The sequence below is a fragment of the Triturus cristatus genome, chromosome 11, assembly GCF_964204655.1.
Source record: "Triturus cristatus chromosome 11, aTriCri1.1, whole genome shotgun sequence".
Lineage (NCBI taxonomy): Eukaryota > Metazoa > Chordata > Amphibia > Caudata > Salamandridae > Triturus > Triturus cristatus.
In genome coordinates this window covers 13184310-13256398 of record NC_140594.1, presented here as the reverse complement: position 1 = coordinate 13256398, position 72089 = coordinate 13184310, and positions in this window count along the sequence as shown.

Genomic DNA, 72089 nt, shown 5'->3' with positions numbered 1-72089 from the left:
ATATCTGGCTGTCCAGCTCTGGTCAAGTACCAGCCATGTACCAGCCCCACCAGGACCAGCCTGCCTAGCTGCTCAGCCCATCTCCAAATGTCACCACTCATCAACACAGGCAGCCATGCATTCCATTCAGTTCAGTTCAGTTCAATAAGCTTTTATTCGGTTTGCATGACACAACCATATAAGCTGAACAATTATATCAACATTTATAAAATGTTCCTCATATATAATTATTACAAACACAATATTAGCAGTACTCCTCCGTCTAAATAATTGCTATAATACATGTTCATAATAGAACATCAAAGTGCATTATGCTACAAAATGCCAAAATTCAAATAAAAGTATCAATTCATAAAATTATTACAATATATAAAACTGTGCAAATTCGCTATAAAGTGACATACGCTAATGGGCAAAATGGCAATACCTGAGTAACTTTTACAGTACAAAAAGCTGTACAGATTCATAATGAACGACATCTACTTATAATATATAAATGTGCAATTTTGCAATATCTTAACCAACTATTACAGTACATAAGGCTAAACAAGTCGCTATAAAGTGCCATATGTTTATGTGCAAATTTGCAAAAAGACAATATTTTTCAAAGTACTATTGACTTTCTAGCAGCTCTACATTTCATAATAAAACTAGCCACATAAAAACAGATATCTGGACTCTCCAGTTTACATAGTAATCTCATAGCATTTACAGTTAAACGAGTGTTATATTTTAAAAAGATTGGTTTTAGATAGTATTTCCTAAGTGATACATAAAATTTACAGAAAAGTAAAAAATGGCAGCAACTCTGATTAGAGATGTTGTCACATGGGCAATTGGCTTTGGAACGTTTACCCATGTCCGGGAAGGCTACGAGATGGTGGACAATTCCCAGCCTGAGACGAGATAATACAAATCGGTGTGAAATTCTTGTTACATCTTCCAAATACTGCTGGAATCCACTTTTAAGTTCAAGTTGCCTGTAGAACACAAGTGTGTTTTGGGTCTCAGTTATATTATTGTCTCATTCCCCCCTCTTAAACGAAAAAAAACTGTCTTTTATCTTTTTTTTGGATAATGTTACTTTGTGCTCGGACTCATCAAGAATATTAAAATCAAATAAACATTTATACCAATGGTTAATGTAACTTATCCACGGTATACGGGTACAGAAGTCCAACTTTAAACAGTCCTTAATTATGGACTGTGTGAACTCAGTTTCGCTCTTGGACCAAATAGAACGCCAAAGAAGTAAAGGCCGCAGGGCAGCCAGATCAGAAATATAGTTAAGACCGGTTTCCATATGAATTAATTGAGTAGAGGCTGAAACCGGAACACTCAACAATCTTTTAAGAAAACTTTTTTCATCTAATTGGAGTTGATCAGCCGGATAATGACCCCATATTCCGGCCCCATAAAGGGCTGAGGAAACACATCTTGCATTGTATATGTTCACCATGTCCTTTACCCTCCGGTCCCCTAATTTAGCTGCGAACCTAAAGATTCCATTGGTATTTCTAATCATTTTATATCTAATATTTTCATGTTCCATGGTCCATTTACCACTTCCGGCGAAAGTGATGCCTAAATAACAAAAGGAAGTAACAGCATGAATTTTAAAACCATCTAAAAAATGTCTCTTGGTGAGACATTTTCTATGTGAATGCGTGTATGTTGTGAGAATCGTTTATGCAAGATGCGCACTTGGGTACAAAATTTACATAAAATTGCAGAATGATAATTTTCAAGATATATTGTGATTTTGGTGAAAAATCAGGAATTTCGCCCTCAAAATGAATTTTGTCCCGGGCCTCCACTGAAGGTGATTTTACTGTAAAGTATCCTGTTGTTTTTCATACCTATGGGCCCAATATAGGCTTGGGCTACCTTCTCATGACCCCCTACTGATTCCTCTGACTTAGGGGCTGATTATGAGTTTGGCAGTCTGACCGCTGCCGTCCCTTTCTGGTGGTCCAACCACCCGCATAGCCAGCGGTCTGACCACTGGATTATGAGGTGGGCAGCGAGACCGCCTCTCGACCGCTGCGAAGATCTAAGATCCCGCGGTGGTGTGGACTGCCAGCATCGACACCGCCTTGCGAATTATGACCTGCCTTTCCACCAACCTTTTCATGACAGGGACGCCACCATTAAAAGGTTGGCGAAAAGGCAGGTAAGGGGCCACAAAAAGGGTCCCAGGGCGATTGAGCCCATGGGGATTGTGGCTGGGAGCACATGTTTTCACCCCTATGCCTGCACTGATGTGCAACACTGTTTGCCATGAATAACATGGTGCATGTGAACAGTGCGGCTTACTTGCTGGAGGTGCGGCAGTGCAGCGGCGGCATTGCCTTTAGTCTCTCTAGTCTTTTTACCACATGTCATAATATAAGTTTTTGATTTATTATTTATGAGTTTCCTGCCTTTAATAAAATCTGAAAAATTATTAATAAGCTGTTGAAGACCTAGTGGGGTACGGGATAATAAAACGGCATCCTCAGCATATAGTAGTATTGGTACTGCCTTTTTATCTATCGTCGGTGCATCTGCTGGAATCTGATTTAGAACCGTGGCTATTTGATTAATGAATAGGGAAAATAAAAGAGGGGCCAAAACACACCCCTGCTTAATACCTCTTCTCACGTCAAAGAAGGGGGTTCGTTCACCAGTTGGCCCGATTCGTACACTACAGGATGGTTTCTCATACACTTGTGCCAGAAAGAATACTATCTCTTCCGGTGCCCCAGATTCAAGCAGTACTGTCCACAATAGAGAGTGGTCCACTAAGTCAAAGGCACTGCTTAAATCAGCAAAGCATAAAAACAAGCTACCCCCTTTCACTAGTGTATATTTATTAATTAACAGATCCAGATTCACACGTTGTTCAAGGGTACCAAGACCTTTCCTAAATCCATATTGGACTGGAGTTAAAATCTTGTGGTCTGTTGCCCATGTTTCCAACCTTTTCAATAGGACCCTACTCATAACCTTTATTGAAGAATCCAATAAAGATATTGGACAATAATTACAGGCTTCAGAGCGGGAACCCTTTTTAAATAGTGGAATGATTAAAGATTGTCCCCAGGATTTTGGGAAGTTCCCTGTAGCCGCAATGTTAAAAACCCTCGTAAGAATTGGGGCCCATAGGTCCATTTCGTTTTTATATAGATCGATCATAACACCCTCCGGACCTGGTGCTTTTCCTCCTTTACTATTAATTAGCCCTCCCTGTACTTCATCCACTTCAATTAACATAAGTGTTTGATGTTGTGGTTAAAGGCACCTTATCTGGGTTAAAGATATTAGTGTAGTGTTCGATCCATTCAGTACAATTCACTTGGGACCTCAATTCCGGTGTACATTTATCTCGCAAATAGGGACTGTTTACAGTTTCCCAAAAGAGTTTGCTGTTATTAGTGGTAGCTGCCAAATTTAGTTTATCCCATGCATCTGCTTGAAGTTATTTTTTGTGGGTTAATATAGCTTTCTTGTATGCTACTCGCAGCTCATGTATGTACGATTGATTTCGGGGAATAGTCCTCAGTGCCAGTTTTAGTTTTTGTAATACTAGTGTACATTTTGGATCAAACCACCTCGGACCTGTTTTTTCCAAATTTTTAGTATTTTTGGTTAATAGGATCTTTATTAATTTGTAAATATCCGAGAAAGCCTCTAACAAGGTGTCAGGAAGGAACTCTTCACTGAGGCAGTAATCAATTTCATTTCTACAGTTTGTAACCACCTCCTTTTGGACTTTGGGTGGATCTACTCCAGTCCATTTAATTCTCAAACCATTAGATCTAATAGGAAGAATATTTAAAATACAATACTCGGTATTCACCAATTTGTTACCCCAGTCTAAAATTACTATGGAAATACTATTATGATCACTCACTGCCTGTTCAGATATCCATAAATTATTATAAAAACTATTTTTGGAAAATAAAATGTGGTCTATATTACTAAAGGCATTCCGTCCGGTAAAGGTTGGACATTTAATATAACCCCTACTAAATGAGCAGTCTAATAAATCAAGGTTGAATTTTGCCATTAACATATTTAAAGTTGTACCATATCTACAATGGGGAAAGTGCAATATATCATCGTCATTCTCATTTTTACTACTATCAACTTTCATAAAGCCACAAGAATTAACTTGAGTTGAGAGACATGTTCGTATATTAAAATCACCCACCCAAAGGATAATGACAAGTTTACCAGAAAGTGCCAAAACCCTATCAATTTCCTTTTCTAATTCCTCCAGTAAATCTCCCCTGTCACTGGAAAAGTTAGAATTATAATGATTAATTAATATCAAATCCTTACCCTTTGGGAACTCGAATCTCAGTATTTGGCTGTGATTACATATAGACGAGTAGCTTACGACTTTACACCCAAGTATTTTGTTTGATATAAGTAACAGCAGTCCTCCCTTGGCTCTTCCTATTGTGGACGGTATTGCATTTAAACAATATGAGGAATATCCTTCGACCACAACCGGATCTGTACTCCATGTTTCTTGTAAACAGATAAAATCATTATTACAGGAAATAAACTCCTGCCGAAAAAGTGTATCTAGTTTTTTACCAAGACCTGCAATGTTCCAAGTCATAAATGTATAACCCCCATGTATTTTTTTTGCCATTCTTGGACTTGTTGTAATTGCATTTGCTGCAACTTCAGTATTCAGTGACCCAACTTCTCGCTTGTTAATATCATTTATAACAACAGAAACATCATTCCCAATAATATAATTATCTAAGACCACCTGCTTGGGTTTTATATATTTACTAATTTCATTTCTGCTGACAACTGGCCCGCAGTCTACCCCACTGACTTTACCTTCGGTTAGAGATACAACCTCGGGGCTCTCTCGTCAATCGTTATCCTCCAATGTATCCAGGGGTTGAAATCTGTTAAACAGCGGGATAGCAGAACATGTAACACGGTTTGCTGTTAAGGACATTGAATTAACAGTTGGACGGTAGGTCTTTTGGCTTGCAACATGATCACTTGCAAGCAAATGTCTATAAAAGTATCCCAATGGCAATAGTGTCATATTAAAATCCCAGCTAGATGGTGGAGGAGCTTTAAATATTGTTTTATAAGCCCAGCCTGGTGTCCTAAAATTAATTATTATGCAGTCCCCATCAAATATTTTTGGTAATGCGCCTATCCATCCAACCCTTTGGGTCAGTATTATCTGATTGGCCCTCATTGTGGGAAAACCACAATATTTAGATAACCAGTGCAGAGTTTTGTTTTTAGAGTTTGGTTGTTTTCTACTTGCCCTTCCCGCAATTTGGGTACATTGGAAAGAACAGCGACATATGGCTCGCATTCTGGTGGTAAGTTAATGGCCGCTGGTATATAAGTATTATTAAAATTTTCTATATTACGTGGCTTTCCTACCTGTTCTAAGGTTTCAATCCTTTGAGTTCCTTTACCATTTGTTGGCATAATACTTTCAACTTCGATTAATTGGTTTATTTCCTCTGGGTTTTTCCTATTATCTAAATTACTAGCAATAGTTAGACCTATAGTAGAATCGACCAGTGCTGATTTTGACGAATTATTAGTTACTAAATTCGTAGGGGCATTATTTGTTGTCATATTAATCTGGTCTCTTGAAGTAGCTAGTTGAACTTGCGATCTATGCTTGTCCATATGCCCACCAAGTCTGTAAACCTCTCTGGTCAAAATATCTATTTTCTCATATAATGGTTGGATTATTTCAGTAATTTTCTCGTTAAGAACCTCCATACTAATACTAATAGAGCACATAGGTTGCCCGCTATCCAATGCTACTTTCTGTTTTTGCGACGTCCCTCTTGTAACTATATGCTTTCCTTTGACTGTCTTACTAATTCCCTGACCTGTGTTTTTCCTTTTGCCACCTTTCGCTACATTCACAGGCTGTAGGGGGGAGAAGGAGTTAGGTAAATCAGGTATAATTTGAGTCTGGGTGATATGTGAATTCTCTGTATCAACCAAAGCTATAACAGAGGTTATGCTCAGTGACCCATCTGCAATGATCAATCCTTCCTCTCTAGTTATATGAACCTCTGCAGTCACATTAACCTGGTCCCCACCCCTTGTGCCTGTTCCCATTGAGATCCGTCTTTCAGTGCGATCTATTTCCTCAGCCAGTGCACTCACTGCTTTTGTTAAATATGTATCTATGGTATTCGGTTTGATATCTGTAACAGGTTTTACTCGGCGTCTCGACATAATCGCTCAATATATACAAACTGGCAGTGTAGGGGATCAACAAGTTTAGTCAGCAATAATTTATAAGCTTATATCACGATTGGCAGTGTCCTAGCGCACATACAGTAATACGACCTTACTTAGTTCTACAAATGTCAATGGGATGGCCCAGCCCAGCCTCCTTCGGCCCCTGACGGCCACAGACGGTCCCGCCTTTGTCCCGGGCTTCTCCCGGCGCGTCCCGCGGGACGAGGTTCCGCCCAGACCTTTATACGCCTCCTGGCGCCCATTATCAGCGTCGGCGGCATGCTCGTTGTTAGCGGGGCTGCTGGGGGTTAAAGTCCTGGTCACGCTGTAAAGCCCTGCCACGAAGAGAGTCACTCAGGGGGGGACAGCGACCACAAGGACAGTCACTCGAGGGGGGCAGCGGAGCAAAGCCCGGCCAAAAATAATAAAGTCTAGATGTCAGCGCAGACTATCTGCCACAATGTAAGGTAAATCACCAAAACCCTATCCTTCTGTGCAGTTACTCATCGCTGTGCCCAAACACGTGCCAAACAACTGGATGTGCACAACTGTTGAAAGCAAGTTGACTGCTTTACTAAATTATTGTCAACTTTAGAGAGCAGGGAGTTGTTAGGCATATCTTAAACTGGTTCCCGGGGAGTGGAAGTAATCTCATCACTCCCTACGACCTAACGTATTTCTATCCAAGACCCCTGGTGTGTCCCTCAGTAAATTCTGGGATCTTAGTCTGTGATAGACCTAGTCATCATCCCGCACCCCGAAGCAATTGGCCTGTGCCCCATGCACTGTACCCCTTGGCCACTAATAGATCATTGGGGTGGCAGAATATCCCGCCGAGTCATTGTGGTCCTAGATGGAGAGGTATAACAGGCCCACTGACCCCTTCGACCCCCTTGGATGTGTCAAATAGATTTAATGCCCTCTCGGGTGTGAGCGATTGCGATTGACAGTCAGGTTCCTTAGGGTATTCCATACCTGCCTCTACGGAAGTGGAGGGATTTGCTGACCGTGGTAATACCTCTAAGACACCGATACCCGACCAGGGATTGTACTCTCCAGCGGCCATCCAATCTCCTAATCGACTCACACTAAGCAATTCAGTAGTGGTAGTGGAGGTTGTGAATTCAGACGACACAAGTGCTTCCTGTATAAAGAATTCTGCACATGTACAGGGAGGGTCGGATGGCAATGGATTAATGATGGGGGTTATGAGTTGGAATATAGCGGGCATCTGTAGGAACCTGGATCTCCCCGAATGGCACTTACAGGTAGAACAGCACTGCATCTGCATCTTCCAGGAAACCTGGAGCCTTGAACCTGTTTATAAAGTTGGGTATTCCACATATTACCTGCCTGCCCTTCAGTCATCATCTGGGAGGGGCCGGCCTTCGGGGGACTCCTCATCTGGGTGGATATCTCCCTGGGGTGTAGTATTACTCAGAAGTATAGTGGCTCAATGGACATTCTTAGAATTTCACTGAAAGGCCCAGGATCTAGGGGGCACTTAGAGATTCTGAATGTGTATGCCAGAGGTACTAGAGGTAGCTCTCTTTCCCCCACTATAGTGTCACTGGAGAAAGTCTTAGATGAGTGTGGTGAGGATGCCCAAGTCATGATTGCAGGAGACTTGAACTGCACGTTCGAACCCCTTGCCGCAGAAGATATTTTGGGTGTGTTAGAGGATGATGCGAGGAGGGGTATTCCAGCACTATCTGCTGAGCCGATAAAGAGATGGTCAGAGAGGGCGACTCAGCTAAATTCTATGACCTTGGAGTACGGCTTGCGAGCTGTTAATGGAAGAACCACCTCTGACCCATTGGGCAGTCATACATACAACAGAGTTAACCACTCTTCCCGGATCGATTACATCTTGCTTGATTTTGACCTTTGGCAGTCTGTTGTGGATATGGCTGTAATACCTACTACAGATAGCGATCACGATTTCCTTTCGCTTTCTTTAAGGCACCTATGGTTAAATCATAATACCCCAACCCTATCACCAGTCAAAAGGATAACATCGGACGTCACTCTGTCTAATTGTGGTAGGCGCCTCAAATGGCGGAAAGTAGCCTCTGACGCACCAAAACTACAGGCTATAGATCAATTTTTGGAAACCACACTAAGCGAGATGGCAACAATCTCTTTAGATCAATCTACCTTACCCAGGACTACGCTGATGTTTGAGGAGACTATCAACTTGATTGGTAATCTCTTCAAGGCGCAAGCTCGTGTAGGTAGGCCGGATGGCCACCCCAGGTCAAAGGAAAAGCAGGGGTGGTATACGTCAAAATGTAGAGAATTGAAGGCGTGCCTCATTCAAGCTGGTAGGACAAAGTCGCAGCCCCTTGTACTGCAGGCTAGAGCAGAATACAAACGAGTGATTGGGATTGCAAAAAAGGAATGGGAAGACGCATACTGGCAAACCCTAAGAGAAGCAAGCACTGGGCGGGATGCAGCCCGTTTTTGGAATACTATTAGGGAAAGGAACAGACCTGTTAGTAACTTTATAACGTGTAATATAACTGGTCAGGTCTGGTTCGAACATTTTACTAACTTGTATTCGAACCATCAAGAGGCTTTTGCCCCCCCTGCATCCTATGGACCCTTAGTACCCATGGGAAATGAAATAGTCTCCCCGTTCACAATCAAAGAAGTAGAACACGCTATTAGGTGTATTGTGCCCCAGAAAGCAGCGGGACCCGACGGAGTTCCGGGGGATCTGCTGCGCTCAAACCTGCAGAGGTGGGGGAAGCTTATTCATTTTCTGATCAGTGCAATCGACAAAGGAGCAGCCATTCCCGACTCTTGGAAGGGGGCAGAGGTTGTCCCTATCTTTAAGAAAGGTCGGAGGGACGACCCTGCCAATTACTGACCAATAAGTTTATTGGATTCAACCCAGAAGGTTGTGGGAAAGGTGGTCCTAGAAAGAATCCTCCAATGGATTAACGACGAAGAGATTCTGTCGGACTTTCAGGCTGGTTTTAGGGCTGGAACGGGCACGATAGAGCAGGCCTTCAGGCTTTTACTACTATACTGGAAGTTGGTAGTGATAGGCGGAGGCAGTCTTTATTTGGCATTTATTGACCTGAAGACTGCCTTCGACCTTGTGCCCAGAGGACAACTATGGGGCGTGTTAGCTGAAATGGGGATTCCACCAAACATCCTCTCTATCTTAGTGCGCCTGCATGATGGCAATTACGCGCAGGTGCGCTGGGGTACTGATGGCCAGAAAACCAGCAGGATCCCAGTGGCAAAAGGGGTGCGCCAGGGCTGCGTCCTGGCTCCCACCCTCTTTTCACTTTACGTGAATGGGGTTGTGGACCATTTACTCAAACAACCTTCGGAAGCACCATCATTGGCAGGGGAGAGAATTCCCACCCTTCTCTTTGCTGATGATACCCTTTTAATCTCAAAAAGTTTGGCGGGCCTACAGAGACTTTTAAACAACTTTCAGATCTTCTGTGACCAACGGGGCCTAGTAATAAATACAAATAAAATGAAGTACTTGGTATTAAATCCCCCCAAAAAATTAGGCCGTCCCCCTGTCCTTAGTGAAACCTCTCTGGAAAGGGTCACTGTTTTTGACTACCTAGGGATCCGTATCACAGATTCCATGCAGTGGACCCCTCATATATTAAAAATGTCTCTTAACCATAAAAGGGTTATAGGGGCACTTGTCAGAGAGCAGAGATCTTCTTCGACCAAGCCTATTGCCCCTGTTTTGGATATCTACAGGGCAAAGGGAGTTAGTTCCGCTTTGTATGGCGCTGAACTTTGGGGTACCTCTAACATCAGTGTCCTAACTAGGTCTGAGAATAAGTTCCTAAAATACATTATGTCTCTCCCGGAGAGTACACCTACGTTACCCCTCCGTTTGGACCTTGGTTGCCAGCAAATTAGCGACGTAGCAAGATTGTGTCCACTGCTCTTATGGGCCAGGCTATGGCGCGTCTCCGAACTCGCTAAGTATGCTAAAGGCCTAGCAGAGGTGATGTCTATGGTAGGCTGGGGTAGGATCAGATGGCTTACTGATGTCAAGTCTATGCTCAGTAAACTAGGCCTTAGTGAAGCTTGGGAAAATAGGTCTTCCCCTCCGAAAGCAGCCTTGAAAACCTTATATTGGAACTGGGTTAGAAGCAGAATTTCCATGGATTCTACTCATGGTAGGCTCACAGAGGAGTTTTTAGTGCATAAGGATTCACCCTGCCTGGAGCTCTACCTGGATTTGGTCTGGAAGCCATATGACCGGGCCCTTTATTTTAGATTTAGAGTGGGGTCCCTCCCTGTGCGTGCCCTAACATCTTGCTGGAAACCGCCTTACCAGACAGTTGCGTTTTGTCCCTTCTGTAGTACTCCCAAAGAGTCAATTGAACATTTTTTGTTTGTTTGCCCGGCCTATGCTTGCCCAAGGCAAACGTGGCTTAAGCCCGTGTGTAGGGCCCTGGGCACCAGGCATTCATCTATGGCACTTCGAATTTTAATATCAGATACCGGGCCCTTGTATGTTTTTAGCCTTGCGAAATTTCTGTCATGGGCTTGGACGATCAGGACAAAACGGCTGTTAATTACTGTTTAACTGGTGACTTTTAATTGTCTAATTGTTTGATAACTTGTTTCTTTTTTTCTTTTTTGTGTTGCTTTTATGATGTAACAATCGAAATAAAGCTGTTAAACAAACAAACAAACTGAATGTGCACAACTGTTGAAAGCAAGTTGACTGCTTTACTAAATGTTGAGCTGTGTTTACTCCTCCAAAGTCTCACACCAATGTGGGAGCAGTGAAGAACACTTCAGTAAGACTGTTTTACGAACAAGTAGAGCCACACCATCCCTGTGTGGTACCTGTGAATTAAGTTCACTGAGTTAGTCCATAACTCACAACTGTGCAGCCACAAATCCTTTACACAATAGAAGCATCCAAGCGGCATACACACAAAGAAGTGGTAGGGGTGAGACTTAATCCAGACATCCCCTATCATAACAGACCATATCTGTAGTCAAATCCATGGAGCAAGTTCAGGCTGGGCAATCACGGTGGTAGGGGCCGTCCGATGACAAGGATACTGGTGGGACTGGTGCTGGCTTGCCTGAAGCGCAAAACATGACGCTCTTACTTTTTTTGCTAGATCTCTTTGTCTTGGTTCACTTGTTTCTTGTTCATGTAGTCACTTGGCTTTTGTAGTTTCTTTTTGTTCATCTTGGTTTCTGTGCCATCCTTAAAGACGCTTGGGTCCAGGTCCGCATTTCGCCAAAATAATGTTGTACCCTGTACATAGAGACACTAATAGCCTTGTAGTGTTTCCCAAGTCTTCTTTATTGGTTCCATGTCAAGGTAGCATCAGTCTCTGACTGTCCAGCTCTGGTCAAGTACCAGCCAAGTACCAGCCCCACCAGGCGCAGCCTGCCTAGCTGCTCAGACCATCTCCAACTGTCAGCACTCATCCACACAGGCACCCAGGCATTCCACGCATCACAGTCACACCAACATTCCGTTACCATCTCTCACTCTGGGAGAACCTAGGCTGGTTTACATGTAAATGTAACACTGAGGATATAACAGTCTGTATATTGTGTTTTTTGGGCAGCAATTTATTTTGGGCCCAAAGGGCTCATTATTTTCATCTTTTAAATATATTTAACGTTTATAGACGTATGAACCATTTTCTCTTTCAGAATGGTTGAAGATATTGTTGGAAATAACATGATTAACAAGTATCGGGGTTCCATTTTTTTTAGCACAGATGTGATGTGGGAAGTGTGTTTTTTGTAAGTATATATTCTAAAAAGTTATATTAGTGTTCAACTACATTAATAGATGTGTGGATTCTATTTGAGGTTATGATAAATAGTTTTTATTATTTGTTTTTTTGCAACGCAGGAATGTTTTTGGGATGATGAATTTTTGAACCCGCAACACATATGTATTTCTTACAAATATTAATTGCACTGGAGTTGGAATAGTCAATCAGAACTTCTCCACTACTTTATTCTCTTAACCTAATAGTTGTGAGCCTGGAGTTAGATGGTAAACTTGCTTCCCTCGATAATTTATGCACTTTTCCCAACTCCGGGCTGTTTACGATGGCGGTTGGACTGCAACGGACGGACCGACAATGCGTGCGGTCAGAGGCAGCAGTCGGAAGGACCATTCGCTGCTTTCCGATGCGTCGGAAATAGTTCATAATCCCTTAAAGAGGCCAGGTCCGCTGTTGGGACTATGTTGTCGATTTCCGACAGCCATTCCATGTCGGTCTTTCCTACATGGAAAGGCTGTGGGAAAGCGAAATTGGGGGCCCCTAACAGGGTCACCTTCCCTTCTGGACTCCACATTTGGGGTTGGGCACCTACGGTGCCCCCTAAACATCCCTGCCCTGTGTTGCAGGCACCATAAGGTGTAGGGATGTCTGAAAACATCAATTTTTAAATGGAAGCTTCTGCTGCAAGCTTTTTACACCCACCGCTCAAGCTTCCATTGAATAATGAATATTTCCAACCGCCCTATGGGCTGTCGCATCCAAATTGGGATGCTGGAACCGCCGACCTATGGTTGGGCTGTTAGCTCTACCACAACGGTGTCTGCCCAACATCATAATGAGGTCCCATTATGGGATCGGATCTATTAGAGTAAATCCGTCACCTTCAATTTCTGCACTTTTCACAGGCTTTGTGGCGCTGAACAGTACATTTCTCATCCAAACACCACTTTATGGTTCTTCTCCAATTTTTGTTGCATTGGAGTTTGTAAATCTGCCCCCTCATCTATGCATTTTCCCCAAAGTTTGTGGAAAGTGTATTGGAATCACAACATTTTCCCCCTCCGAGTCCCCAAAAATAAATATGCATTCCCCATAGTGGAATTGAATGTGCCATAATAAATCTCCCCCAACTAGAAAATGTTGCTCTGTCCCCAGTGTTTGTGGGACTGGAGTTAGAATAGTAATCTTCCCCTCAACCCACATTTATGATGTTTCATATAGTCACATGAGTGTAATATGCTATTTGCAATCATTCTGGTGTGTGGAAGGAGCTATGACTCGATAGGTTAAGCTTCAAATGGGTCATAATTAGGCCTGAGTAAAATTTTAACCATGTCGGATTAAATTCATGTTACTCTTTTGACGTTAAATTATCAAAAATGATGCGACTACATCCATTCACATCATTGCACGTAATTTGGCAGAAAAATCCCACCACAGGAGCACAAGCTGCTTGGTGCTGCTGTGTGTGTTCTGTTGCACTTCTTAGCTTAAGATGCTCCCTTGGGGCCACTCTGGATGCGAGGGTGCATTTCACAATAAGAACAGATCACTAAACAATGGGTTATGCTTCTTGTATAATTCGATGTCATCCCCCGACAATTTGCTGTAATTTAGGGTAATTCCAGCATTCCGTCCATCAATTGTTTCTTTTGCATATGTCGCCCTAAGTGGGAAGGGTAAGCCCAGACGTGGGTCCCGTGCTCATTACACCACTGGCTTCAAGCTATCCTGGCTGATGAAGGGTGATGCCCCGAAACCGGTCCTAGGATGCTTGTTTCCGGTCCAGGGAGGACCTGGCTTGTCAGTTCGGGCTGGACTGTTCTCATAAGGAGCAGGGTCAAGACTGATTTGCATATGGCTGGGTCCAAACTGGGGTGGGTTGGTGAGCAAAAGAATGATGGATTAAACCCAGATCCTTGTGACTGGGGGTGAATGTTTGCATTGTCCAGCATTCCGTCCATCAGTTTCTTTTGCATTGTGAGATCAAACGGCAAAAAGAGAAGAGGCTGAAGAAGATAGAAACTACAGAAGGTGCCAGGCAGAGGGTTCAGTGGCGCAGAGAAACACAGGTGAGGTAGAGCTTGTTTTTGGGAGGGGGGGACCGTGGGCTGCCCACGACCCCCAGAACCGGTGTCCACCGATTACACTAGTTACTAATAAGGAGTTAGCGACGGGGAGTGTCCAAGTACCTGTTCATGTATTCCACAAACATGTGACAATATGAAATTATATGGACAGGAATTTCCCAAAAACTATTCTTGAAGATTCAGACTCGCCTTTGCTTTTTGTTTCCAGACTGCACGTGTCACATGTGTTTCCTCCATCATTTCAACACTTGAATAAACCAAAGACATTTCTTGAGCCAGCGCTTGCCTCACAGAGAACTCGAGGAGAGCTCTTCAGTGCCAGTGACAGGAAGCAGAGAGGCTGCCGGGAGATATATTGTCCATCAACGACAGGTTGATAGCTAGGATACAAATCTAATTTATATCACAAACGTGTCTGACGTGCTTCATGTTGGATCCATAGGACACTCAAAGATACCCAGACAGGAGGAGCCCCTGAAAGCGCCCACGGGTCACGCCTTGCAGAGATCAAACATCAGCCCGAGGAGAATGAATGTGATGTTATGAAGAGTGAATGACGGCGGCAAAGTTTGAGTGATGTGCAATTGTGCAATGAAGCACATTTTTGGAAAAATGACACAAACGTTACGTGTAATTAAGCAAAATGCAGATCCGGAAATTGGGGGTATATGCATGAAATGAGTCCAATTCTGACGCGAGGATGCATTTTATGTTAAAAAATTGTGCAAAAAACACAAGCACCACAGAGAGCAGTCACTCACTTTTTGATCATTCCTGTTGTGCTCAGGCACTGACGCTACATTCTTGCCATGAGGGCCTCATAATACCATGTAGTGGTTCAATAGTGTAATTTTGGGAATTTCTCATAACAAAAAATAAAGTGCCATAATTATCAAAGGTTTTGCATCTCCTTTGAGCCCCGCAAAGGGACACAGGGTGACGCAAAACCTAGAATGAGATTTACCAAGCCACGGAGGATACCTTGCATGGCCCTGCATGGTTTGAGAAATCTGGAGTGACGCAACGCAGCGCAGCGCAGCACAAATCACTGCCCTGCCTTCCTCTGAAGCAGGGAGAAGTTCCATGGGCAGAGTCTGGGTATCTAATGCATCCACACATAGATTTTGGTGATTTCTCAAATGTACTATTAGTGGAAGACCTGGCAAGGCATGAAAATGTTACGCATCCCCAGGTGAGGCATAATGAGGTAGAAATTATGGGATTAATTCTGTGCACCCTTACCCCTAAGGATGCCAGTCACTTCCATAGCTTGGACTGTGACCAGCCTCTGGGGTCTCACAGTCTGGCATGAAGGGTTAGAGAAGGGATGTTGGGGAGACAGAGAAGCATAGATATGAGTGCAGAGCAATTAGTGGAAGCCTTTTCGCAGTCTTTGGTTTTCCCGAATGGTCCCTCCCACTCATACTCGTTAACTCTCCAGAGCCAGGCAATGAGAGTAGAGGATGGGTTCTGGAAGACTGGGCTAATCTCACATTGTGCTCATGGGGGAAGGTAATCTGAAACAAAGTCTAACTTTACAACTTTCAGTATTCACAAAGTAAAGATAGAATTTTGTCTCAGTTAAACTTAAGACCAAAACTTAAGATGTGCAGCTAGTAAAGTCTTGAAGGGCTGTAGCCTTATTAAAGACTTCAAGATGTTGCGTCTAACTCAAGAGCGGCATCTAGTAAGTACTTGAAGTAATCCAGCTATCAGGAAGGTCAGACATGTTTGGCTTTGCCAGTGCTTGTTTTGATGTTGTGCTTCCAGCCTTCATTATCCTTGGTGGTGCAGTCAGGAAGCTGTCTTTCCACCCATTAGAGTTATTCTTTTGCTCGTGTTGGTGACGGCTGCTCTCTTTGCGCTGATTGATCTGATCTTTGTACTCTGTGGTCACTGCCGATTGTGAGACTCACCTGGGCTACTTTTTAGTGACTCAATCTGATCCAAAAAGTTTGCGTCGGAATACATGTCTTTTCATCATTAAATAATTTTCCTATAATACCTTTATTGTATACACATACTCTGTGGAAAATTGGAAGAGCCCACACTATCTGTAGCACTTTCACATGGACCATTTGGGTGCCAGTTGAAAGAAGATACATGTTAGAAAAGCACAAACAACTCCATTGAATTGCATCACCACACTCACATTTCCCTGGGAACACCCACTTCTCTCCTGGGGAGAGTTACAAATGCAAACATATGCATAGTCTTGAAACAGCTGTGATGGTGCAACCTCCTATATTGATGTTTTTATAGGTTATTTCTAGCTTGTTGTTATTAACAAAATCTCCTCTTTATTCTTAACTCGTTATTGCGCTGACGCGCTCTGAGTTGTTAAACTTTATTTACCGCATGGGCTGTAGCTATTCCGGCTCATAGCCGCGCCGTGCTCAAGGCTTATTTGGCTCTGTAAGGAGTGTCTGATGCGGTTGTCTTGCTTACATTTGTGGTGGAAGCGAATCCAGCTTACCACTTCGAGGTGTTTTATTCTTGGGTCACTTTTCCGGCAGTGGATGGGACTGATAATTTTTCCATGAATACACTGCCACAGCCCTTTCTCATGTTTTATAGGTCCTTATAGGACTCTTAAAGTTCCGCTTACGGCTAGGCAACACCAAATTTGGTTTAGTGGCGCCCTCCCTCATTCAGTATCACCGGTCTGTTTTGGTCCTTTATTGATTGATGGGGCTATTTGGCCCATTTTGGCTGGATACCCCCTACACCCACGTTATTTAACTGTGGCAGTTGCAGACCTTCGCATCTTACATACGTCTTTAATTCGCAAACATAGAGCTGTTCTGTACATCACCCGCAATGTCCAGGTGGGATCACCTGGTGTTGCTGCGCAACCTGCTGGACCTGGCGGTATAACCATCAGTCCAGTCATGGTTAATTCAGTAATGGGCAAGCGCCCACAAGTTAAGGACGATTTACCCTATTGGCTTGCTGAAAAATTTGGACAACTTGAGGCTGTCTTTTGAAATACCAGTCGTGTGGTGAAACACAGGATATTGACTATCAGTTTGCCTAAAGACTTACTTCACGAGTTAGCTGATCGTAACACCTGGGGCTAGGTGTTTGCAGCGGTATATTCGAAGCGTTTCGGCACTCCCTCCATGACCGCACTCCCTTCCATGATTAAGTGTGTTCCAGATGAACATGGTGCCGAAGCCGTGGGGCTGGGGATGAGACTTGTGGGGGTGTTCGACCTGGTTGCTGATATGATCCTTGCTAACATCAAGGGCGTTGCGGTGAACTTTCAAGTGGCAAATAACTTGGAGGCTGTCCCGGATGCAGACAAGCCACGCAAATTACCAAAGATTATTACAAAGGCTTATAAAACCATTGGCTGCAATAGTTTGGGAGTTAAGCCTTTTACTCAAACGCAAACACAAACTCAAACACAACAGAAAGCACAGTCTGCTAAAGACGGTTGTCCGTTCTTTTCTAAAAAAAACTGGAAAAATAAAAAACAGTAGCAGAAACAACAGAAGCAAGGTGCGCGTGCTGGTTCACTGGCACCTGAGTCTTTTAAGCGTACTTATGACTTGCTCGACTATGCTAAAATTAAGTCTCCTGATAGATTTCAGGTCCCAGATCAGCATCCTCCTCGTTCTTCACAGGACACATCTGGCTCTCAAGTTGGTGGTGGGGAACGCCAGGATCGTGGCAAGAGTCAACCTACGACACAGGGACGAGATCAACCTCGACAGTTTGAAGGCAAAGGGAAATAAGAGGATCTGCCTCATTTTCGACCCCCATTTCAGAAGAAACATGTGGCTGCTTTGACAGCAAGGTATTCCTCAGACGGTGAGAACACGACTACTGGATTAGACTTGGGCGGTGACTCTGATCGACAGCGCAGCGTAAGTTACCATAGTAGGGAGGCACTGCGTCCTTGTCTACAGGTGACAGCAACTGAAACTTCCTTTACTGTGGAAACAGCAGACACTCACGTTGCCCCCCGATAGACTGTATAATATAGTTTTTCAAATTGAAGGTGACATTCAGCATGTAATCACAGGGATTTATTGGGAGATTCTGACCTCTTCTTACAACATTTTGTTGGTGGAGGTGGATTGGCCCTCAACTTTTGTTCTGGCCGCATCAAGAGGGGAGGACGTGATACTTCCGAGTTTTCCACGTTACGTCCCCAAAGAGCATGCAGCGGCTTTTGCATCTGAGTGGGCTTTGGCCCTTGCACTGGCGGTGTACCGTAATCAAGTGGGCTGGGATAACGACTCTCTTCCACATGAGATTTCATTGTGGTCTATGCCACAACCTCAACCCTAATATCCCATCTGGCGGGAAGCTAAAGGTCCCGTTTCTGATTTTCTAACTGAGTTGGAGTATCAAGGTGTGATTGAGATGTGTGTGTCACAGATGAATAGTCCTCTTTTTACTGTATCTAAACCCGATGGGTCTTATTGGATAGTGTTAGATTACCGGCATTTGAACTCTCATTGTCGTACTTTTGGGGTACAGAATACCCATAGTTCTGCACCTGTAGACAGTCTTGTTCATAAGAAATATAAAACAACACGCGGCATTTCCAATGGCTTCTACAGTCATAACCTATCCCCTGAATGCAGTCAATGGACAGTATTTACGGCCGGTGGAAAACAGATAAAATTGCGTTTACCCATGGGGTATAAGAGTAGCCCGGGGGGTTTTTGCCGCGCATGTTGTCTCTTTGTTAGACAGCATCGACCGAGCTGCATACTCGTACGTTGATGATATTTATCTCATGGACGATGAATTATGGCCACATCTAAGCCGCGTCGACCGCGTCATTCTAATGTTTGCGGAGTACAGTAACAAATTAAATTTTGCTAAATCGCACATCGCATATTATGCGGTGCTCTTTTTGGGCTATGAGCTCAATAATGAAAGTAGGGGCTTGGCTCTCCACTTTTTGGAAAAGTGTGCATGTTTGCGGTCTCCGTCTACTCTGAAGAAACTTCAGTCTTTGCTGGGATTTTAAAATTTCGGGCGGTCTTACTTTTCCGATTTACACCTTGATACAACCTACGTTTTCAAAGGCCAGCTGGCTTTTGGACCATTCAGCTATACTGCAATCTTTGCAGTCTGATCTCCTTGAATCTAAGTAGTTGCTGACATGTGATAACCACACAAACATGGTGATATGAGTCATCCCTGGCTCAGTGGGTTTCACTTACTTGACGTACAATGAATGTGACACAGTACCTATTGCATACAAGTCACATTTGTACACTTCAGCCGAAATGCGATTTTCCACTGTTGAGAAAGTTTTGAGAGCTGTGCAGATGGCGGTCCTGAAGGAACGCGCACTGGCGCAGGGGAAACGCATTTTGGTTGTTACACCTTTGCCTGCTTTAGAAGCAGTGACTAAGGCAAGTGTGCCGAACTCTAAAGCATTACATCCCCATTGGATACAATGTGCTACTTCTTTGATGTCTCCCGATGTCACGTTTATCTTTGACCCCTCTCTTCAGACACAGGAGTTCTTGCAGTATGAACACATTCATCCCCCTCCTCTGTCTTTGCTTCCTTTAGATCCATCGGTGTATTATTTACACTGATGGATCTTTGCAACCGGACACCAGATCTAAACATGCTTATTCAGTGGCTTGTGCTATTGTGGCGGGTACAAGAGTGAATGGAGAATTCACGTATAATATAGTGCATACACAGGCGCTAGGTGACTGTACCGCCCAATTGGCTGAGCTTCGCGCTCTGGTTCTTGCTCTCGAGTTTGCAGATCCAAATGTATCTACTCTCATTGTTTGTGATTCTTATTACTGTGTTCAGTCTTTCAATGACAACTTATTCTTTTGGTCTCAAAATGATTATCGAGATTCTAAAGGCAGCGCAATTAAGCATAAAATGCTTTGGGTTCGAGTGGCAGATCTTAAACAACCTCTGCCCCTCACACATGTTATACATACTCTTGGCCATCAGTGCATGGGAGCACATGCTCTTGGTAATTCTTTAGCTGATGAAGCAGCCAAATCTGCAGTAGCCACGTGTTCCGTAGCAGCCGTTACAAGGTCCATGGCTAAGATTGATAATGAGATTTGGGCAGCTATAGCTGCTACTATGAAGGGCACTAATTACCCACAGGGTTTCCCTTCAAAATATTCTTATCAGTTAACTCCCGAACAAGTTCCTTTTGCAAGAATACCGGACACTGGTGATCGGCTGATTCCCAAAGTGGACTCCAGAAATTCTTTGATCAAAGACCCACACGAAGGCATGGCTTCGGCCCATGCCGGAGTGTCTGCGACAGTTTCTATCTTGCAGAAACGTTACTGGTGGTGTGGGTTATATAAACAGACCCATAATTATGTACTTTCTTGTGACATCTGTTAGCAAGTTAAGCCTTCTACGGTAACACGATCACCACAAACACATTGCATTTCTAATCGGCCTTTTGGTTGTGTATAACATAATCACTGCGGTCCCTTTTCTTCAGATACTGCATAAATACATTTTCTTTGTCCACAACGTAGTGCTGCCGCACGAAATGTCATCATGGATTTGTGTGTCTTTGTAGGGATCTTTTCCTGTGGCACCTTTCATTCAGACCAAGGTCCAGCGTTCGCCTCTAAGGCATACAAGCATGCGATGAAGTCTTTGGGGGTGCTGGTGTAATTTTCATCTCTATGCAGGCCTGATGGCAATTCAATTGTGGAGCAGGTGAACCGTGACTTAAAGCAATCTTTGACAGCTAGAGTCTTAGGTACTGGCAGGAACCGGCTAGCCCATTTGTATGGGGTTCAACGTGCACTTAATAATCTCTCTAGAAGACCTCTGGGTGGGCGGACCGCATACAAGATGCTCTTTGGCATCAAAATGTTGGTGCCAGACCTTGATGGTCTAGACATGGCAAATTTTGACGTAGATAATCTTTCTATTATGTTTCAGGACCTACAAAAGACCCGTGACAGTCTTGCAACTGAACATTTGCCCTCTGCCACTGATGGTGCACTGCTGATTACGGTGGTCGGCTGGCTTCCGAAAGTTGGTGATCTGGTCCGAGAGAAGTTGGAGAACAAATAAGAATTTGGTCCCTCCTATCGTGTACTGGTTCCAGTCTTTGGCTTGAAGGGCACTCGTACAGTCATTTTACCACCACTTCCTGGTCGCAAAAACAATACCTACATCTCAGTGGACAATGTCAAGTTACAAGCCTCTCTTTTCAACCCTAGCTCTCAGTTGGTCGTGGGTCCCTCATCCCCCCCTTCATGTAGGGAGGGTCTAGGCCCTTCTCTCTTACAATTTCCACATCTATGCCTTGACACTTCTCTTGAGCTTTTGTCAAGCTTGAAATCGGGTTCTCCACTTGATCCGTGCCCGGCTAAATATCTGGGGAAGGTGGCACCCGCTTTAAATGCCTTGCTGAACCCCCTTCTGAATTCTTCGCTGTCAACGGGAGTGGTCCCGCAGGCATGGAAACATGCTCTGATCCTGCCATTGATCAAGAAGCCTTCCTTGGACCCCCTCATCCATGCCAACTATAGGCCTATTTCCCTTCTCCCTGCCCTGGCGAAAGTGGCCGAGAAATTTGCACATCGGACGATTTCCAATTTCATCGAAGGAAACGACCTGTTGCATGATACGCAATCTGGGTTCCGTGCAAATTTCAGCACGGAGTCGGCTCTTCTCGAGGTCACGGATGCCATCAGGGAAGTTCTCGATTCCGGAGGAAGGGCCATGTTGGTAATGTTAGATCTGTCGGCGGCCTTCGACACCGTCCCTCGTGATCGCCTCCTTGTAAGACTCTGGGAGAGCGGCATTCGGGGAACGGTGTGGAATTGGCTTAAATCTTTTCTGGCCGGCCGCCGGCAAACGATCTGGGCGCCTCCTTTCTCCGCTGATATGGCTCCACTAGAGGTAGGGGTACCGCAGGGTTCCATCCTTAGCCCTATGCTATTTAACATCTTTATGGCCCCCCTGGCGGTAGTCGCGGAGTCTTTTGGCGCCCAGATCGTATCTTACGCCGATGACACCCAGCTCCTGTTCACTTGTGATAGGGGCGGGCTATTCGACGGCGTACAGATCAGGGATTGCCTTGGTGCGGTTTTTGAGTGGTTCAGGTGTAATGGATTAAAGTGCAATTCCGATAAGTCGGAGCTGCTCTTTTTTGGTTGCACCTGTGAACCAGATTGGAAAGCTTGGTGGCCACAAGATCTGTTTCCACCTGACAATGTGTCTCTTAAGGCTAAAAATTTGGGAGTTATTGTGGACAGTGAATTGTCCTTTGGGCCACATGTTTTGTGCCTCTCAGGTAAATGCTTTGGCATTTTACTGATGCTGAGGAAGTTTCTTCCTCTAGTATCTTTCCAGCATAGGAAGATTATTGTTCAGACCTTGATCGGATCTCGACTGGACTACGCAAACGCCCTTCTCTTGGGTCTACCAAAATATCTTTTGACCTGTTTGCAAGTGGTACAGAACTCGGCTGCCCATGCTATTTACGGGCTCCCGAGAAGAGCAGGTGCCACGGCTTTACTGAATTCTTTACACTGGCTACCGATCGCTAAAATAATTCTTTTTAAGTGCCTGACTTTTGCCTTCAAAGCTTTACAAGGATCTGGCCCTAAGTACTTAAGGAAACGTCTCTCCTGATATGTACCTAGCAGGTCTTTGAGATCATCTTTTCTATCCAAAATGACAGTCCCGGTTATCAGGCGTGCAAGGATGGGAGGTCGATCGTTCCGCTACCTTGCCTCGAAGGAGTGGAATGAACTACCACTTTCTCTTAGACAGGCTCCCAGTCTCCTTGCCTTTAGAAAAGAGCTTAAAACGTGGCTTTTTACTAAATACATTTTTTTATTAACTAAACTTGATCCTTCTCTTCTGTCTGCTTTTTTAGTTGTTATGTCTCGTTTTGTCTGCCGATATTCTTCATCAAAGCGCCGGGATGCTCCTTGGAGTAGCCGAGCGCTATAGAAGAAATAAATTAACATAACATAACATAACAACGTCTGGCCAATTCTAAATAGTGTGATGCCTGCTGTTTCGTGCCCCACAATTTCGAGAAATCCTGGGGTTGGCACATCCTTCAACTCACCACACAACACTGTCGGCTTCCTCCTGCAACAAGGAGATTGAATATGCTTATCCCACAAGCGAGTCTTTGCATGGGTTGCCTGAAAGTCTTTTACACCATGCCAGCTTATTTTATAACTCGTCCTCCACCACCTCAATTAGCCCTACCAAAGCGACTATTTTTTGTCTCCTGATTTAAACAGACTTACTTAGTTCCTCCTTGGACATACATCTGGTTGGTACTCATCCTGGTTTTTCTCTTCATGTCGATTGGATTTGTGACAGTGTTTTTCCTGCTCATCAGTGCTCACTACCTACCAGAACACTTTGCTGTTGATGGTATTTTGGCTCCCCACTCATCTTCCCACATCATGAAGGGTGACCAGCCTCTTGTTAACATTTCAGCATTCCCAGTTGCAGATGGCATCGTTTGGGATAAAGTGGAATTTCAGGTCCATGGTCCGACGGAGCTAATCAACGTGCCATACGTCTTTCATATTTCCATGGGTGATGTGGTAACACAGGACAAACGTTCAGATGACTGGGATATGTATGCAATACAATCTTTGTTTTCAGATTTAAAGTAATATGCTGCTTTTTAATGCTGAAGATTTATATTTAAATTCTGCCTATTATGCCGATTTATTCTGTTATCAACATTATGGGCATCATTTCCTACATAGGACTAATACATTACAACCTGTTTTTAATTACATGCAGTGGGAACATTGCCAAACACCGTTGAAAGGGAGCTAAAAAACACTTAGAAATAAATTTACTTACTGCACAGATTTTGATAGGTCATCACCTGAGTCCTATTATTTTAAATTAAATATTTCTTCAACTCCCAAAGTCATGTTGACCCATACAAAATTAATTTATTCAAATCTGGCATGATCTGTCAGTCAAGGGTTATGATCACTAGAAGGCCACCATTGATTTGAAATCTATCTGGGGTTCTAAGAACTGGCAGATCCGAGGCACTGAAGCCTTACATCGTGCGTGCCTCATCCCAGAACAAATTTTATTTTTAAATGATACAGTGTACCAGACAACTTGCTTTGGTTTGGCAACTGCAAAACAGTTGAATGCCCCTGCCATTCCTTCTTTAGCTGAGTATAATAATTGGCGCATGTACACAAATTATTCCATTGATGTCTTACAAGCTTTATTTCAAAATAACATGTTTAATATCTCTGAAGCGGATCCTTTAGGCTGGCTGGTATGGCAGAATAATTTGAAAGCCTGCCAACTCTGTTTTTATAACGCAGCTTTGGGTTATACATAAGATAGACCCGAGATTTTCAGGTACACATTCGGTAACCACCTATTTAGTGGATAAATTATCTCAACAGTGGTTGCAGCACTCTACCCTATCGTCCGTTAAACAACACTTATCATTGTTATCCAGTAACATCAATTTGGCCGACTTTGTCTTGGGACCCAGAGTTCCTAGAACTAAGAGATTCATTTACGCAGTTAACAATCAAATATGGAAACTTTCACAGATCGGAGCAGCGTCCCGTCTGCGGCAAAGAAACCAAGCAAACTTAGAAAAGGTTCTTGTTGACAGTAGTATTAACACACTGTCTTCCTGCATCTACACGTTGGATAATATTGTTTCTTCCGTTATTGATATTGTACAAGAAGATGTGTCCTTATTATATCATAGTCAAAATCAATTGCGTTCCTTGATGCAATTCGCATGGACTTTACAAACTCTAAAATTGGGAAAAGTCCCATGGGATTATTTAAACGCATCTGCTTTGCTTATGCCATTTAATTTGTCCGACAAACCGCAGTGTATGTCCATGAAAGATGCGACCTACACTCTTCTGCACATAGAAAAAATAGACCCTTTGCCCTTCTCTGTGGCATAGACTGACTCTGCTGTTTGGCTAATAAATGGAGTTATATCTTTACCTTTCTCTTTGTTTGAATTCAGCTCTTGTATGAAACATTACCCGCTAGTCCGCTTTGAACCACTGGGTAGCGCTTTTCTGCATGAATTGTGGTCTTTGCCTTTCACATGCAAATGTTTGCGGGAAGAGAAGGAGGTTTACCTTACGGGGGAGGCCTGTGATTCTACAGTAGGTCATTCCCTTCCATAGCAACTTTGAAAACAGATTTCAACAAGGTGAGCAGACTAAAAGCGCTTTTATTCCAACAAGAGGTTCCCCTTACTTCTGCGCGTGAGACCTTCACCCTGCAAGTGGCCAGCACAGCCAGAGAAATACAGACCCTTCTGAATAACCTCCCACTACATTTTGGGGAGCTTCTACACCGCATTTTTAATGTGTCGGATACACTCGGCTTTGCACATTTTTTTAAAGCTGTCAGCTCTGGCCTTGTGACTTGGTTTCAGACAATATTTGGTGTAATACCTGCATTCATTCATTCTTTCTTTTCCAGCATCTTTGGCGGATTCCCTTTAATACTGGCATTAGCTGCTGGAATCCTGCTTCTGCTGTGCCTGCTGTGCAATGGCGCATCCTCCTCTTGTAGTGCTGCACAGACTGTGCCGGCTGCAATTGCTCCATGACCGTATGCATGGATGCTTTGGTACACTATTACTGGCAACTCTCAGTGTGTCTTATCATTTGTCCTTCCACTTTGCACATTTTACTTGCGTGCAACTAGTCTTTTCATGTTTACCATGTCTGTTTACATGGGCGTTGGATTTATGCCTCTCCAATACGTCATGTTCAGACCCAGATTTCGACCAGTTAATGGGTCCATTAGTGGCCCATGAGCAGGACTGTTCTGGGATTGGCCTTATGGCGCGTGCGGCTGCACTTGGAGTCTTGGCTCAATGGGATATCTGCGAGGCTGCACAGAAACTCCTACTTCAAAGTTACATCGAATATCACACAAGTTATTGAGCGATGCTCATGGAGGCACCCGGCTGTGAGGATCACGCTTGTTCATTCAGCTTGCCGAATTGGATGGCATCCCTTTTTTCTACCTACGACAATGATGTCCTTTTGGAGGGTGTAGCATTCTTCTGGTCATACACTCTGATGGATTAACTTTGCTGATGCACCGTGCGTATCTCTTCAGATTTGTTACAATATTTTTTCATCCCTCTCTTTATTTTTTTTCTCTCACAATTTATCAACTAGAGACGCTTTTGAACACTGCTTGCACTTTTGAACTCTGTTTTCGTCCTATGTCAATATACTATGGACTTGCCAGGGGCAGGGTGTAGTTTGGGTGGTGGTTTCATTGTCGACATTGCTAAGTTAGCATGAGCTTGCTACCATTAGGCTGCTTTTGCACACAACACTGCATGCGTTTATTTTGCAAGACTTTGTTTGTGCCCTATTCACATGAGAACTGTCTGCTTTTCGCGTTCTCTGCTGTGCTCTGAGGTTTAGTCTGCACACAATGTACAAGGTCGATAAACAATGCCCCTTGTTTTTCTGTGCTAGTCAGTCCCTCAGACCTAGACATAACATGACACACAGCTGCACTACGGAAAGTCGTATGCTGTAACATTGTAAGCGAAGCATGCTGTTCAGGCAGTTGGAGAGAGACCTTTCCAGAGAGAAGAGCTGTGCTTGTCCTTAGATGTAAACCTTTCATCTAGGCCTTGAAGTATGGTGTCTGATGACAAAGCCAAGAGGTCTTCTTTTTTATAATAAACTAGTTCTTACCACGGGGAGGGTGACGAGGCACTGTAGACCTTTTTCAATGTCTTTATAAAATGATATCCCGTTTGTATTCCATGGAATTGTGATAATGCTGACTATATTGTGTTTATGCATTTTTCTGCTAGTAATGGCACGTGTACTGTACCATAGAGCATGTTAGTTAAAATAAACATTTTAAACTAGACCGTGACTCTGATTACTCTCATTCTGGACAAGTATGAGTGAGTGAGTGAAAGAGTTGTTTTGTTCCCACGATTCCTGAGAGTCGGAAGTCTCATGTTCTGGGTTGTCTAATCCTAATAGCTCCGGGGATATGTCAGAGAACGAATGAGACACTATAGCTAGTCAGTTTTGGGGATTTTTGGGCACTAAGGTGATAGGTTGGTACACCACTATACACTGAGGTCCTGGTTTCCTGTTCATAGTTCTGTATATGTGCAGAATCCCCGCAACAGTCTGTGTCAGTTAAACATCTTTATAGGTATTGAACTAGTGAAGCGCACATTTGTTTTCTGAGGATTACTCCTGAGGGCTCTTTCCTATGTGAAAAGGCAAGCTGTCCCAGGGTTTAAATTCTAGTGGGCATATTTAAGACAGCTTTGTGTCATGCTTGCACCACGCAATGTGGTACATGTTTGGCGAAGCCTCTATGTCAAATTTCTGAACCTGCACAAAGTGACTTTGCCTGGCTTTCAATGGCTTCAAAAATCTGGAGTAAGGCAAGGTAGCGCAAATCGCTCTGTTGCCTTACACTGCACAAGGGAGGCATTCCACGGGCATTGCGGTGGGTGTTCTCTCACAGGTCCCATGGTTTTTGATGCATTCCCAGATTTACAAGGACTTGTAAACCTGGGAATGCGCCAAAAAGATACGTCTCCATAGGAGAGGCATAAAGAGAAAAATATATATTTATATCTCTTCGTTTTTCCTTTCTCTATGTGTTCCTCATTCTGCAGCACACATAAAAAGAATGTTTCTGTGCCCCTTCCTGCACAAAACAATCCTGCATCTACGCAGGCACCCTTGCACCATGGTACGCATGTGCAAGGGTGCCTGCGTTGGTGCTAGACTGCATAAACGGCACCAGGCAGGTGAAAAGGACAGGAATGAGCTGTAGTGGAGACATACGTTGCATTTCTGCCATTTGCTGTGGGCTGCCCTACGCCACACATTTCATACATGTTTGCGCTAGATATCCAACAAGCTATCCCTCTGTCTCGCTTGGTGGATATGGGGGCCCGTACCCAACAAAGAATCAGAGAGCGCAGGGCCCTGAAAGGAATATAGAGCCCGATCATTGGGTGAGGTAGCACAGGACAGTTTTGAGAAAGCTCTAAGGGCAATGCCTGAATACTGTTGTCCACTCCTAAATTTCGTTCTGCCTCCCGGCACTTGCCGCGCTTCCCTAGCTGCCGATAGGCAGGAGGATTGACTTTAAAGCATTCTGCATTGCTCACCGTGCAAGGCACACAGCAGGTCCTCGCATCCTTCATCACCTTGCCAGCCATTCCTGTGCCAACAGAGAGCTCAGATCACGAAGCCAGAGTCTCCTCTCTGTTCTGATGCAGGGGCCACTCCTTTGTCCATCTTGCCCCTGAACTCTGGAATACTGTGCGCTAAGTCTCAGACAAAACAACAATATGCATAGTTTAGAAAGCAGCTTAAAACCCATCTGTTTGCCTAAGCTCTCTGTAACCGTGCCGACTGACTTTAGCGCTGGGAAGCCCGTTCCGGGAGGCATGAGCTTAATAACTTCTTTGAATATGAATGCACCCAGCTTTAAACTGAGTCCACCTGCTGACTGGCAGCCGGGACAGCTCTCTGGGACCTGCAGGGGTGGATAGATGCACCTTGAAATACTCAGCACCAGCCTCTGCACAATGTTGAATCCCCTGTGTTCTCTAGTGTAAGGCCTGCTGCATGCAAAGAGGCCTGGGGGCACCAATGAAATAATAGAGCCCAAAACTAAATGCTGGTCGGTATCCAGGGCCAGACAGGGAACAGAAACCGGCCCTGACAAACTGTTCAGCCGCCCGCCCTGGGGTGAGGGGGAGTGCAGCTGAGCAATTTACAAGGGCCAGTTTCGGCCGATTTTGTTACAGGGGGCAGATATTGCTGACACCCGGCAACAAAAACAGCCCCCAGGGGCCCAAAACCGACCCTAGCGGCCTACCGGGAAACGCCCGGTGCCCGCTATGGCCAGTCCGACCCTGTCGGTATCTTGATTGGGCTCAACTGCCTTCGCTTACTTTATTTTATTGAGACTGGGCGTGCAGTGACCCAGTCACAAACACCCCTCCCATTTCCATAGCATTGGTGGATGCAACGCAAAGATAACACCTTACAGATATCTGAGATAGGCTGAGGTTTGTGCATCACTAAGGTCCAGGCAGGAGGAGGGTGAGATTTCCACAAGAACGATGAACACTTCTTCCCTTTGTGAATAGATGCCTTGTCAGGCATCCCTGAGTTATGAATGTTTCCATGTATGACTATAACACATGTATGCAAGGGTGTGTGTGGGGCTCAAAGGTGTCCTTATCTCTTTGTGTCACAAACACCACACAATTACTGAACCTACAGTTTTTGTCTGGATGATCCATCCTTCCTCTGTCCCTCTCCCCAGCCTTCATTACTTCCTGTGTCTGTCATGGTCCTGGTGTGACCCATCCCTGCTCTGTCCCGCTCCTCAGCCTTCATTACTTCCTGTGTCTGTCATGGTCCTGGTGTGACCCATCCTTGCTGTGCCCCTCTCCCCAGCCTCAGCCTTTAGCACTTTATGTGTCTGTCATGTTCCTGGTGTGACCCACCTTGCTCTGTCCCATTCCCTAACCTCAGTACTTCCTGTGTCAGTCATGTTCCTGGTGTGACCTATCCTTGCTCTGTCCCTCTCCCCAGCCTCAGTACTTCCTGTGTCTGTCATGTTCCTGGTGTGACCTTCCTGTGTCTGTCATGCTCCTGGTGTGGACCATCCTTGCTCTGTCCCTCTCTCCAGTCTCAGCCTTCAGCACTTCCTGTGTCTGTCATGTTCCAGCTGTGACCTCAATTTTGTTCTGTCCCTCTCCTAGCCACCGCCTTCAGCACTTCCTGCTTCTGTCATGTTCCTGGTGTGACCCATCCTTGCATTGTCTCTCTCCTAGCCTCAGCACTTCCTGTGCCTGTCATGTTCCTGGTGTGACCTTCCTGTGTCTGTCATGTTCCTGGTGTGGCCCATCATTGTTATTTCCCTTTCCCCAGCCTCAACCTTCAGCACTTCCTGTGTCTATCATATTCCTGGTGTGAGTTGTCCTTGCTCTGTCCCTCTCCCCAGACTCAGCCTTGGGCACTCCCTGTGCCTGTCATGTCCCTGGTGTGATCCATCCTTGCCCTGTCCCTCTCCCAAGCCTCAGTTCTTCCTGTGTCTGTTAAGTGCCTGGTGTGACCCATCTTTGCTCTGTCCCTCTCCCCAGCCTCAGCCATCAGCACTTCCTGTGGCTATCATGTACCTGGTGTGACCTATCCTTGCCCTGTCCCTCTCCTCTCCCCTGCCTCAGCCTTCAGCACTTCCTGTGTGTTAGATTTGGCATCTTTTGGCATGTTTCCCCTGAGTTTTTGCCTTCTGACCTCCCGGTTTTGACTCTGTTTTTGCTGGCTTAGTGTCTCTGAGCACTTTCTCACTGCTGACCAGTGTTAACGTGCAAGTGCTCCTGTTGTAAATTGTGTTATGGATTGGTGTTTCCATGATTGGCAAATTTGATTTACTTGTCAGTCCCTAATGAAGTGCACTGAGTGTTCCAGGGCCTGTAAATCAAATGCTACTAGTGGGCCTGCAGCACTGATTGTGCCACCCACATGAGTAGCCCGGAAAAGGTAACTCAGACCTGCCACTGTAGAGTCTGCGCGCAGTTTGTAACTGCCATGTCGACTTGGGAAGTGCGCCCACTTGCCAGGCCCTACCCTTCCCTTTTCTTACATGTAAGTCACCCCTAAGGTATGCCCAAGGTTCCCCTGTAGGCAGGGTAAAGTGTATGTGAAAGGTAGGATATGCCCTGATGTGTGTGGCATGTCCCGATAGTGAAATACTGACAATTTCGTTTTTCACGATTGAAAGGCTATCTGGCCCATAGGAAAGCATGGGAGTTAATTTATAGCATCATATAAATATAACTTTCCATTGGGACTGGATTGAAAAATAAAGTTTAGTATGCCTGAACTCAAAATCTAAAGATGCATCTTTTAGTGATTTTTTTCTTCTGTATTTGAAAATACCACTTTTAGAAAGTAGGCATTTTCTTGCTTAGCCATCCTGTACTCCTCTGCTAGGATGTGTATTGACAGCCTGGTTTTGGAGTGCCAGGGGTTGGGGAGGTGCATTATCTCAGTCGGCCACCGGGGGTTGATGTGTGCCCTGCCGTTCCTGAATGAGTCAGGGCTGGGCTGAATAGACCTGGGCTGCATTCAGAGTAGTGGGAGGAGTTTTCACTAGAACCTGAATAGTCCTGGCATGCATTTAGAGTGGTGGGAGGAGATTTCCCTTACACCTGAATAGGCCCTGTCTGCCTCTGATAATGCTGTCTCCACCTCCTGCCAAGAAGCTGCACCAGAGAGGACAGAACTGGTTCTGGCTTGGCACAGACACTCTCTGCTGAGAGGACAAAGGATTTATGGCTATAAAAGGTGGGTATATATAAACAACAGTTGACCTGTTCACTCGGTGAGAATACAATTCTGTGCCGAGTTGATGCCGGACAAGATCGTACTCACGACTCACTGAAGGAGTTGTCGGGAGGAATTTTTTTTTAAAAGTGATCACAGTTACACATACAAACGCTCCAGGGTAAAGGTATGCCCGTGCTGGGCAATATTTCGAGTTTTGAATAAGACAAGTGATGGTGCAGGGTGGATTGACAATACCCTATGACCTGAAGAAATTGCCGTGAGTTCACCCTGACAAGGAACAAGGCCCCCGGCCCAGACGGGATTCCCCCCGATTTATTTTTATCCCAGGTTGACCTGTGGGCTCCCATACTCACTAAAGTTTTTAATACAGCAGTGGAAAGGGGAATGCCCAGGTCCTGGTCAACTGCTACCATCGTCCCCCTCTTCAAAAAGGGTAATAAAAGTGATCCTCAATGTTACCGCCCGATTTCACTAATTGATGTGTCAGCAAAGGTCTTAGGGAAGGTAATTCTAAACCGTTTGATGGACTGGGCTGAGGAAAATAAGATTATTACAGATACTAAGTACGGTTTTAGAACGGGTCGCTCTACATCAGATCAATGCCTCAATCTATATAATCTGGTGGCTAAGTATACCCTTGCCGATGATGGAACAGTTTATCTTGCTTTTATGGACCTAACTGCAGCTTTTGATCGGGTCAACCGGGAAAAATTATGGGAGATTTTAGAGCTGCTTGGGGTGGACCCCAGTTTGATTTTTATTCTAAAAACTCTACATAGGGATACAACAGCTCAGATTAGATACAGCAATGAGGGGAACCTAACTGATCATTTCGCTTGCATTGGGGGGGTGAGACAGGGTTGTATTTTGGCGCCCTTTTTATTCACGTTATACATAAATGGTTTGGACAAAGCCCTGGGAAAATTGGGTGTTGATTGCCCTAGAGTGGCCAATAGAAGCATACCTGTTCTGTTATATGCGGACGACGCAGTACTCCTCGCACGAACAGGGAGCGGTCTGCAGGCCCTCATTGATGGTTTTTGTGGGTTTATGGCACACTTAGACTTATCTCCCAACTTAACAAAATCCTATATTATGGAAGCTGGAAAAAGACCAACAAGGAATTTCAGTTTCCAAATTGGGGGTCATAAGCTTGAGAAGGTTGAGGTCTTTAATTATCTAGGAATCATTTTTGATAAACACCTCAAATTCACGCCATTAGTCACAGAAAAGTGCAAACAGCATACAAATATAATGGGTTCAATCATGTCCCGTGCCACGAGGTTAGGCCACTGGTCCCCGAACGAAGTACTGAATTTATACAATTCAATCTGCTGTTCCAAAATCATGTATGGGAGCGAGGTCTGGGGTACTAGAAACACCTCCATGATACAACTGGAGGAAAATAAGTTTCTTAGAAGGATCTTGCAAGTACCACAAAGCATCCCGGCCTACATTATACATGAAGAGTTAGGGCTCCCTTACATCTCTGATAGAATAAGCCTTAAACCAATAATGTGTTGGATTAAAATTTGGACTAATCCAGATGCTAGATTTAGCAGAGAAATAATCACAGACTGTATTAGAAGGGATAAAAGTCACAAAATACCATGGCTCAAATACGTGAAGGACAAGTTGAAGTGGCTGGGCTATGTTAGATGTTTTGATGAACCCACATCCCTGACGTCCCAATCGAAAACACTCATAAAAGCAGAATACTTGAGGCGGGTAGCCTGCTCTAGAGAAGATTGTGAAATATTGAAAGGGTCAGTGCGAGCATACATACTTACGAAATCTGTTGCAGGCATAGAACCTTACTTGGCGCAGATTTATAATAAAAATGACAGATTTTTAATGACCAGATTTAGACTGGATCTTTTACATCATATTTTAGCTGTTCCCGAGGGATTCACAAAAGATATTGGTTCAAAGGGTCCCTGTGGCTGCGATCTGGGATCTCCACAGGATACCCTCCATTTTGTATTCTTTTGTCCCCTGTATGAATTCCCGCGGGCTGTTTTTTTTTAAACCCATCCTAAAAGCGAATAAATTCACCCACGTCAGAGTAGCTCTTTTATACTTAAAAATTTCCGCGGAACCTCTTACCTTGTTTTGCACTGTGAACTTTTTAAGACTTGCTGCAAAATCGAGGAAATCGAGACGCGAGACATAAGTTATCTTGTTGTCTGTGTATTGTAGGTGGGGTTTCGCTTCATGTTATTTGATATGTACGGGGCTTTTAATAGTAGTACTAGCCAAAGAAGTATGTAAATGACGAATTGGATGGTTTAGCGCATTGGGGATGTTATATGGTATTTTTAATGATAAAATTCTTTTATAATATTTGTTTTAAGCAGTCTATGATCGTATATTTTACTCTGGATGATGGTTTTTTGCACTTTATAGTTGCTTGCACCCTGCACATTAATAAGTAACAATTGATGAACTTATAGCCTGCCAGTTGTTTTGGTGTAACTCAATCACTGAGGCCCTGGACAGGCCATTCAGAATCGACCTATTTTGTCTCGTTCCCTCTTTTGTTAATGAGTTTTAATATGTGAATTTGTTTGCATTATTATATTGTAACATGTGTAATTGTTTTTGTTCTTTTCCTGGATGTTTTTATATCCGAATAAAGATATTTTGATGATGATGAGACTCCTGCTCGGACCTCCCGAACCAACGCCTACGCACACCGTGCTTTCGGAGCTCAATGAGAGGTCGCCGACACCCTGCATTTCTAAAGGTACTGTTTTGCGGGTCTTCCAGACACTGTAGTCGGCCTGCGATGCCACGGTCAGCCAGAACTGTTTGGATTTGTTTGTTCGCAATGCCGTGATAGCCCCGAACGGAGCTATCGACTTCAAGGAACTGTATTTCAAGGTTATTTTGATAACTGAAGAATTCTAAGTACTGTATTGTGGATTTTTATCGTTTTTGTTCTTGTCTTAAATATATACAAACATTGGATATTTTTCTAAACTGGTGTGGTGTCCTTTTGTAGTGCTTACACTGTATTACTGTTGGTTATGTGCAAATGCTTTACACACTGCCTGTAAAATAAGCCTGACTGCTCGTGCCAAGCTACCAAGGGGGTGACCAGAGGTTATTTTAGGAGTGTAACGCCCTTATCCTGACTAGAAGAATTGGTCCCTACTTGGACAAGGTGCAAACTATTGCCAACTAGAGACCCCCTTTCTAACACTGTGTCTGTTATGTTCTTTGTGTGACCCACTCTTTCTCTGCCCCTCTCCCAGTCTTCATCACTTCCTGTGTCTGTCATGTTCCTGGTGTGAGGCGTCCTTGCTCCGTCCCTCTCCCTAGCCTTCAGCTTCAATCCTTCCTGTGTCTGTTGTGTTGCTGGTGGGACCCATCCTTGCTCTGTCCCTCTTCCCAGCCTCAGCCTTCATCACTTCCTGTGTCTGTTATGTTCCTGGTGTGACCCATCCCTGCTCTGTCCCTCTCCCTGTCCTCAGCACTTCCTGTGTCTGTCGTGTTCCTGGTGTGACCCATCCTTCCTCTGTCCTTCTCCCCAGCCTCAGCCTCAGCACTTTCTGTGCCTGTCATGTTCCTGGTGTGACCCATCCCTGCTCTGTCCCTCTCCCCAGCCTCAGCACTTCCTGTGTCTGTCACATTCCGGTTGTGACCCGTCCTTGCTCTGTCCCTGTCCACAGCCTCAGCTTCAGCACTTCCTGTGTCTGTCATGTTCCTGGTGTGACCCATCCCTGCTCTGTCCCGCTCCTCAGCCTTCAGAACTTCCTGTGTCTGTAAAGTTTCTGGTGTGACCCATCCCTGCTCTGTCCCTCTCCCCATCTTTAGCCTTCAGCACTTCCTGTGTCTGTCATGCTCCTGGTGTGACCCATCCTTGCTCTGTCCCTCTCCTCAGCCTTCAGCACTTCCTGTATCTGTCATGTTCCTGGTGTGACCCGTCCTTGCTCTGTCCCTCTCCCCAGCCTCAGCCTTCAGCACTTCCTGTGTCTGTCATGCTCCTGGTGTGACCCATCCTTGCTCTCTCCCCCTCCTCAGACTTCAGCACTTCCTGTGTCTGTCGTGTTCCTGGTGTGACCCATCCCTGCTCTGTCCCTCTCCCCAGCCTTCATCACTTCCTGTGTCTGTAAAGTTTCTGGTGTGACCCGTCCTCGCTCAGTGCCTCTCCCAGCCTTCATCACTTCCTGTGTCTGTCATGTTCCTTGTGTGACCCGTCCTGGCTCTGTCCCCCTGCCTCATCCTTCAACGCTTCCTGTGTCTGTCATGCTCCTGGTGTGACCCATTCTTGCTCTGTCCCTCTCCTAGCCTCAACCATCAGCATTCCCTGTGTCTGCCATGTTCCTAGTGGGACCCATCCTTGCTCTGTCCCTCTTCCTAGCCTCATCCTTCATCACTTCCTGTGTCTGTCATGTTCTTGATGTGACCCATCCCTGCTCTGTCCCTATCCCCAGCCTCAGCACTTCCTGTATCTGTCATGCTCCTGGTGTGACCCATCCTTCCTCTGTCCCTCTCCCCTGCCTCAGCCTCAGCACTTCCTGTGTCTATCATGTTCCTGGTGTGACCCATCCCTGCTCTGTCCCTCTCCCCAGCCTTCATCACTTCCTGTGTCTGTAAAGTTGCTGGTGTGACCCGTCCTTGCTCTGTCTCTCTCCTCAGCCTTCATCACTTCCTATGTATGTCATGTTCCTTGTGTGCCCGTCCTGGCTCTGTCCCTCTCCCCTGCCTCAGCCTTCATCACTTCCTGTGTCTGACATGTTCCTGGAGTGACCCATCCTTTGCTCTGTCCGTCTCCTAGCCTCAACCATCAGCACTCCCTGTGTCTGCCATGTTACTAGTGGGACCCGTTGCCCTGACTGCTCAACACCTCAATCTGCTTCCCTTTCACTTCATCTGAAGATCCCTCCCACTCTGTTTGCAGCCTCTGCTTCCAGACCACAAGAGGCGCAGGGCAGGGCTGTATCCGGGTGTCATGCTAAAATGACGGGTGTCTCTGCCGCTCGCCTGTTTGTTCTCGCTGTCTCAGCTCGTAGCTTCTCTCTTAATAAACTTCTTGACCTTGAATCACCTTGCTAGCTCAGATGTGCGTGACCCCCACGCACGAGGACACCTCCGGCCTGCCCAGGAATGGAGCGCGTGCATGCCCGACCCGCAGGGAGCCCTTACAGCGCCTGGGAATACTGTGGCCCGAATGTGATCTGTCTGAAGCAGGGCGAGAACCTCACACTCTACTCATAATGCCATTACAAATATATTTCTGCTTCACTGAAATGATCCCAGAGGGAGCTGCTATTTTATGCCAACGATCGAACTTTAAATAGGTTTGGAACCTTCGCGATCGGCAGGGAGTGTCTGCAGACAGAGAGGAGTTACTCGTTCAATGCCAAAATACTGAGCCCCCTCGAGGTCCGAGGTTTCGGGAGTCTGCTATCATCGTATGAGTGGCCGGGGCCCTCTCTTTTGTCCTGCAGTGAGCACCGGAGGATGGGCTCGCTACCCCTGGAGAATCCAATATACACAGAGAGCAGTTTGGCCCTCCAGGGAGAATGTAAAAGGGCCTCATCTCCTGGAACATTAGTGGTAAATGTCAGTACCTACTACAGGTATCACCCATAACCACCACAGGACACGGAGACTAGTGCTCACAGTACGTCAGTCTCCACCAAAGATACCACCCAGAGACCGCCGCTGGACTCAGAGATGAGGGCTCACAGTAAGTCAGTCTCCACCAAAGGTACCACCCAGTGACCGCCGCTGGACTCAGAGACGAGGGCTCACAACACGTCATTATCCACCACAGGTACCACCCAGTGACCGCCGCTGGACTCAGAGACGAGGGCTCACAACACGTCATTATCCACCAAAGGTACCACCCAGTGACCGCCGCTGGACTCAGAGATGAGGGCTCACAGTGAGTCAGTCTCCACCACAGGTACCACCCAGTGACCATTGAAGGACTCAGAGATGAGGGCTCACAGTAAGTCAGACTCCACCACAGGCACCACATAGTGACTGCCACTGGACTCAGAGATGAGGGCTCACCGTAGGTTAGTTCCCTTCCCTCTAACCAATCCATGGTCCCCTGCCCTGCAGGTAGGAGGGATGTGTCATTACACAAAGGCAGAGGACAGTTCAATGTTTACTGCAGAGAAGATAAGTCAGATCAGCTCATTAAACGCGAGCGGGGAGTTGAGAAGCCGCCTGATTATTGATCTAATAATCCCTACAGCTGAACAAACGTGTCAGGATTACTGAGAGTCAAAGAGCCTGATATTAAGACATAATACCCGCAGCTGGATCCATATCCAAGAAGTGATAACTGTGGAGGCCGCTGCTCATGTGGACAGTAAGGCTTGGCAGCTGCACAAACATTGGAGGATGAAAAGTAGCAAACCAAGGACAGTGCTCAATAGCGAGCCAAAGAACTCCCGGGTAATGCCAATGTATAGAGAAGCTTGTGAGCACGGAAGCAGCCTTACAAGTGATGCTTGCTGTATTTGTATTTGTCTTTTGTGTGTCAATAACCCCACTCTCCAGTCTCATCCCTATCGATCAATGCTGTACGTGCAAACAGTGCTTGTACTGGCACTGGGCAGCACCCTGGACAAAGCACCCACCCAGGTGCAAGTAATGCTGCCTGCCACAAACCCAGAGAAGGACATTTCCTGACACCCTCGTACCCTACACCCCAATTCAGGCATTTAAAGCTATTCAGACAGTTGTCTTTCAGTCACTGCCGCTCTACGGTCTGACATGCCAAGCCTTGTAGATATAGCTGTAAATACACCTTAACTAAGCCTGGGCGGAGTTCGCGGAGTTCCGCTATGATATGCAGAGATCAACGTAGTGCAAAGAAAACTCTGCCGCGCAATGCGGCGCTCCACAAGTGCGGAATGCGTTAGATAAATGCTGTTCGCAGTGATTTTCAGTGCCAGGTGCCTGTCCGCTCTGTGCAATTATCATGAACTGCACCATACACAGCGCAAGCGGGAGCTGCTTCCTTTCTGCCGCTCGAGTAGATTTTTACTCGAGCAGCAGATTTCTCAACACGAACGGACAGTTTCTCAACGCAAGAGGTCACGAGCATACGCGATCACTTGCAATGAGAAATCTGACCGCCCGCGTTCCGAAATCTCACCGGGAGGTTGATTTTCCACACTCACGTTAACCAACTTGATGTTGATGATCGCAAACGAGGAAAATGCTCCAGGAAGGTGCATTTTCCTCGCTTGCACTCGCCAACTTGATGGTGGCGAAAGCGAGCGAGGAAAAAAACTCTGGTCCGCCTTACAGAGCTGAGTTTTTTGGAACTCCGCGAGCTCTGCGTAACGCAGAGTACCGAAAACTCTGCAGACTTCGCCAGCGGAGCGGAGTTCACCGCCCAGACTTAACCATAACTCCTAATGGCGCCTGTGCAGAAGCCTGTTGTTGTGGTTCAACCTCACGCGCACCAGGACATGCATGCATGGACCCATGCTGACACATGTCTGTTTCTCCTCCACACCCTTATGAGTCAAGTCCTGTGAGAGGCTGAAGTCTGTCTAACGCAGAGTTAACCAGTGTATGTGTAGATATGATCACCTATGCTGTTTCATGTATACATGCTTCATGATTTTGGAGGCTCACCAAGGGCTGATCGGCGTTTAGGGCTCTCTGTTTCTAAAAACAATCATTTTGTCATGTTATGTCTATTAATTAACTGCAGTGTGGCCACTACCGTGGCTTCTTGCTGCTATTTTTAACAAAAGAGGTTTTTATACCAAGAGATAATTCCTGGATAGCCGGAGGATTATGAATGAATTTATTTATTATCTGGAAAGTTTTATAAAGTGCGAACGTGACTTGCGGGTATCAGAGCGCTGTACACAGAGGCAAAAGCATGAATAAACTCAGTCCAATGGCGGTCAACACTGTAAAACAACAAGGAGAAAACAATTAAAAATCAGGTACCGGGTGGTGGGCTCCGCTACTTCAGTTTCTCATCAGGCCTGGGCGTAGTGGGCGTAGTGGGGCTACGTGGAGCAGCGCATAGTGTGGCAAAATCTACGCACACTCGCGTGCTCCGCGTAGCCCCACTACGCACCGCCCGCCTCCAGCCTGCCCTAATTTTAAAATAAGTTAAAGAAGGTTAAAGGTAAATAAACCTCCTTACCGTCAGCGCGGCGTCCCGGGGCTTCCTCTTTTTGCTGACGGTAACTTCTTCACGCAAATGCGCGGACGCCCGCGCATGCGCATTTCTCAAATGCGCATGCGCGGGCGTCCGCGCATGCGCATTTGCGTGAAGAAGTTACCGTCAGCAAGAAGAGGGAGCCCCGGGACGCCGCGCTGACAGTAAGGAGGTTTTTTTACCTTTAACCTTTTTTAAATTATTTTAAAATTAGGGCGGGCGGGAGGCGGGTGGCGGGCAGCTCTGCTTCGCTACAGTGTGTGCGTAGCGCTGCCTGCTACGCCTACTTCGTAAACGGCGAAGCAGGCAGCGCTATGTGCACTCCGTGGGCGAAGCGGAGCACGATGCCCAGGGTTATTTCTCATATAGTGCAATATATTTCTTGTAATGTTCAGCAAAACAATCATAGAGTGGCTCTTCCAAACATAGTAAAATAAATGCCAAATCTGTAATCGGCCCAAGAATTATTCTTCTAATATAGTTCCGGAAGGGCCTAGTGTAAAATAACAATTTATCAACCAATCTAAACTAAATATAGAAAGATATGTTGGGATAAATGACAAATCTGTCAACAAGGGGACTTGAAAGAGAGTACAGGATGATGCAGTTAATGTTTACTCAGGAAAAGCCATTTGGCCTGTTTCTTTAAAGAGGCAGTGGAAGGATTGGCTCTAATCTCCATAGGAAGAGCGTTCCAAATTCTAGGTGCAAGGCCGGAGAATGTACTTTTGTAGGTACTTTTCTTTTTGAATATAGGAGGTTTCAAGAGTAGTGTGGACTTACTTCTTAAATTCCGACCGGAGCCATAAAAAACAAGCCTGTTCACCAGATAGGCCGTGTGAGAAGGTGGCCTGATATATGCTGTCCACTAGTTCTAGTGGGCACCTTGTATCAGTCCAAACAACCCCTTATGGTGAATTGGTTAAAGACAACCTTTATTGAAAGCTATCCTAGTGGTAGCTATGGAGAGCAGCCTTCAGGCTAAGTCTTGAAGGAATGTAAAGCAGCTTGTTTTACCAGTCTATAATCTCTTGAATGATCAAATGAAAGGACAACCACACCAGGTATATACACACCCCTCTAGTCTCTTTATGAGGCTGGAGTTCGAAGTACTTAATTTACAAGTTAGCAATCAACACTAATAGCACAAATACACGTTTGGGCCCTAGGGGCATACCAAACCATATACCAATAAAGTGGTATAAGAACCACAACTGACCTAGACACAAGGCCTAGAGCCTGTAGAATCGCTGGGACCCCAAGGAACCACCCAAGGTAGTGACACAGGGGACCCACGGGGGCCGTCTGCAGTGTGTAAAGACAACTGCGGGTTCCCGTTATCTTCTATGGGCAATGTCACGGTTGGAAATTTAAAGATTAGGGACACTTAGAATCGAGTCAGGACCAAACCCTTTTGGACTTAAGAAATTCTAGGGCTAGCACCCACGGGAACACTGGAGTACTCGAGTTACCTCACCCAGGGAAGCCTGTCGGCGACCAGATTGGACCCAACAAGCCTTGGCAACGGCAAGTCTTGTGGAAAGAGAAGAAGGACGTCGGCGCAGACCAGAAAGGTCTGAAGGACTCACCCAGTGAGGGTAAGTCAGGGCACATCTGGAGCAACCAGAAAAGCCCAAACAGAGGAGGAGTTGCCTTCGTGGGGACCCACTAGCCAACGGGCTAGTGATCGCGAAGGAGCCTCTAGCAGTCGCACTGGAACCTGGCCCACGGGTCACTCGTGGAGTGGAGGCCAGAGATCCTTAATGCAGTCTGTGCTTAAGGCTGGGGCTACTCAGAGCCCAAAGCAGAACTTCAAGGATGAACAGGAAGTTGATGTACCAGCAATAGTACGTGGTGCCCAGGGGTCATGGTTCCTTGCCACCCACAATAGCCACAGGCCTCAGCTTCGGGAAAGTCAGAAAATCCACCTCTGGTGATGCAGAGACTTTGGCATCCAGCGGGAGCTTCGTAATTGCAGACCGGACAATTGCTTCTTTGGTGCCTGCCAAGCAGGGGAGTCACTCCTTGACCCCAAGGGAGATTTCTTCCTTCTTCTAGTCGAAATAGAAAGTCCAGGATATATATTGCAGAGTTTCGTCCAGGGTAATCTAAAGTCTCTAGGACTGGGTGCCCATACTTATACTGAGTTTGGGGGTTGGACATACTCTAGGGACCCACCTATGGGAGGGTTCGGAAACATGGGTGGTTACACCCATTTCCTTTGTCCAGTTTCGCACCAGAGCAGGGGCAGGTAGCCCCTGCAACCGGTTTGAACTGGACTCTGCACAGGGACACCAAGTGTGCCACCAGTGCAGGACTTCAAAGCACCAGAGAGTGCTCCCGCCCAGCCCCAATACACATCTGCCTGTCTGGGGAGGTGGTTATGGTGCAGATCGGAGCTTCCGAATCCCCTCTACTTTCACGGACGGAGTGATCTCACAGTCACACGCACACATCACACGCTGGTGGGGCCCATTACACCAACATTCATCCTACCACTCTATCCGTGCCATGTATAAGGGGATACAATTTCAACACCTAACCAATCTGCATGTACCCTGAGGTCGGTGGCATCAACTAGTTGCTGTAGACCTGGCTACACCCTTTACAATGAGCAAATAAATTCAATAAACATGACAATAAAATAACCACCCGACACAGTGATTCAAACAGAATATTTGTTTATCTAAAAATTGCATGAAAAGCCAATTAAATGCAAATTCATTTCTCTCATATTTACCTATTCTGGCTAAATGTCAGATCATAAGTCAGAACCGGTCCTCAGTAAAAGAATCAAAGTTTCTAGCCGTCATGTAGAGTCATCGTCCTCTCCGTCAGCATCGGGACCTCGGATCATCAGTTCGGGAAGAAGTGGCGCTAGACCTCTCTAGTCTACTAATATTTATATTAAAATTACATTCCAAAATGTTACAGTTGTAAGGTGCAAAACGGATGGATGGCGGAAATAATGTCATCTTGGTACATTTGCGTTACAGTGCAAGATTTTCTCACACATAGGTCGTCTCAAATAATGAATAGAAAATAAGGGGTCCATCACTAATTCGTTACAACTACAGATGTTCTCTCAGGATAAAATGTATCTTGTTAAAAAAACTAATAAGTTCATCAGGTCAGTTTTCACAGTTTTGTAACAATTCTTCATGTTCAGGGGCGCTTGGCAGCTCTCCTGGGTTTGTCGGCATGATCATGGCTTTTCAGTTCGTCAAGAGGGCAAGGTCACAGGCAACGCGAAGCCTCTTTGCAAAATTTTCCATTATGTCATCTACTCGAGTGCAGGCTGCGGGTGGTGGCCATCTTATAACAGGCCACAATAGTCAACTTAAGTAAAAGGAAACACAAAACACAATTACTGCAAGTAAATGATTATACAGTGTTATTACCCTGCTAATACCCTTATGTGTATGTATCTATCTAGCCATTTGCGAAATCAAAAGCCATTAATGCATATTAATTAGAAGCGCAAAACATAATAACATCACATAAGCAACATCTATTTTTGTCAGTTTGCTCACCAACTTAGTTCACTTGTTATTTTAGCCATGCAATAGCATTTCCCACGTGTAATTCTTCTGTTAGTAAGGTTGATTAGACCAGACTTTACAAACTTATAATGATTAATAGTTAATCAGTAGTACTTTTAATTATAACATGCGAAAATGAAACAGGTATTCAGTTTCGAAGTAAAAACCCTGCTCCATCAGTTACTCCTCCCTTCGACAGGAAACCTATTGTCCAGGCCTTCCCTGCCGGAGTTTCAGTCAGCTGCAAAAATAACTATTGATGGACAGAATGCAGAACAATGTCATACATTCACCCCAGTACAGAGTTCTGGGCCTAAATCCATCGTTGTTTTGCTCACCATGCCATTCCAGTTTGGACCCAGCCATATGCAAATCAGTCTTGACCCTGTGCCCAATGGGAACAGTCCAGCCCGAACTGCCAGGCCAGGTCCTCCCTGGACTGGAAACAAGCATCCTAGGACCGGTTTCGAGGTTCCACCCCTCTTCAGCCAGGATAGCTTGATTCCAGTGGCATGTCTCTCCCTCTAGAAGGGTGGAATGCTACCCCCGCCGCCAGAACTGGTGAGGGGGTAGTATTCCAAAGCGTTTGACACCAAACACAACATGTTTCCATGCAGCCATACCAAAGTTATCATTTACCGCGAGGTTATAATGCACTTAAGAGTATATGGTCAGGCTGCACCACAAACAGCATCAGAGGAGATACTCCGAACACTGCAGAGGGGCTCTGTTCATGCAGGGGCACCCTCTCACTTAAAAATCAAGCATTCTGCCTTCAGGATTGTTAAGGCCTGCCATAGGAGTGACTTATAGGTTTTATATGTGTGTGCAATGGTAGTGATATAGGTAGCCCTATACCACAGTAAGGGGTGCAAGCACACCCTTACCCAGGCTACAGTAGCAGACCAGTGGTGCCATTTTAGAGTGCTTCCCAGGGGTGGCATAATACATGCTTCAGCCCCTGGTAGGCCTCTGTGGTACCTATGCCCTAGGTACATAGTATACCATATACTAGGGGCTTATAAGGCACTCCAGAATCCAATTAGATATGTACCTAATGTACATGGAAACCATTTTAGAGAAGAAGCAGCAAGGCTATGGTCCTGGTTAGCAGGGCCACAGCCAGACTATATGATATACTATGTACCTAGGGCCTACGTACCTCTGAGGCCTACCAGGCGCTGAAGCAGTATAAGCCACTCCTATGGCAGGCCTTGACAATCCTGAAGACAGAGTGCTTGGTTTTGTGTGAGAGGGTGCCCAAGCAGGAGCTGAGCCCCTCTGCAGCTTTCGGAAATACTTCCTTATGGCTGTTCTGTGATACAGCCATACCATATACTCTTAAGTGCATTATAACCTAGCGGTAAATGCTAACTTTGGAATGGCTGCATCAAAACATGTCATGTTTGGTGTCAAACATCTTGGAGTACTACCCCCCGCCAGTCCTGGCAGCGGGGGTAGCATTCCACCGTTCTAGAGGGAGAGACATGTTCACACTGGTCAAACCTGGTAGGACTTTCCTGAGCCCTGGCATCACAAAATGGATGCCTCTGCCACAGACACGGGTCTGGCCTCCTGCTGCTGACCGAAACTCTGGCAGGGGAGGCCTGGACAATAGGTTTCCTGTCGAGGGGAGGTGTAACCACCTCCCCAGACAGGCAGATGTGTATTGGGGCTGGGCGGGAGCACTCTCTGGTGCTTGAACTCCTGCACTGGGGGCACATTTGGTGTCCCTGTGCATAGTCCAGTTCAAACCTGTTGCAGGGGCTACCTGCCCTTGCTCTGGCGTGAAACTAGACAAAGGAAATGGGTGTAACCACCCCTCTTTCCAAGCCCACCCATAGGTGGGGCCTTAGAGTTAGTCCATCCCCTAAACTTACTATAAGTATAAGAATCCAGTCCCTAGGACTTTAGATTACCCTGGACGAAACTCTGCAACGTATATCCTGGACCTTCGACGTTCTACTTTGACTAGAAGACTGAAGAAATCTCCCTTGGGGTCAAGGAGTGACTCCCCTGCTTGGCAGGCACCAAAGAAGCAACTGACTGGTCTGCATCGCTGAAGCTCCCGCCGGACGCCGTAGTCTTTGCATCACCAGGGGTGGATTTCCAGACTTCCCTGAGGCTACCCTGAGTCCACAGTAAAGCTGAGGCCCGTGGCTATCGTGGGTGGCGTGAAACCGTGACCCGTGGACACCGTGAACTTTTGCAACACCGGTATCTTCCTTGTCCTCCTCGAAGTTGTGCTTTGGGCTCCTTGTAGCCCCAGCCTTGAGCATCTCCTGCACCGAAGGTTGTGGGCCCCCACTCCACGAGTGACCCGTGGGCTCGTTTCAAGTGCGACCGCTTGAGGCTCCTTTGCGATCACTAGCCCGTTAGCTAACAGGTCCCCACTAAGGCAACTCCTCTTCCTCTTGGGCTTTCCTGGTTGCTCCAGACATGCCCTGACTTACCCGTGCTGGGTGAGTCCCTCAGACCTTGCTGGTCTTCACCGCAGTCCTTTCTCTGAATTCCAGTGACTTGCCATTGCCAAGGCTTGTTGGGTCCAATCTGGTCGCCGACACCGCAGCACTCAACAGACTTTGTGGGACAGCTCGAATCCGGCTCGTGGACTACATCAACGCCTCCTGGACCTCGTGGTTGAAGAGTCAAGATACCCATCAACTCACCTGAAGCAACCGACATCTGTGGGCATTGGTCCATCCTGCCCTCGGTCACTGGCAAGTGGCCCAGACTCTGTCCCCTCAGCTTTCAGGTTCCTGCGTTCAATGGTTGGAGCGTGGGTGTTCCCACGCATCCACCTATGGATTTTGGGGCATTCTCAGATTTACCATTAGTGGTAGACCTGGGAATGTGTCAAAAAGCTACACCTCCGAGGTGAGGCATATCTTTATTCCTCCTCGTTTTTCTCTCTTTCTAAGTGTGCTCCATTTTGCAAAGAGGAAAATGTCTCTCAGGTTTGTGTTTGTACAGGAAGGTCTCCGTTCATATTTACAACACAGGCACGCTAGCACCATGGTGCAAGGGTGCCTGCATTGGCACTAAACAGCCAAAAGGCACTAGCGCAAGGAAAGGATAGGCATTAGCGGTATGGTGTTTAATATGGCGCATTCATGCCTTTTCCCTTTCATGCAGCCCAGAAGGTAGCTTGCTGCATTGGGCTGCGAGAAAGTATGTGAAATATTCCCCTAAATGTTTAGAACTTATTATTGAGTGATCAGTCAGTCTTATCATTCCCCTTCCCTCCTCGCTTGCTGCATCAGCCCACTCGTGAGAGAAGCTCTCTTGATTTCATTTGAGTCCTCTTATCTTTTGATTCACAATGTTTGTTTTGTACACTGATTGATCACTCTGTGTGTGAGCGAGTTGTTTTTTAGCAACTGGAATGGTATACTCATTCTTTAAGGCATCCTCATTCAGCAATTTAGATGAATTTACAATGAGCATTAGCCAGTCCCTGGTACACCTATTGGCAATATAGCGCCAATGTAGCCGCAAATGCCTGGCCTCTAGGAAGATTTCTGGCTCTATCCGGACTACCAGACTTGCGAGAGCAGCTTTAGCACGCAAGGACTCTGTCATCAGCGCCAGTAACCCGGTGACCAGTGGCGGCTGCTCCTGGGAATTGGCCGCGGTTCATCGCTCAGCCAGGGAACGGGAGCCTGGGCATGTTCTGCACCCAGGCTGTAATGCAGCCGACATGGAGAACATGCAAAGTGCACAGGACGGTTTGGCTGGCCCTAGATTGCTGGCCAAATAGTCATCCACAATTACATATTGCCCACCACTCCTCCACCTGCTCTGAGAGCAGATCTGCCCACCAAGACGCCGCAGCAGGGACTGATAAAATGATTATAACTTCGAGTTATTATGATTTTCTTTTTTTTCTTTTCACTAAAAAAGCAGTGAGACTACTCCCCTCCACCTTAGCGGAGGAGCCACCACTGCGGGCGACCAGTCCCAAGCCAGAAAGAGCCCGGTGTGTTATAGCCCCACCACTAACATCTTGATTCCATGTAGGATCAAGACATTAATGGCGGGCTATAACACACCGGGCTCTTTTTATCCTGGGGCTGGTCACCGGGTTACTAACTTGAGATATGGAAAGGAATTGTCTAGCTTTTACAGATGACCAGATTGCACACATTCTAGCAGGCCCCTTGCTATTACCAGACACACCGTTCTTGGCAGGATCCCCTGCAAGGGATGAATGGGGAAACTTGTCCATCTGTAGAAAGCATCAGATACAAACGGCCCTCATGGGGCACTGATGACAGAGAACCTGTGGACTAAGAGGACTCAAACGAAATCCAGAGAGGTTCTCTCACAAGTGGGCTTTCCCATATGTAAAAAGCAAATATTACCAGACAGAAACATACCCTGCACGGAATCCACAAAGAACGGTTTATGGAAAAAGAGGCGCACTCTGCTGAACTGGACTTTGGATAATACCAGTTGTGAGGAGGAAGAATCTGGTGAGCAGCAGTAACCATAGAGTTCATTTTGGGCATCAGAAACACTAGATCAAGATCTGGGTGTCCTTTAGAGGACGTTTTTAGGACAGGACCCGCAAGGAAATCAACGAGGCTAAGGGAGGGTCAGAGACGGAAGCATACAGGAACCTATTTGACAGAAGAACTCCACCAGAACCCCCCCGCAATAAGGGGACGGTCACTCAATGAGTCCCTCCATTGTTGTCAATCTATCTGACTATGTGCTCTCAGAGGCTGAAAATCAGGCTCTGGCTCCCCTGGCTTACAGGAAAAGAAACTCCTCTGTAAAAAACTCGAAAGGAAATGGCGAATGGATTACTCTCCCTCCGTGAAAACAGCTTACAGAGCCGCAATAAGAACATACAAAAATGAAGTTCAGATCGCGCAAGCAACCTTTTTCGAAAATAAAATTAATACAGCTGCCTCTAAGCCTAAGGAAATATATCAAATCGTGAAAACCCTCCTTAAGCTACCGGACAAACCACTTAACCCCCTCAATGTACAAACCCGCTGTAATAACCTGGCTGAGTTTTTTTTTCAAAAACTACAAACCATTTACACCTCCTTCCACCACATCCAGCCCCCCATCCCACCCACCAAGCTGCGTGAACTGGGACTTTGGGTCCCAGTAACACTCAGGAACCTTCCACATTTTGATTCCACCTCGCTAGAAACCATCATGCGTCAGGTGAAATCCGGCTCTCCCAATGACCCAGCACCTCCATGCAATCTGCTGACAGTAACCAACCACATCCTACCTACCATCCTCAACTTGCTTAATGCCTCGTTGTCCACTGGGACTGGCCCGCCCCCCTGGAAGCAGGCCATGGTGAAAGCTCTCCTTAAAAAATCCAACCTGGACCCAGACAACCCAGTGAACTATCGACCAATCTCCCTACTACCATGGCTAAGCAAGATCCTTGAAAAACACGTTAACAACGCTCTGGTTGAATTCCTAGAAAATAATCACATACTCGACCCCTCCCAGATGGGATTCCGACCCATGCATGGGACCGAAACCGCCCTCGTTGCAGTTACAGAAGAGGCAAGGAAGATCATGGATCAAGGAGGATCTGTCGCCATCATCCTCCTCGACCTAAGTGCCGCCTTCGACACTGTAAACCATAACATCTTACTGCAAAGACTCGCGAGCCTAGGAGTCTCCGAGAAAGCTTTGGCCTGGCTCGAGTCTTTCCTGTCAGATCATTCATTTAGGGTCTTCGAGGGCGAAACCATCTCCCCTAGTAAGCCTCTCGGGTGCGGAGTGCCGCAGGACTCTTCCTTGAGCCCTACGCTCTTCAACATATACATGAGCCCCCTAGCTGAGATTGTCCGTCCTTTTGGAATAAAAATAATCACCTATGCGGACGATACTCAGCTAGTGGTGGCCCTTAACCAACTACACACCGCACCCAACCATCTGAGGGACTGTCTGGAAGCAGTATACTCATGGATGACATCATCTTGTCTCAAATTGAATGGAGACAAGACCGAGCTGATGCTCCTAGGTAACTCCCCCAATCCTACCATCGATCACCTATGGCCCAGCTGTCTCGGATCCGCCCCCACAACCAAGGATACAATCAAGAGCCTAGGCATCTGGCTGGACAAATCTCTTAATTTTAGTTGCCAAGCAGCCAAACTCTCAGCGACGTGCTTTGGTTTGCTCAGGTTCATTCGGAAAATCCTTCCTCTTTTACCCTTCCAGGCAAGACAAATTATGATCCAAGGTCTAATCCTGTCGCGCCTCGACTTTGGGAATGCCCTTTACCTGGGGGCCCCTCAGGCCACTTTACACAAGCTCCAGGTCATCCAAAATTGCGCAGCCCGAACCCTCCTTCAGATCCCTCGTCGACTCTCCATCAAATCGGGACTGAAGAATCTTCATTGGCTACCAGTGAGGCAAATAATTGAATTTAAGAGCCTATTCATCATCCATCCGGCCTTTTGGAAAACCGGCGCGCTCATTAATCAATCACTGGCCATTCCCTACATACCGAACAGACATCTCAGATCAATCTCCTCTTTCCTTACCACTGTCCCCAGGATCAAAAGAGTTATATGTGGGGACCGCTCATTCTCCTATAACTCGGCCAAACTATGGAACGCCCTCCCCCTCCATCTCCGATCAGAGCCCAACCTGCTCTCCTTCCGTAAACAGCTAAAAACCCTGCTCTTTAATAAACCAGACTAAGTGTCTCAATTCTCACCCACACGCCTTGTCCGTTAGCGCTGGGACGCCTCAGGGTAGCTATCGCGCTCAATAAATCCTCTTTTCATTTCTTTTCATTCATTTCGTTGTCTATATATTTCTCCAGATCCTTGCTGTTATCTGGAATATACGTACAACATTCCTGACCTTTCAATAATTTATAGACTCCGCCCTCTAAAGCTTATAATAGGTCTAAAGCAAGGCGATTCTACAAAACCATCGTCCTTATCGATAACATCTCTCTATCCACAAGTATCAATGACTTCGCTGTATTCATTGACAACTCATCAACCACAGTCGCCAATCTTCTGATCTTCACATCATTCAAGACCACACCCAAACTCGGTATCATTGCACCAAAGATGTCTCCAATCACATTCCCTGCACTCCGCGGTTCTCCTTGCTCTTGAATGCTGTTCAGTCTCCAAAAGCTCCAAATCTTCTGCATGGTAGATTTTCGGAAAAATAATTCCCAAATAGCATGTACCATACCAATTCGCAGGCAACCTGACATAGGCATTCTTTCCACACACATAATAAACAGTTGGAATCACTTGCACTGAGCCTTGCAGAAAGTTCTTAGCAGAACCTTCCATGGTGAAGACATGATCACACGTACTCTGGCCTACCGGAACCTTTTCATAATAGGTCTGATAACGTCTCACACACAGCTTCCCTCTCTGCTCCTTGTCCAATGCTATGGGACCATAACTCCCCTTGGATCTGTGTAATCTTTCCTCACCAGTCCAATCTACTGGACTGTCTCCTGTATCTCGTGTTTGAGTTAGTTTTCTATATCTATCTTCTACCTGATCTACAAATTTCTTCTCTACATCTGACAATGAACAGGTCAAATGATGCCAATGAGCATAAGCCGTATCCAGTTCCAAAGACGGTATGAAATACTTTCGGAGTCTGTCTTCTGACTTGTAATAATCATATTTATTCAAATGCTTGTAAGCTGGAACTTCAGGAAGTACTGCATCGTAATTGGAAAAGAAATACTCAAACTGACCTCTGTCATAGAAGATACTAAGCAACAAGCTACAGGAAATTCCATACGTCAGTGGAAGATGATGATATCTGATACCCTGGTCCACTGAGGCAGGTAACTGCATGCACACGTAACAGTCTTTCGCATCCATCGCATCCACATATTCATATAGCAGCTTCGCATTCGCATTAAGCTTAAAATCACTTCTAGACAAATCTATGTGAAATCTACGACTCTCTTCGATTAGTAAAGCCCTTTCAGCTCCTATAGTGACCTCCTTTTGGCTAGAAGTGGAAGGTGTAGGTGTTCCCTGTACCTCCGCTTCCTGCTCATGTGAAACGATATATGAGGCTACAACTATTACGATTGTAGAAACTATCACTAACCCTACAAGTGTACCTACTACTAATTTAGATCTACGATGAGTATTTCCAGCATCCATGGTCTCGCAAAGTTCTCAAAGTTCTTGGTCTCAGCAGCGACAATTAAGAGTCTCTTTTCTCCTCCAGATGTCGCTTGCTAACCAGTTTGAACGATACTTCAAGAGCTGGAAATCCCCTTGCAATTTCAGTTCCTTATTTACACAGCCCACAAAAGACTTTCCTAGCCCTCTTTCGTCGTCTTGACGGAAAGTCCCTAAATTTGTTCTTCTTCCACTCGGGCCTAGGTTATCTTCCTTTAGACTTTTATTTACAACGAAGTTCACCTTCAGTCCAAGATAAGATCAGCTCTCAGAATCTCTAAAACATGCTGAAAAAGTTCAAGACAAAGCCACACTAATTCCTGATGCGGTGGTATACAACCAAATGTTGGAAAAACCAGCTTCTCCAGGATTAGTTCACAAATTCTGCTTAGACGTGGAGGATACGGAATAGTGAGAGTCAGTATTCCTTTGATCTCCACTCCCGGAACCAACAGCAAAACATCCACTTTCAGGTTCGGGAATTCGCTGACCAATGTCAAGGACTTCAGCCTCCCTGAGCTCACCACTCCTGGCATCAGTCACAGCGTATGTCCACTCCGGTGAGGCGTATCTTTGGCACGGCACTCTTGTTCTTCGAGATCTTCTCAGACCACCCCGAGTTTGCTCTTTGTCACTCTGTTCAGATTCAGATGTTTCAGACACTGGGGCAAGATCTCTTTCAGGTGCCAACCTCAGGTTCAGCCACCTCTGGCTCACGGGCCAAATATCTTCTGCTCTTGTGGCACTTCTGCTCTCCCTCTGGGTACTCTGTGCACTACTCCCCTCTTCGGCTGAATTTGACTCTACTCCACCCACAACAATGCTTTCTCTGTCCGAGTCAAATTCGGGGCTCTGATTGACACCACCCCGTTCAGCCTGATCCAGTGCACAACCAACTGCGTCAGCAACCTTCACAGCTTGACTTGCCCTCTCAGATGGCCCTGCCACCTCAGCTGGATTTTCATTTACAAGAGGGGCTGTTTCTTCCAAGGGTGCTGGAACTCTATGGGTATGGGAGGCATGCACCCAGTTTGGCAACCCTCCACACTTCACTGCTATGTTTGTGACCAGTATTACCTGGTACGGGCTACGCCAGCAAACATCCAGGCAGCTCTTCCTCACGTGTTTGCGAACTAGAACCCAATCTCCCGGGCACAGGTCATGGCACAGGTCACTTGAGGCTGGAACAGTTGCTGCTTGTACTTGCTGAGACACAGAACGGACTACGTCAGCCAGTCCCTTACAGTAGTCGAGAATTAAGTCATCAGTGATGCTAATTAGAGCAGTAGCAGGTATCGCTGGTAATCGCATTGCCCTCCCCATCAGGATCTCGTGAGGTGTCAACCCCGTTCTCCTATCTGGAACACTACGAAGACTCATGAGGACCAAGGGCAGTGCATCAGGCCATTTCAGAGATGTCAAAGTGCACACTTTTGCCATCCTTGCTTTCAAAGTTCCATTAAACTGCTCCACAATCCCAGAAGCCTCTGGTCGGTAGCTGCAATGTAATCTCTGATCCACATTCAAGGCAGCACAGAGCAATGTCGTGATCTCACTATGGAAGTGTGTCCCTCTGTCCGACTCCAGAGAGGTTGGAAAACCGAACCTCAGGATGAGCTCCCTCAACAATAGCTTACCTACAGTGAGTGTGTCACATCTACGTGTCGGGTAAGCCTCCACCCACATTGAAAACACACATACCACAAATAAAATGTACCTCAGCCCATTACACTTTGGCATCTCAATGAAATCCAACTGCATTCTGAAAGGCCCTCCTGACCTCCCAATGTGCCTCAAAGTTACGGCAGTCTTCGTTCCTGCATTCATCTGACATACAGCTTCAGCAACCGCACAAAACTTTGGATTGTACCACGTCTGTCTAAACACTCGCACCATTGCATCTCTGCCAAGATGTTTCAATCTTGCCATTGGGCTCAACAGATTTTCCGGCAACACAGCTCAACCATCACTCGAGACCCACACATCCACATCTCCCTTCTCACATCCTGATCTTATCCAGCCATCTCATTCTTGGTCGGTAACCTCATCCTGCAACCGTTTTAGTTCCTCCCAAGTGTCTGCCATGGCTAACATCATGCTTAGCTCGGTTCCTTCTTGGCTTTCTCCAGGGTAACCTCCTGTAAATATGCATCCTTGTTCTGCACAGAAACGGGCAACCTCATCTGCATAGTTATTGCCCAATGAAACAAAACCAATCCCTCTACTATGAGCAGAACATTTGACAACTGCAATTTCCTTGGGACACTGTAATGCTTCCAACAAATGTCTCGCATACTCCCCATTTCAGATGGGTGAACCTGAAGATGTCATGAAACCTCTCTGTGACCATAGCTGTCCGAAGTCATGAACCACACCAAACCCATACTGACTGTCAGTGTAGATTGTTATCCGAATCTGATCAGCAGCCAAACAGGCACGGGTCAAAGCAATGATTTCAGTTACTTGTGCGGAGTGTAATCCCTCTAAACAAGCAGCTTCAACAACTCCAGTGATGGTACATACAGCAAACGCTGCTCTTAATCGACCAACATTGTCCCTCAAACATGAACCGTCCACAAAGAAAGTTTCATCAGGGTCAGGGAGTGGTTCGTCAACAATGTCTGGTCTCGGTTTGGTGCATAGTTCAGTCACATCGAGACAACCATGGTCTTCACAATCTTCACCATCTGCATTTGGAATGGGCATCAATGTTGCCGGATTCAAAACAAAACACCTCTTCAACGTCACATTTTCTGCGGCAAGTATAACTTGCTCATTTGATATTTGATATTTGAGGGGGTATTTATAAAGCGCAGCGTTCGCTCCGGAGGGAGCATCATGGCGCTAGAATTCCTGAAGGCCCAGTCGTGGTAGCGGTAGGAGATTAGATGGCAGCTTTAGTGAAGTCGTCGGGGAGGTTAAAAATCCAGGTCTTAAGAAGTTTTCTGAAAGGTTTTTCAAGAGTTTGTTGCCTTAGATTTTTGGGCATGTTTTTCCATGCTTTGATGGCCAGGAAACTTAAAGTTTTACCACCTTTCGTCTTCAGGTTGTACCTTGCTGGTAGCATGAGGTTGTCATAGCGTGTTAATCGGTTATTTGTGAGGTGCTGTGTTTTGGTCTTTGTCATCAACAGTTCGACAGAATGTGGTACATAAACTGTAAGTGGGTGTCCCATGACAATACTCTCACACCTTTCATTACTGACACCTGTTGCAGCAACGGATTTGAGACATCCGGGCAACACAGAAGCTACTGGATATAAAATAGCTGAAAAGTAGGCAACTGGTCTACGGACACCTGCATGATTCTGAGTCAAAACTGACAATGCGCAACCTTCTCTCTCGTAACAGAACAACGAGAAAGCCTTGTTGCAATCAGGCATTCCCAAAGCTGGAGCGCGACACATAGCCTCTCTCAACCTCAAAAACGACATTAAACAGTCGTTGTCCCATGGTACTGGATCCCTCACATCCTTGTGTGTCAGCCTTTGTAAAGGCTTTGCTTCAAAGGAGAAGTTGGGAATCCATTGGCGGCAATAGACAACCATCCCCAAGAACATTCTGACTTCCCTCCGAGTGGTAGGCACAGGCATATTCATAATTGCCTCAATGCGATCTGGTGACACCTTCCTCTTGCCCTTCTCAATTCAGTGACCCAAGTACTGCACTTCACTCTGACAAAACTGCAACTTGTTTGGGGACACCTTGTGTCCATTCTCTGCCAAATGATTTAACAAAGCAATGGTATCAATCCCGCAAGCATCTTCAGTTTCTGAGGAAATGAGCAAGTCATCTATGTATTGCACCAGAACAGAGTTCTGTGGCAACACAAGACTCTCGAGATTCTTCTTCAATATCTGATTAAAGATCGATGGACTCTCTGTGTACCCCTGGGGGATACGACACCACGTTAACATACGGTTTTCCAGCCGGAAAGCAAAAAGAAACTGGCTTTCCTCATGGAGTGGGATCGAGAAGAATGCTTGACACAGATCAATCACTGTGAACCACTCGGCCTCACATGGAATCTGAAACAGAATCACAGATGGATGCGGTACCACCGGACAGCATGGAACAACTAACGTGTTGACCTTTCGCAGGTCCTGCATGATCCTGAATTTCCCACTCGGTTTCTGTAGTCCCATGGTAGGTGAATTACATGGGCTACCCATAATCTCCTTCAGAATTCCCTACTTGATCATAGACTCGATTACAGGTTTGATCCCTGCAATAGTCTTGGGTGACAAATTATACTGGGGCGTCTTAGGGAATTCTACATTCTGTTTGACCTGAATCTTCACGGTCTCTACACCTTTGATCAACCCAATCTCTTCTCCGGTGAAATCCCACACCTCGGGTGACACAGAATCCCTCAAGTCAAGTGGAAGTTCCTCCACTGTCAGCGCTGGGTACATTTCTATGCATAAATGTTGATTTGCAACTTTAAAGGTCGCATCAATAGATGGTGCAATTTAGATTGCACAACAGATCTCTTCCTAACAGGCAAACTGGACTCGAGTCACACACCACAAACTGGTGTTGATCTTGTAAAGTTCCTATTCTCACAGGAATTGGCTCTGTCAATGGACTGGTCATTTTCTTGTTTGCTACTCCAACAACTTGGATCGATTGTCCCGAGAGGGGTAGGTTAGGGACTACTGCGAATCTCACAGTAGACCGGGTAGCACCAGTATCAACCAAAAAGGTGGTAGGATGACCATCAACGTCTGCTTCTACAAATGGTCCCCTCTGGTCTACCTCCAAGACTGCTCCAAGTGTGCAGTCCTCCTCCCCTCTCAGGCACCGTCATGCCAATGGGTCTGGGCTGAACTCCTCATACCCTTCAAACAAGGGCATGTGTTGATAAGTCCGAGCTCCCTGCTGAACATATTGAACTCTAGGTGGCTGGGGAACTTGTACCTTCGGACTGAAAGTCCCCCCTTTCATCGACCTTGGTCTAGTCACTGTAGGGACTGCTTCAGGTACAGGTACCTGAGCTGTCTCCACTTCTTGCTGCACTTGGTTGATTGGATTCAAAGGACACTCGCGTTTTCAATGTCCAATCTGGTGACAAAGATGACAAGCAGTGGTCTTCTTCAATGTCACCACATCCATTCCTGTTTTAGGATCAACTGGCTTTGGTCTTCCCTGACCTTGGACATTCTGATTTCCTCCTTGGTTATTTCCCTGTTTTCTTCCTAACGTCACTCCGCTAGGTTGAACATGAGCTGTTTGCATCTGAACAAGCATCAATTTGTCTTTTAACTTGCTATGCTTAGAATCTATCTCATCACTGCAGTATCTGGCATACTGCAAGATCTCATTCACCGGCTTGTTCTGCCAACAAATCAGATGTTGCTGTATCATGAGACTAACTTCTGGTCTCAACCCCAACATAAACTTCAAAACAAACTGTCCCATGTCGTTTGTATCTAAGGCATCTAATCCGCGGTACTGTTTGAAGGCCTGCAAGAGGTGTTCATAGTACTCATGCACCGTCTCTTTTGGTTCTTGGACTGTCTGATCTATCTATACCGAATCAATATCCTGAGGCGAAAGTTTCAACTTTAACCATGTGATCAACTGCTCAAACCTTTTCATAATTAAAGGTGAACCACAGTGTCAAACAACATATTCAAATCAATCCACAACACTTTTGAGTCTTGACAAAGCGATCAACCTGCTTGTACCACTCTACAGGCTTCTCCCTCAGCCGAGGGAAATCGTTCGTAAATGTAGCCAAATCACCCCTACTTCAAGGCACATGCACTTACCCTCCATTCTGTACCTCTCGTAAAGGGAAATTCCCTATGCCTACCGTCCCTCCACCTGGAGGTGGCTTCCCCCTTACTATCTTTTTGGAACTCTTCTTCTTGGACCACCTTTCCTCCCATTTATCAAGCATGATCCATGCACGCATCGCTATAATCAAATCTCTGATATGGGTTCTCAACCCCATGACCCTTTTCCCTTCCAGTTCTTGGTCACCATGCTGCAACCTATGGTTTCCCTTTAATGACTTAATTTTGGACAAATCCACCTCATACTTCTTGGCCAACTCTGTCAGTTTCTCATGTGCGGTTCTTGCCTTGCGAGTCACATCCTTCGCTACAAAAAGTAACTCATCTTGTTCATACATGTATATCCTTTCAAGAGGCAAATTTCCATTTATTATTTTGTCTACTTCTGCTTTCAATCTCACTGCATCTAACAACCTCCCTATCAGGGCGCCTTTCAATATTTCTCGACAAGCAGCACCAGTCCGTTCATCGTACTCGCAGTTATGATCTCGAGACCTACTCTCTTCTGTCATGTTCCTAGAGACTGGTCAGTTTCCTGAATTACCTTGCTCCTCATTCTCTGCAGTTCTCTCACACTGATTCCTCACAGGCGGTGCACATATTCTCAAATCTGATCTCGACTCGGCCAAAGACCTTGGACTCTTCGGTCTCACATCCACCTGTCCCTAGAGGAATCTGCGGTGGCTGGAAATGGCGTACTCCATTCTATAGGTCTCGGAGTCTGCTCCATCCCACTTGCTGTCCCGTTTCCCTCAGCCACACTCCGTGCTCCTGTAGCTGACTGTGCTAGACTACCAACTCTCTCTTGGTCTGGATCGTAGACTGAAACAATGGGTCCAATGGTAACCGGTACGTTTAAGGCATCCAGTAACCTCATACCACTCCTAACCTCTGTACTCGCTACAGACTGAATTCTCATGTCCTCCGTTCCTGTCGAGATTTTCCCTACTACTCTCACCTCCGACTGAGTCTGTACTCCACTAGTCCCTTCCGCTGGAGCCGACTTTCTTTCATAGGAATATGGATTGAATGGAGGCGGTCTTTCAGACAACAACCTCTCTACCAAGCTGTCATCCGTATCACTATCATCCTCATCTACACTCCTTGCCTTCGCACTGTCTGTTTTCTCTAATAGCGGGCACAATCTATCTCCCTCAATCGTTTCCACTCTCCACCTCTTCTCTAGCGCATCCCACCTTGCATCCTGAAATGCCCTGATTGACTTCTTCACTCTTTCTTGACTTTTGTCTCTTTTCTTGTCATACGCTGCTCTGATCCATGCAAGTAATGCCTCAAACTGAGTTGCTCTAGGCAGAGGTCGCAATGAAGACATCACAGATTTCAACTGATACAACACATCCAACCTGAAGGTACCATATCGTGGGAAAGTCAGTTCTCCATCACCATGTGTCATTTTATGCCAATTTTCAAGCCAAATTATAGTATGCAATCCCACATTCTTTGCCATACAATGCGCTGGAGTATCCTCGGGAGGGGCTTCTACTACCCCTCGAGTAACCACCGGTTCGTCACCTCTACATAATTCTAGGAAAACCTTAAAACATTTCATGATGAACAAGTTTTTGATCGCGCACAATGTTTTAGTTTACTTCCTGATGTCAATCCACCAATAGCAGCGCGACTCACACCAACCGACCTATCGCAGCGCGACACCTTCTGACGTCACACTTCCTCCACTCGCAGCAGTTCCCCTCTTTCACAATTCACGTCTCACCCTTGCATTCATCCCATTCACACTCTGAAGTAATTATCTGACCACAAATGACCGGACAATCACTTCTCAGATTGACTACGACAGCCTCTCGAAATTGTTGACCTCAAACCTGGCAACTGTCTGTCCGCGAAACGACCGGGCAATCACCTCAACTGATAGGCTTCAAACACTCAATTTTCCACATACAACAACCCACGACCAGCGTCGCTTACTCACGCACTCACGCATTCGCTCTCCCTATCTCGGGCTGGGTAATCGATGACGTCTCACGATTCCCTTTCAATGGTCAACAAAATCTACCTTGGGTGTCTTCTACACCACAACTTCTCAGACTACTCGCCGAGTCTAAGAATCCCCAGGCTGCGCGCGCTCACAGCCTGATCTCACACTCACTCAACTCTCATACCAACTCCACAAGACATCACACAATCAAATCAACACCGCAATCTACAAAGTACATTACCCTATTCATACTCACTCCTCCACGAACTGCTGTTTTCCGCCGCACCGCTATTTTCCATCAATCTCCATCAACTGCCTTCATCTGCCTCTCACCATCCGATGGGTCACCATCCCTCGAATTCTATGGGCCTCTAGAATCTCTTATCTTGATCTAGATCTCCCCTCACTATCAGAGATAACCATCCTCTGCTACGAACTTATGCCGCCATATTCTTATCTATCTTACCATCACCAAGAATCCTCTCAGATCGCCAGGATCTTTTTATCTGCTAAATAGTGTAGAGGGGAGGAAGTCAAATTTGAACACATAATCAATATTTAAATGTATTCTCTAAAAGGACTACTGACTCCAAATCTAAATTTTAGGAATTTATTGCGACCAAGAATAACTGCACATACAAGCACCTCAGTACAAGGTGAAGAAAATAAATGGGCACTAATAAAAAAGAGATTGTACGCAGGAGTCTCATCTGACTCAGAATAAGAATAATAATCAATTCCAGTAACATCAGAAATGCGATAATTACTTCAGTCTCTATCTTAGAAGTCAATAGCCTAAAAGAAAATCAGTTAGTCTATCCCTACTCTAGCTCTAAGGTGACATCCCTACTTAGCATTTCCCTCCCAGGCAACAGAGTGAAAAGGTGTCAGAAGTGAAGACTTCCTTAGAAGTAAACTCACTTAGTCAGAGCTCGTTCTAAGATGCTCCTTCTAGCTTCCCATCTAAGCCTCAACTGCTCAACTTTCAGGGCACTGTCCCTAATACAAAATCCCAAAAACATAGAACACGCCCTTCGGCACACCTCTTCAGCCAGGCCTTCTTCCAGTACTTTTCCAACAAAACTTGTATCCCATCCAACAACGGTTAGCTTGACCTTGTGTCCCAGGCACCTTCTCTGCCGAAAGTATCATCCCTAAATTCCGGTGTACTCCCATATTGGCTTCTCGTACCATCCTAACTCCTAAAACAAAGGCCAAGTCTCTCTAACGAGCTAAGTGTCCTTGCACCTGCAACAGAAACATGAGAACGAGAAACTTTCCACTTCCCTAAGATTTTCTAGCATCCTGAAACCCAAAGCCTTACCAAGGGAAATCATTTTCGGCCTACAGCATTTGGCTAACATAAGAAATGCTCAAAAACAACAAAAGAGTGTCTGTTATATTTAGAAAATAGAACAGCACAGGGAAAAACTTATTTCTTTAAAAGAACCCTCACTCACCAACCTAGTTGGTGACATGCTTCATCATTGGGTTCCCACCAGAGAGACCGAATACCTCCCTGATGTGCTACGACGCCTGAGATACAGCGGAGCAGGTTTTTGTGCAAGGATGTGAGCGTGATAAGTGATGTGAATTTAAAAGGTGGCAGGTTTTAACCAGAACTAATTTTAATGGTGGAAAACCAGCGACCGCTAAAAAAGTGTGACGGACGTTAACTGACTAGTTAGGTTGACCAGGACCGTCCGATTTGATAGAATGAGTGATAAAAAATGGTCAACATGTTTCAGCTTATCTATGCATATTCACTAAGCATTCATCAGGACCGAAAGAGTTCCATGGTGGTATGCGCTCACTAAGGCGCACCCTAACCAATGGAACTGTGTGTGCGGTAAAACTCACGGTTCTACCAGTTAGGCCTCCTGGGATTTCCTAGGCCACTAGACTCTGTAAGAAAAAATAAACATGACACACATAGAGTTGTACAATACAATCAGTGGTCAACTGTTTAAATGCCATCCAAATGGTGTGGAGTGCTTATGCAATCCCGTGCTGTGTAAGGGAAGCGTTTCCAAACTGTGACACCACTAGTGCCCTTATCTCTGGCACCCGTGTCCATTCGATACAGCCACTCCAAACATAAATAGTTTTCTTTTGACGGAGGGGTCCACACTACAGAAAAAACCCCTGTAGTATATTCCGCCCTCTTGATGAAGGCGATTACGCGCATAATTTACGCGTTATAGAGTATGTTATATAATCATTACAATTGGTGCTCTGTGACCCGTGCTCCTAAAAAAGCAGGACGCGGCAAAAGGGGAGGTACCAACCAGGTACACTGGGAACAAGACGATGCGGTAGGCGACAACACACGGAGCAAAGCTCGCGAACAATAAGCAGGACCGAGCAACCAGAGAGTTTAATTACCAATCTCTCTTCAGTAATTCTTACGAATGATGAAAAAGCAGTCCTAGAAAAGGGTATGGGTTTTATCCCTACAGCACGACTAGATCATTTCAAACTGCACTGCGAACTTTCTGATTTCTTCCGCAAATTGAAACAAAAAAGTTTCTTTGAGAAGCAATCTACCAACGAGGTACAAACCCGTCTGGGAGACTCAGGTTTGAGGTTAAAATCTACCTTCACTCCACCACCCCACACGGTACCACCAGAAATTACAGCTTTTGAACAGGCTGTCTTTAATGATGTTGAATCCTTCCAAGAGATGCCTGCTTTTAAGAACATGCGGGCTAGTGAGTTTCAGGCACTCCAGTCACTATAGGCCAACTCCAGCATTGTCATCAAAGCAGCTGACAAAGGCGGGGGTATCATCATACAAGACGCAGTGGCATACGATAAGGAATATAGACGCCTTCTGGATGATCAGGTCAGCTACACCCGCCTTGGGACTGATCCATTAACTGAACTCCGGGCTATGATTTTAGATCTTGTGAATGAGGCTGAGACCTTGGGTCACATCACAAAACATGAGGCGAATTTTCTCACCAATAGCAATGGTACTATACCATATTTTTATACCCTGCCAAAAACACATAAAAATAGAACCCCCCCACCAGGTCGACCTATCGTGTCAAGGATCGACTCTTTGCTCGAACCCTTGTCACTTGTTCTTCCTTAAGCCATTGATCCAGTCGACCAGCACCTCCCTCAAGGGTACTAAAAGTTTACTGGCACTATTACAGGACATCGTGATTACAGATGAACCATCATTCCTGGTCACAATGGATATAGAAAGCCTCTATGCCTGCATACCACAGGATGATACCATTGGAGTCATCGAGGTGACTTTGGAGTCAACCACATGGGACTACGTCACACCTAAGGAGTTTGTGGTTTCATGTGCTACCCTCGCACTCAAGAAAAACTTTTTTGAATATCAAGGAGAGCTATACCTACAATCGACGGGCACTTCGATGGGCAGCACCTTTGCCCCTAGTGTGGCCGGGCTGTATGTTTTTGACTTTGAGTGCAAACATATTCTGTCAGCAAGGAACCCTTATGCACCCTATGTATCCTTTTGGAGAAGGTACATAGATGACGTGCTCATCATTTGGCAAGGTACCGAAAATTTACTCTCGGAGTTTTTCGGGTGACCCTAACATGAAGTTTACGCATTCTTATAAAGAAGACGAGATCGTTTTTCTCGACGTGGTTATTACCAAAGCTGGTAACCAACTCCGGACCAGGACGCATCATAAACCAACGGCTAAGAACAATCTTCTTCATTTCTCCAGCTACCACCCTCGCCAACTGCGGGGGAATCTCCCCGTTGGCCAATACTTACAGCTCAGACGGAACTGCAGTGAGGTTACGGACTTTAAAATCCAGGCCCAAGACCTTACAGTTAAGCTGAAGAATCGAGGCTATCCAGATAAGATCCTTAAGAAGAGTTGTAAGAGGGCTAGAAATCAGAATAGGGAAGCACTTCTAGAGGAAAACCCGGCAAGAACCACCGAGACTATACCTCTCACTTGCATGACTACGTACAACGCAGCTTCCAATACGGTCAGTAAATCTATCAGGAAACATTGGGAAAATCCTGGAGAGCAACAATCACATTTGGGAGAAACCGTTGTTCTCCTATAAAAGAGCAAGGAGCATTAAGGACACACTCGTGCACACATGCCCTAGAAAATTTGACAAAAATGCAGACAGGACGATTTTGTATACATGTGGCCTACCGCCAGTAACAGGACACTTTCCATGTGGGTCGTGCAGTGTCTGCCATCTAACTTCCACCACAAAACAACTATCACTGAACCCCGGCAAACAATGGTTACAAAGGTCCCACACAAACTGTAATGTGATATACCTGATCACATGCCCTTGTGGACTGAGGTATGTGGGAATGACAGCACGAAAAATAAAACAACAAATTTGTGAACATCGGAGTAAAATTCGGTGTCGCAAGAATACCACGAAACTCACAGAACATTTCTTACTGTCCAATCATACCACGAACGATCTGAGCTGGACTATCATCGAACCACCTTATGTAGGTTCAAACAGCCAGCAGACGCTCTTTGAAAAAGAACAGCGGTGGATTTATCGTTTGTCCACACACCGCACAGGACTCAATGATAATGGGGCTCAGTTCTTAAACGTTAACCTTTATTTCCTTTCTGAACAGTGCTATCCAGATCTCAAACGCTTTCTCCTGATTAGAGATCTATCCAGATACTATTTTTCAGACTCTTGTTCTATATTGCATCAACAGTCTCCCACAAAATTATGTACCTGTTCAAATGCAATTAAAACTAGAAATGGCGATTTTATTTTTCTTACTATTACTGTGACATCATCACACATTCACTTGTTGGAAGTGCCATAGTCCAATTTGCCCTTCACACCATTAACCATGATTATTTCATTAGAAATTGAGCTATTCGCACCACTATTACGTTTGTTTGACATTAACTCTGGGTCTGATGATATTGATTTCTGAAATAAAATGTGTTCTCACTGCATTGAATTAGGTTTGTCCAAACTTTGTTCCTGAGACTGACTAATAAAGTTGAGTTCAATACCTCTACTTCCGCGCGGTCTAGTTGCTATTACATCGTAATCCGGACGTAGCGCGTCATACGCGCTCCGCCGGTGTCACGTGACCGCTAACAAGCATTTCTATTCGTGATTGCCGCGACGCAGCAACATTCGGGCTGAGGAGGATAGCGTTAGGTGCCTAACGGGAGTATGTGAGCATAGAAATAAGTTTACTGGGGGTTCTGGACGGGATCCCTCTGTGCTCATTTATTATTATTTACCGCTTATGTTCTCGCACCTTTTGTTTAGATCCTATCAGCATACCGATCCCCCCTCCTGGGCCCATGACGCAAAACGAGTCCAGTTCCTATGTAAGCTGCCATGTTTTCCATGCTAGTAACGTTCTTCCATATATACATACATATGCACATGCGCTTCCATCCACCCGCATAGCGCTGTAGTAACGTTTATGTATGTTTTTATTAGGAGCACGGGTCACTGAGCACCAATAGTAATGATTATATTACATACTCTATAAAGCGTAAATTATGCGCGTAATAGCCTTCATCAAGAGGGCGGAATATACTATAGGGGTTTTTTCTGTAGTTTGGACCGCTCCGTAAAAAGAAAACTATTTATGTTCGGAGTGGCTGTATCGAATGGACACGGGTGCCAGAGATAAGGGCACTAGTGGTGTCACAGTTTGGAAACGCTTCCCTTACACAGCACGGGATTGCTTAAGCACTCCACACCGTGTGTCATGTTTATTTTTTCTAACAGAGTCTAGTGGCCTAGGAAATCCAAGGAGGCCTAACTGGTAGATCCGTGAGTTTTACTGCACACACAGTTCCATTGGTTAGGGTGCGCCTTAGCGAGCGCATACCGCCATGGAACTCTTTTGGTCCTGATGAATGCTTAGTGAATATGCATAGATAAGCTGAAACATGTTCTCCATTTTTTATCACTCATTCTATCAAATCGGACGGTCCTGGTCAACCTAACTAGCCAGTTAACGTCCGTCACACTTTTTTAACGTTCGATGGTTTTCCACCATTAAAATTAGTTCTGGTTAAAACCTGCCACCTTTTGAATTCACATCACTTATCACGCTCACATCCTTGCACAAAAACCTGCTCCGCTGTAACTCAGGCATCGTAGCACATCAGGGAGGCATTCGGCCTCTCTGGTGGGAACCCAATGATGAAGCATGTCACCAACTAGGTTGGTGAGTGAGGGTTCTTTTAAAGAAATACGTTTTTCCCTGTGCTGTTCTATTTTCTAAATATAACGGACACTCTTTTGTTGTTTTTGAGTATACTCTTTAGGGGGAACAAGAGTGACTATCCCTCTATCTCCCGTTGTTTTCTATATAACATAAGAAATGAACATGCCTTTCTCTTCAAACGTATATGCGATCAGGCCTTTACACATTTTAAACCCACCCTTCTAACATCACATTATAAGCATTAACTTCATTACACTTTATATATGAGTAAGCAAACTACATGTGCAGACTTTAATATGGTGCACGTTTAAACCTAATGCACCGCATTACATGAAAACCAATCATTATGCGTTGACTAAAATACATTTGCAGTGAACTACGACATTGCTCTTCATGAAAGGCATGGTTACATGTCTAATCATACTATTATAAGCAGATTTGAGTGATACATTACTAAGTCACACTTTGATACAATTTTGATTAATATGGGGGTGCGGACTAACAGTGAATATGATGCACCCCTACAATTTTCTGAATAACGCGGCGCTCTATCAGTTGGATATCTTGCCCATGATGGGACAATTCTTAAGGTACAGAAGGAATTACACTGAAGTAGAAACTTTTGTTAAAAAATTCACAATATTGGCAGAGCATTTAAAACAGAGGGTATATCTGACAAGGGTGGTTAACCAGGTGTGAAAAGACGCACTGAACACGCCCTGTGTAGCACTGGTGGGAAAGAACAGAAAACAGATAATATTCCAGTGGTCCCCATGTTTGATCCTTTATCCACCAGAATTTGACAGCTGATACAAAAACTGGCATATACTGATGCTGGCTCCCACAAGATGCCTCAGTCAGACAGGTCTACTCCCAAAGTACAGATCAGCAGATGGGCCCTTCAAACTTACCCTCAGGGCATTGTCCATGTGGTAGCTGCAACGTGTGTAAGTTAACAACAGCATCACAAAGTATTGTCCTTGATACATGCTGGTCCACGAGTAGTGGTCCTGCCACAAAAATGCTAATGTAATATAATCTTAGTCTGTCCCTCCTACATGGATGGGATTTCAATAAATGATGAACACAAGGAACTGTCTAAACACTGTTTGAAGAAAAAACAAACCAATTGTATTTTTGAAATGTGCATAAAGTTTTATCCAAAAAATCATATCTCAATGAAGAACAGGTCATATACACATACAGCACTATAAGACATGCAATTCTACTTCTTGCATGAATAAAGCACAGATAACGCAAAACAAGAATGTGTTTACATATACATCACAATGAAAAACCAACATATAGTACATATAGCACAATAATACATTTAAGCACAGCGTGAGTTTCATAGAAAATGTGCTTTAAAACCACACCAAGAATGAATCCTTTTAGTGCATGATGGTCAGTTGGGCTATTAAGCTTGTCAATCTACGTCGACATTTCAACCCCTTATGGATCTAGTGTAAGTAAAAAACATCATCATGGAGTCTTCTTCAGGACTAAACACAGTGTCTGTGTATTGCCTTTAGCATTGGTCCAAGTGGTTACCAAAAGAAGGATGGCCGTCCCAGCAAGCATAAATATGGCTTTCTCTTTAGGTCGGAATTTTATCCCTTTACACAGAATTATCCCTGGTTAATCTGGATGAGGAGCACGTTGTGCTCTCAAAGGGGTATCTCCGGCTTCTTGCGCTCGGACAGTGAGACACGGCATTGATGGCGTTCAGACTGGGTTGCCCTTATATTTTGTGTCTACCTTTTGCAATTCATTATGGCTTGGGTTGTAGGTATGGGACAACATTTGACAAAGGGACGTTGGATTCTAAAAACTGTTTATGAAACGTCCCGACAAAAATGATATAGTCAAGATAATCGTAACAGTGAGCGTACCGAGTAAGATTTGGGCTACAAATAAAGAGGAATAACGGGTGGTTTGACCCCGGACCTTTGATATACCGCCATGATATGGGGTGAGCAATGGTGCATCTAACACACATGAGATACCGTGGAAGGGTTATTTCCCCTTTGTGGATGTAGGGTAATAGACCGTGTGGAGTAATGCATATGACTCTGAGGGGCATATTATCAAGAACGTGTGATAATCATCGCAAAAGTTACTTAACGCAACTCCCAACATCACAGTCTATCGCGGGAATTTTACGCCGTGTTAACCAGACATTGACAACACGGTGGTCCCATGCGATAGTCACCAGATAACGCGTCAACTGACAGCGATAAAATCAACACCACTCCACGCCACGAAAATGCGAAACGCGAACGCAAAAAAAGATGCGATGAGGCCAAGCACGATACAAAAATTAGCGAAAACCAGCTACAGGCCTGCGATTCACACGCGTCAGGCGGGAACAATCACCACAAAAGTAGAAAAAAAAGACTAACAAATGCCAAACAACAGCGAAGCCCAATGGAGGCAGCTGGAGCAAGTACAGAGGAGAACCAGAACCCCACAAGCCCCCCCCGAGGACCTGCCTGGGACCTCGGGGTCAGGGAAGAGCAAGGAGAAGAAGAGTAGGAAGAAGCGCTTCAGTCCGCAGGAGAACAGGATCCTGATAACGGAGGTGGACGAACACCATCAACAACTGTTCGTCCCTCCACTGTGTCATTGGCGACAAAAAAATTGACTATGGCAGGCCATCGTGGACAAGGTGAATGCAGTCGGAGTGCTGAAAAGGACAATTGATGTGGTCAAGAGGCGCTGGAATGACGTCAAGTGCAAAACCAAGCTGAAACTCGCCAACAACCGGAAGGCAGCAATGCAGACTGGAGGTGACAGTCCTGCGCCACAGGAGGAGTTGGATGACATGGAGGAATTGGTGTCCACAGTCATCAGTGGGGAGACGGTGGCAGGAGTTGGGGGACCGGACACTGCTCAACAGGACCGAACACAACAGCAACAGGGTGAGTAACGACCAGGGACTGGGGGGACAGGGGGAGATGGGCACAATTGCACACATGCACAAGTAAGTAGAGCACATCTGTGGACAAATCATGCCCCAGACCCACACTCTCCCAAAAGGGAACTATGTACCCAAGTATGAAACATCTAACACTGTATGAGCACAGAAGTCAGAGGCACACCGCATGTAAGGGAGAAGGGGCAGCCAAATCAGAGCTGCAAGGTCGACTCCCCCAAAATGCGCCACACACACATCACGTGCACAGCACATCAACAGTGCCAACGAAGTGGCACAAACCGCTACACGTTCACCACAGAACAGAGGACACAACTGGTGCCGACTGGGTGTGGACACTGGCCAATCACAAGTGGCATTGCAACGAAATGGTAGTTGAAAATGTACAAGTATAAACACACAGCAGTGATGTTGGCGAAATGTCCACAGTCCCGCAGAAAATGGACAGCCCCCCTCTGAAACAGCCACGATGTACACAGTCATGCAGTCTGAATGTAAACATGTACAATGCGACAACACACATGTGAACGCATTGTTAAACTGCATCTCCCCTTCACATTGCAGAGGGACAACCACCACCTCCTGCAGAGCAGTCCCACCCTCTCTTCTCTGATGATGAAGAGGACCACAACACCTTTGACTCAGACACCCTCCGAGAATTCATTGTCAGTCTCAGCAGCACACCTCCAGGAGCAGGGCGGCTCAGCTGCAACAAGGAGAATCCACCCCCTGCACAGAGGACACTGCAGGCAGCACCCACCACCACGGCTGCCTCCCAGGACTCCCACGAAGAACACATGGCCTTCCAACGCCATGTGTTGGGATGCCAGAAGCAGCTGGATGAACAGGTGCGGGTGGGCTTCGACCGCATGGCAGACAAACTAGATGCCATACGTAGACGTCTAAGTCCCATCCGGGACCACTCACAGTCCCTAACGGACACCAACAGTCCGTTCCATGCTCTCCACCGAACCATGGCTGACATAGCTAGAGTCCTGACTGTGAGACAAGACCTACTCTCCAGTCAAAGTGGCTCAAGCGAGCTTGCCCAGAAGTTGGGACTCATGCGGAGGCTCATGGAGAACATGGAGCGGGCCAATGTGGAAAGAGCGGCTGACACGGCTGCACACCGGCGAGAGGTAGCTGGGTTCCACAATGACCTCAAAACCATCCTCATGGCATTGCTGCCACAAGGCCTGGCGCAGATGCATGCTGCTGCTACCACTACATCCACATCTCCGCCCCCTGAAGTATCAGTGCCTCACAGTGCGGTAGATATTCCACCTCCGGCCCCTAAGGTGTCACTGCCACACAGTGCTGGACAGAGGTCAGCACCACCCATACGTGAGGGACATGAGACAGCAGACGATGAAGATGCGGATGAATCTGCCCTCGTGGTCAGAAGGAAGCGGTAGCATTCATCTCCGCCTCATGGCCGATTTCAGCTTGGTTCTGCCCTCTGCATCATCACCTTCCACTGTCCTCTGATACACTCTGCGACACTCACCTTGGACCTCGCAATGGACTGCCATATTCTGTTTGATCACTAATGACCCAGCTATCAGACTGATGACTGAACTCTACCACTTCCTTTGTACCTGTCATTCCCTGAATGTCTCTGGTTGGCCCTCCACGGGCAAACATTTGAAACTGTGGTTTGCATGGCCCTGTACTGCTCCAGATGCAACACTCCACTGAATGTGCAGTAAACATTCCGAATCACACAGATGTGACGTCTCTATGGTATTTCAAGTGTGGTAGTATGGATGAATATGGGGTCAGTGAATTCCTTTTACGTCCAAGTGGCTCATGACGTTGGACTTGGGTCACAGGGTGACACATTGCCGATTGTCGTTCGTGTGGCGTCGACGCAATAACAACGACACACATTTGTAACTCCCTTGACCAGCCCCGTATGGAACCATGCACATAGCCACAGGGTGATTGTTCAAACCCTTACGCTGTACTGGCATACGCCAGGCCAGCTCACTACGCTTATGCTCCAGGTGGGGACAACAACGCCACATGTGCCCGGACTCCCCTGTAGTAATCTGCTGCTCACAGGTCTAGTTGTCTGTATGCCACGGCCACTCCCTCATGGCTGGTTTACACCCACACCACACCAATCCATCACACGCGTCACAGCACATGTGGCCCTGCCAATGAAATGGAGCGGGCGCACATGTACGATGCCATTCCTAACCTCTCCCGGGGTGTATCCGTGTGGTGCGCATCTAGGCATAGGCGCCCAGGGGCTTGCAACATCACATTTTCAGGCCCGGAGGGGACATGACTGCGTCCACACCATGATACCCAAACATAGAGGGTCCATGACTAGCGGGGCACAGACTTGGTGGTACCGGATACACTGTGTAACAACTAGCAGTCCCTTGAACACAAATATATTAAAACAATGTAAATTTTCGAAGATAGTCACTATACACAAAATCAAATTAAAAAACCATATACATTTATTTTATAAAAACATGTATTTCATCACATTTAAAAACATCACTTTGTATTGATTCCTATCCTAATCAACACCCTGAATCTAATCACATACAAGATTTCATGACTAGCAAGTGCATACAAAAAGCTTAAGACAAAATTACACATTTATCATAAACAAATCAAATGATTTAAAAAAAATACACACCCCTATTATAAGCCCACATAACAGAGAGAATACAACATGAAGAAGACACTATACTTTGTCATAAACTATACATCCAATTTGAGACAGCTCTGAGGATTAAACACTTGTAAGATCTTAACCCATTTATCCTATCAAGTGGATATCTGTTCCTTTGGATTGTATTTATCCTATGCGTCGACGCGTTTCGATGGGCTTGATTTCTGCCACTATCTTTGTCAAGACCAATAATCGATGTTTTTCTCTCGTTCAGTGTTGATTTTTAAATTTCAACTAAGGAAAGAAAAGATTTATTGACATGTTTAGATGGGTTATCCCCTTCATCTATTTCATCAATGTTTCCAATAAACTATGCCTTGTCTAGACTGGCCCTAATCCTAATATCGTTGTATTTGGATAACTCAATGTCCCAGAATTTTTAAGGCACTGTCCCTTTCACTCTTAGTACTTAATGTGTTATGTTACTTATGTTAGTCTTTACACTCGATATTTCTGTTTATACGATCTCCAGTGATGAATATTCTCACCTGAGTTTATTTTTCTCCTCGTTCCTTCTTAATACAACCCACTACAGATGGTTGGGCGATACTTCTTATGTAACGGCAATTAATGTTCCACCTTCGTCCTTCACCTATATATAATCTGTAAAGCATATAAATTACCTCATGTCCATTCTTTTTTCACATTCACTCTACTTAACTACCTCACTCTATGCCTCTAGATTATATAGTTTATGTTTGATTTACATTCTTACCGTTAGACTTGTATAATGCTGCTACGGCTTCTCAAGGAAAAAGGGCGCTGTTCTTAATCTGTTCAATTGGCCCAGTTACTGTTGTCCGTTTGTAGTAATCTATAATACATACATATTATGTTCATATCCCTGCTATGTACGACCTACTCAATTCCTATCATTGGCCCTTTGTTGTGTAAAATTTTTTCCTACCTTTTATTTCAACATTAATGTTGTGGCCCGCATGTAATTCTGTTTCTTCCACTTTAAAGCCGATATAATTGCGACCTGTTCGGGGACCGGAAATGAATTGAGCGTCCTCCCTGTTTAACACTTCCCCTATTCGGAGATAAAAGAAGGGTTTTGAAATTAATGTTAAAGAAACTTTAGGAGTGTGCCCCTTACAAAGTTTCTCTAAGGCCCACAATTTTCTATCTTATTACAGCGAAAAATAACTAATTTCACTATTTGTTTTTCCCTTGTTAGTCTTACCTAGGAGATACAGGTTCTGTCGTCCATGCGGGGATAATA